Source organism: Tyto alba, unplaced genomic scaffold (genome assembly GCF_018691265.1).
Source record: "Tyto alba isolate M040663 unplaced genomic scaffold, T.alba_DEE_v4.0 Super-Scaffold_1, whole genome shotgun sequence".
In the NCBI taxonomy this organism is placed as follows: Eukaryota; Metazoa; Chordata; class Aves; order Strigiformes; family Tytonidae; genus Tyto; species Tyto alba.
Genome location: NW_024881261.1, coordinates 39,131,555 through 39,202,975, shown reverse-complemented (window position 1 = coordinate 39,202,975; position 71,421 = coordinate 39,131,555). Strand labels below are relative to the sequence as shown.

The window sequence follows — 71,421 nt, the reverse complement described above, 5'->3', positions numbered from 1 at the left end:
TCTACTGTGGGCTCCTCCACGGGCTGCAGGTGGCATCTGCTCCACCGTGGGCTCCTCCACAGGCTGCAGGTGGCATCTGCTCCACCATGGATCTCCATGGGTGCAGGGCACAGCCTCCCCTCTCACCATGGGCTGTGGGGGGGTCTCTGCTCCAGTGCACCCCCCACCACCACCACCCCCTTTCTTCAATTGACCTCAGTGTTTGTGAGGGAAATACCTCTGTAACTCCTCTTCCTCTCAGGTTCCCCATCTTAACTATCTTATCACAGAAGCACAACCACCATTTCTAGTTGTCTTGGTCTTGGCCAAAGGTGGGTCTGACTTGGAGCCAGGGGAGCTTCTAGAAGCCTCTTACAGGGGCCACTGCTATAGCTCCTCCCCTGCTACTAAAAACCCAATACAGTGTCCAAGGGCAGTGACCGAGACTCCACAACCACTTTCAGCAACCCACCCCAGCACTTAATTATCTATGCAGCAGAAACTGTGTATTCTACAGCAGAGAGACTGACATAAGGCAACCAAAGACTTATTTTCCCCATCTACAAAGGATAGGACATTTTGCTACTCCCTATGTATTAGAATATTTTGGGGATTTGAAATCTTGGCCTACCCCTCCTCTTCTTCTAGAAAGAGAAATTCTTATTCTCCTAGCCCTCATCATTTTTCTTTTGTTTGCTAGAATAAAATTGCTTCTCTGAAATCTCTTACAAATATGCACTCCTGAATTTCAAGCTAATCCTCATTTGTATGACTAGGCACCAATTACTGTTGATATTTTCAGATTTTTAAAAAAATTGCTGTTGAACAGAGCATCACCACACGTTTTATATTTCCACCCACAATCTGTTTAAAGAGTTACTCAAGCAATCCCATAGGTAACATGGTTACCAATCATCCTTCCCAGACAAAATGGTACCCTTGTTCAAAGACCTGATGCTTTGGCAGCAGGAAATCTCTGGCAAGGTTAGAGAAGAAACCAAACAGCCTTCAAATGTGATCCATTTGTGGCCTTTTTACAACAGAATTGACCTGTGCAGATCATGAATGGAACAAAACCTTGAGTTTAATCCGAGCAACAGTTGGCTCCTGTCACCTCCAGAGGTCCCTTTGGATGCTATCTCTTCTCAGCTCTGAAACCTTGTTGGACTTCAACATAAGGAGAGGCCTGCCCATTTCAAGGGGAGGGTAGTGATGCCCCGTCCTGTCCCAAAATATCAGAGATATTTTGGTTGCTTTCTAGAGCACCTGAATGTATTCCCTTTTAAACCTCACTTTCTTTTTTTTTTTTTTTTTTTTTTTGTAAACTGCCAAAAATACATGGTCCCAGGGAGAATATTTGTTTATCATTTAGAATTTATACATACATTGCTCAGTTGCATCGTAGCTGAACATTTTTTCCCCAGACATATAAATTAGTAATTAAAATATCCGGAACACACCATTTCTAACCAATACCCAGGGCTATACCTTATCTCTAAATTTTAATTTGTTACTGAGCTCTAGAAAGACTTCAGCAATTTCCAGCTGTGAAAAGTTTTGTCACGAGTTTGGCTGCTTTCAAAGGGGAAAAAAAAAGCAGTACATTCCATAAACGTTGCTAGCAAGGCTTGCCAGGAAGGGTGGACATCTCTTTTACTACAGCTCCAGCAGAAAGCTAGTCTGGAGCTGCCTGATAAAACCACCTTTCCTTTGGAAAAATGACAATTTGTGAAGCTGAAACTTTCTTAAAAAGTCAAAACTTCAGGGGAGGCCATTTCTTGAGTCCAGGATGGTGTCTCTGCTCACAACGAGAGTGGCCAGAAGTGAAGTATCCAGGAAAGCTCGTAAGGTGGATATAATTTTTATATATTTTAGTTTTTCTAACAAGACCATAATTACACCCTGGGCTCCTGCACTATCCTCTACACTGCAGGAATCTGAAATGATGGCAAATGATGCAGTGGAGTAAGGAGCCTGCATCACCCAAAACCACTGCAAAGAGGAGAAGGGTTCTCCAACACTGACTATGCCAGAGCTTTTCTATGCTTCCCCCCTGCATTGCTCCACTCTCTTACTCCAGGTGGATGCTCCTATCCATGGGACCAACCAGAATTTATCTCCAGGACATAAATAGTTGTCAGGTCCAGAGCTGTTACATGAAAAAAACATAGCTGAAAAGGTCTTTTCTGCTAGGGAGAAGCCAAGTTTTCTTAACAAGTACATTTGGGAAGTACGGATTCAAATCTACACATTACACCTTACCAAATTCACCAGCCTCAGAGACCTATGTGAAAAACCCCACAAACCCCAAAACACTTCTTAAATCCCCACAGCTTTGTCCCACTTGCAGCTCATAGCAGTAAACTGTTGTTTCATATTCACAGAGAGGTTGGGGCAGAGCTGGCCTTGATCACTATTTCTTCGTCACAGCTTAGACAATGTGGTAGGAATAGACTCTGGAGCAGTGTTGGCAGTTTTTATTTATTTTACATAAACACCATTTCTTTAGGCATGGAAACATCTGAAGGTTTAAGCTTGGCCACAGCTGAAAAGGATTTGTTTAAAAGCACCACTTCAAAATGAATATATTTCCCATACATCATTATGCAGGGCAGCTTCGAGGAGAGAGCTGGCAGGCTATCAGCTGGTAGAGCTCATTTTAAACAGCAGGGCAAACTGCATCACCCCAAAAGCTAACAGGGTCCCAGGTTAATTTAAAAAATAAAATAAAATAAAATAAAATAAAATAAAATAAAATAAAATAAAATAAAATAAAATAAAATAAAATAAAATAAAATAAAATAAAATAATAAAATAAAATAAAATAAAATAAAATAAAATAAAATAAAATAAAATAAAATAAAATAAAATAAAATAAATGTTTCAAATGAAAAAAATACCCCTCACACATATGTTGAAGAGACACAGGCCTGCTTAAGCTACTCAGAATAGTCTATTTTTCCATTCTATTATATTAAATTATTACTGTTAGTGGTTAGTAGTTACATATTCAAAAATAAACACCACTATCTTGCATCACAGACCCCGTTTTGTTCAGATTTGGCCTAACACAGAGGACCAGCCCAGCCACCCACCTGAACTCAGGGACAGCTTGGCAGCCCGGCTGAACAACAATGTGATTTTGCTGGCTGAACCCTGGAGCCCTCAGGGAAGTTCACATTTAGATCAGGCAGAGGGGCCAAGCCTCATGATTTGGACCTGAACTATTTTTTGTAACATCCTGAAGAAGAAAAAAGCCTTCCTGCTTCTGACCTGGGCTCCAACGAAGTCTCATATACAACAAGCCAACCCTACACCAGTCCCTGCCAGGAGAACCCTACATCTTCAGGCTCAAGACCACCCATGATCAAAGTCAATACACTAGAAAACAGACCACCTGACAAACCACTGAGGGAAAGAAAAGAAAGAGGAAAAAGTAGAAGAAGAAGACTCAGAGAAACATTTTAAGAAATATATTTCTTGGTCAGCACTAATTCTGGTTCTCAGCACTTTAAGGCTGATGGACCAGAGGTAGGTATCTAAGTCTATATTTAGCCAGGTAATGAGGTCGGAATAGCACTTAACACACAGTTTGGCATTTTTCCAATTTGAGTAATTTTTCTTGTTCCTACAGAGATTGAGGAGTTGATTACCTGTTTGCAGCTCCATGCTTTCCTTTCCCAGTAATAGTCAGCACCCACTTTTTATTTCTCATGTCCTTTAGGTCACAGGAGCTTTTTTACTTCATTTTGCAGTTCTTCTCATACCTTTTTTTTCCTCTTTCTACCCCTGTGGGATTCAGACCAGGCTGCTGACACAGAGCAAGGGACAGGCCATACAGTCCTGATCTACTCCATGACACCTCTGCCTGAGCAAGAACAGCCAAAGTTAACCTCGATTCATTTTTTTTTCTACCATAAGGAAAGTCAGTGACAGAAGAGGGAAAAGTGACAACAGGCTCTTTGTGCAATGAAGAACATCTTATCTGTCCCATACAAGGCTGGCCACAATTATACTGCAGGAAACCCACAAGGAATTTGTCAAATAAGAATAGATGTGCAGTTTCATCTGCTGGGCTTTTTTTTATTTGTGCACCAGATGCACCTTCTCAGGTAGTCCCAACAAGGAAAAACAAAACTAAAAGAATGATCTGGGGCTCTTGCAAAAATGCAAACCAACAGCACAACAGTAGTGTTGGTGCAAAGGAAACTCAATTTCCCATTTCTTACTTGCTTCTCTATCCTGCTGCTTAATGGTAAACTGGCATTTACCTTGGTGTTTGGGTTAGGCTCACTCCTAGTTTGATGGGCATTATCAAATATGTAGTCAAGCCAATAATTTTGCCCCTTCTGCAGAGCAATAGCTGGGCCATACTCATCCCTGTTAGTGCAACATGCTGTGAGGTTGAATCGTGCTTCCCACTGTTTGTTCTTCCCCTCCCTCCACAACAGGGCAATTTTTTTCCTTCTATTTCTCAAGGAATTAATAAACCAGGGACTTATAAAGCCCAGCTCAGGACACCAAAGCCTATCGCAGTCATGGTTTCATTCCTGAATGTCTGGTAACAATTCTGTAACTGTTTTATAAACTTTTGTACTTGATGCCTTAAATTATATCAGAATGTCCCAAGTGCTTTTCTGCAATACCACAACATAATAAAGCCTGCCTTAATTTGATGTGCTACAGAAATGCTTTTCTGAAGAAAATTATTACATATTAGAAAGGTACAATGAGTCATGGAAACATAACTACTATTTCAAGAGTGAATTGGAAAATATTCCACATGCCTGTATTCACCAGGCTGACAGAGGACTTATGAAGTGGTCTTTGAAGAAAAACGCAAGCAGAAAAAAAGGCAAAAGCCACATGGAAGAAAATACCATCCCAAACTATTTGCTCTTGCTTCTCCAAGAGGCCAAAGCTCAGACAAGGCAAAAGACTCAGCTTAGTGGTTAGGTCTGGCTTACAAGTGCCAACCTGCTACTTAAAAATCTCATTTGCCTCCCTGGTCTCCCAGCAGAAGAAAAGTCTCCAAGGTCCACAATGCATTTTTATTTTTCAAGGTTATATTTATATATAAAAATAAATATAAAATGCCTCCAAACCTCATTCCCCCTATCTCTCCTACCTAGACTTTCTTAGTATTCTATGTAAATTGTTATCATTTCTCCTATCAGTGCCCCTACATCCCAAGATCAATACCACTTTTCCTACCTCCTTTTTTTATGTGCATAGTTCACTATTTGTCCCCTCCAAAAAAACAGAACAGTGGCATTGACCCCATCTTCTTTACGCCTGCACTCAACCACAGAGAGATTTCCCTTTCACTGCCAGCTTTCCCTTATCAGGTAGGATTTTGGATTGATGTTAATATTGCTAACTCCTCATCTCTCAGCTAATTCCTGCGGGTTTGTTCCTGAGGAGGATGTACTCCATCACGCGGGCTCACCGGAGGACCAGGAGATAGCTGCAATATTTAATGACAAATCTCTTGCTCCAAACAGAACAAACAACTCATTCAACGACATATTATTTGTCCCTAGAAATGTCTTTTTTCCTTAGGAGAGTTTGTAGCCGTGTGGATAAATTCATGCTTTCCATCCTCTTCCCTTGCACACACCAACAAACCACATTTCTTCACTTTGGTTTGTAACATGTGGCAGTGGCCATTTCAAGCTACGTTGTGCCACTTGGATGGTTTCCCCTCCTTTGAACCCTCGGCCTAAGACAAGCCCCTGAGGAAGCATCCAGGATCCTGAAGTTACACCTGTATTAGAGCCCAAACTCTGAGTTCCATGTGCTGTCCAGCATCTTTATTTCAACCAGGATCTCTCCAGAGCTGCAAAAACCCCCTCTCTCCTGTATTAAAACTGGGTTATATGTTATACGTACCCGTGAAGGCTGTGGCATGTTGAATTCATGAAACCTTGTGCAGAGTGTTGCTCCAAAAAAAAATAGACAAATAACTGTGCAAGTCCTGTCTTTTCCACCTCACTTCTTATTTGTGCTGAAAAAAAAAAAAAAAATAAAAAAAAGGGAAACTTTTCTCCTGCAAACACACACAAGCCACTAAAAGGTGCTGCAAAATGATTGTATCTGGTCTTTGAGTTTAATTATTTGTTTTGTGAGCTTTGCTTTCAGCTGGAAGAGTTTTAAATATACTATTTTAACAAGTCCTAGCAGGATCAGATTACTTACTGGCATTGATTTATGCAGTAAATCCAGTTGCTACTTTTCATTTATGTTTAGCGTAAACCTTTGTTATTAGAACATCCCATTACTTTAAAATGTACTTAAAGTACTTAAAGAATGTACTTAAAGGCGAAATAAGATCTGGTTGGGAAGTCAAAGCTTAGAGAAAGCCATTTCCACATCAAATAATTTTAATGCCAACTTACTGCAGGAGGAACAGGGGGAAAATAACCCAAAAGTAAAAATCTCACTTTAACTGTACTTACGTTCCCATGGTATGAAAATATTCACCCAGATCTTTATTTTCATTGTCACAGATCTTCTATTTTGCCTGTGAAGCATATATGCAGAACTTTTCTTTTCAAATAAATATTGTTTCTTCTCATTTCATGAGAGCCATGACAACTGAGAATGGTCAAACTAGCCACCTTCCTTATTTTCATATGAAGGACAACTTACACGTAACATTTTGCAGAAAGGAATTTATTTTTTTGACCTGCATTATATAAACCTTAAAACCTATGACTTCAGGGATTTCATTCGTATCATCCTACTTAAGTAGGGGGACTTCATTTTATTAAAAAAAAAAAAAAAAATCATTACTTTTTACTATTTACTTTTAAAGTACGTGGTATTATTAGGCCCAAGATAAACCTGTATTTTTCCAAGACAGAATAGAGGTCATACTATTAGTATCAAGAAACTGCATGAACAGAAGGGGGGAGAAAAAGTCAGGAAGTAGGCTGGGAAATTTTCAGTATAACTAAAAATAGCTGAACATAACTTTCAATTAACTTCCCAAGCATTTGGGTCTAACGACATCTTTTGATGAATTATTTGCCAAAGGGAAAGACAGGCCAGCAGGTACAGAATTAAAACACCCTTCTCATAACAAGGAGACAAAAACATTTTCATAACTGGAGTTGCCACCAGCTCCTGTTCTAAATCATTTTTTTGCAATTACTTTTTGAAAAGGATTTTAGAAACCAATATCGAGCAGACAAATCAGGAGCATGCGCATTTCATGTGTTTGATGGTACACAGTTACCTGTGCTCACATACAGGACTCAGCTTCTGTGTTATGATTATTCAGGCTGGCATTACACTGGGAAACAAGGATGGAATTACAAAACTATTATTTATTCTTTTCCCCTTGTGATCCCCATCAGTGGTGCTTGCAGAAAACCGATAAGACTGCCTAAGTTGTAATTGCAGCAGGCTCACACACCACATTACAAAACCATTGGACTTGTAAGCAGGGGAATAGGAGAACATTTATGGATCAGTGTAGTGTCAATATTTGATCAATATCCAAACATTAGCCTTACACAAACACAGCTCATATCAAACTATCATAAATCAAAGGAGTACTTATGACCACAGATTTATCTTGAAGCCACAGACACACAAAACTTTTATAATTTATTCTAATTTCTTTGGCAGCAGCATGATCCAATGCCCCCAGGCACAACATGTGCCAGTGGCAAATCTCTGCCGCTTCTCCGTGGCACAATCAACCCTGAAATATCTCAGCCACAAGGGAAAAGTGGCAACACTGGAGGCTAGAGACTCCCCAGCCAGGCAGGATGGGGATGCAGAAACACCATTCATGCTAATTTTTAAAGAGTTTGTTTTTCACCTGATGCCAGTTTTGGAACTGGGACCAAGTCTTTTCTTTCTTTCTATCTTTCTATCTTTCTATCTTTCTATCTATCTATCTATCTATCTATCTATCTATCTATCTATCTATCTATCTATCTATCTATCTATCTATCATCTATCTATCTATCTATCTATCTATCTATCTATCTATCTATCTATCTATCTATCTCTCTATCTCTCTATCTCTCTATCTCTCTATCTATCTATCTATCTATCTATTTCTCTATCTATCTATCTATCTATCTATCTATCTATTTCTATCTATCTATCTATCTATCTATCTATCTATCTATCTATCTATCTATCTATCTATCTATCTATCTATCTATCTATCTATCTATCTATCTATCTATCTATCTATCTAAATATACATATACCCGGGTTATTTGATCCAATATAAATTCTTTTGCAGCCTAGAAGCAATTCTCTAGCAGGGTATGCTGCAGGCTGCTGAAACATAGGATTGGTTTTTGGAAACCACTAAGACTTAAATTGAATTGTTTGTAATTATAGACAACAATAGCTTTACGGTATGCAGATTTATCCTGGGCAAAGGGAGCATAACAATGTTTATATAGCTATAATGAGTTGTAATGGTGTTTAGCACAATCTCTAAGTCATGGCTCTTAGTACACACACATACATAACTGTCCCTAATAATCTGTATGTGCCCTACTGAATCTACAGCCCACTTGGGAAAATTCAAAGTCCTTTTAGCAATGGCCCATTTCTTCCTCCATTTCCAGCAGACCATGCAGTGAGCATGCCACTAACCAGAGGGCCACTGCACCCGTGTCCACACAGCCAGAGCACAGCCTGCTCAGCCTGACCCAGGTGTGCCCAACAAGCAGAGCAAGCAGAGGACTCAGGAGATGCTTTCAACACTACCAAGGAAGGGAGGGGTGTTGACATGACAGACATACCTACATTACAGCTGAGCTATTAATGCTCAACCTCATCACTTTTATGGTTTTTCAAGGCTTGAGAAGGCAGATCTTATATCATAGATCACAGCTCCACGCAGCAAAAGGTAAGATGAGGTCTTGTGTTTCTTAAAGCCCAGCCCCCATCAAAGTCTGCACATGACTTACTGGGTTATGTGAAAAACACACATAGCCTCTGGGGACAAGGACTTATGGAGCAGCCTCCAGCACCATCCCACATCGCCAGACATGGGGATGCACAGACGCTCCTGCCCCAGACTCCTCCACCATCCCAGCACCCAAAGCCAGATCAGTCCTTTGGAAAGCACATTTATATCCACAGCTCTCTACCCTCTCCCCCCCAGAAAAACTCCCCATCATCCTAGGAGAAGCTCTGCTGAGTTCCTACCCCCTTCTGTCCTAAATCTCCTCAGCAATGCTCAAGGAAAGCCCAATGCTACATTAAAATCTTCCCTACTTCAAAACCTGAGTGAGTGGAAACCGACAAGTGACAACCCAAGAGGTCCTGGGCAGGGCACCCTGCTCCTCCTGCAATCAAAGATGGTTTTAATGGCTTCATTACTATGCTAATGAACAGCTACTGATCCCCAGTCAGAGCCAGATGGAGATTTGCCATTAACCCCTCACTGAGCATCCCGGAAAATTTTTTGCAGCACTTCCAGGGGAAGCTGGGTTGGGCCCACCTTTGGGTTTTTGTGGCAGTAATTAACATGAAGGAGCAACATCCGCTCAAGTATCATTTTTCTTGAGCTGGAAGTGCTTTTCCCTAATCCCACCTGGCAAGCCGAAGGAAACCCTTGAAAAGACAACCCACTGCTGGTGTGATTATGGAAAATGAAACAATTATGTCTTACTGCTCTTGGGGCTTCTCAATTATGCCTCTCGAGAGGTGTTCAAGGAAACATAAACACAGATCACGTCTTCTCTTTTGATCCCTTTTCCTCTTCTGTGCAAAATCTGCCCTGGAGAGAGGAGGACAGAGAAGAAAAGCATCACAGCTGCTGTTCCTGCACAACCTGAGGGCCTTCAAAAATTTATGCTAAAATCCCCACTCTCTTGGCATCTCAATGGCTTTCCGTGGGTTCCCCATGCCCATATGTGTTGTCATGCTTCCCCCACACCTGTGGGTCAATCCAGTGGAAGCACAGCCAGTTTCTACCCCAAAATAGGGTTTGGCAACTGTCTTTCCATCCCAAACTCTTCTATTTACACATCTAATCCCACTGGCCACCTGTACTTCATCTAATGAGCAGATGGGTTTTCCTCCCCAGCAGACATTTCCTTGGGAGCAATCACATTTTTGGGCCAAGAAATGGGTGAATGCAGCAGTGTCTCAGTGAGACTTTCCAGTCTTGCTCATGTATCATCAGACTCCTTTGTTACCTGCACTCAGGTGACATCTCGTGCTGCTCTTTTTCCCCCAATGAGACTTTTTCATGACTCCTTTTTAGTGATGTTCACATGACGATGCATGACGCTTCTTTTTTTTTGGGTGGTGATTTACTCCTCCTGATGTCACAATTTCAGGACAGCAGCTTTTATTTGATCACATAATTATTTCAAATAATTTCCCTGTGGAGTCCAAGATGCTTGGTGGCACGCTGGCGTTGAGTTTGAAATCTAGTGTCACCGATGATCAGTCTTGCCAATTCCTTATGATGGATGAGATAGGCTGGCACACTAAAGACAGAAAAATCCCTTTGATAGGGAAAAAAGAACCAATGTTATATCTGCCCATCACTGTCAAGTTCTGCCCAGGGGGTCAGGAGAAGCAGCAAACCCCAAATGCCCTCTGGGTACTGTGCTCAGTAGGTTTTTTGTTTGGTGTTGTTCTGGTTTGTTTGTTTTTTAATTATGTTTTAAAATCTGCATTTGAACCCCTGAATTCAACAGAAAGGTAGATACCGGAGGGCAGGCATTTCCTTGGGAGCAATCACATTTTTGGGCCAAGAAAAGGGGTGAACACAGCAGTGCATCAGTGAGACAGCAGTTGCACTGCTCGCTGCTGCTCACATTGAGGGATCAAGGCCCCCGTTATCTACCCACCGCACAGGAATACCTAATGCTTTTAAAGCTGAGCAAACACCAGTATGGCACTTTTCCAAACCTGAAGTGTCAGCAACACCTAATCGTAAACACTTAATTTAATGTGCCTCGAAATGAAGCCCGAGACTGCCTTAAATGTAGTTCAGAATCAACATAGGCCAAGGTTGCTGGTGGGGTCAGCCTTAGGATTGGCAAACCTACAGGCTGCAGTATGGTCATGGTCCATCACTGAGGTGAGAGATCGCCAGAGCAGGGTGCAATTGCAGGGACAGATCCTTATGCTGGGGTACTAAACATGCACATCATATGAGAAATTACTCTGCCAAACCACCGCGGCAGCCATTTCATTCCTGTTAGGGTCCAGAAGGATTTTAGCAGAGGCAAACATTCAATTCGGCTGTTGAGTCAACAGATGCGGCACAATACCCCAAGAACCAAAATATCTGGATGCTCAGAGGTTGCCACACCTGGAAGCCACCCATCGCAGAGATCTGTGGCTGCTGAATTTATTTGCAGCCTTTTCTAGGTGCAACAAACCCTCCTCAAACCCTGCACTGGCTTTCCTCGCTGCAAGTATACTTAGTCTTTACTCGGAAGATGTTTTCACAGTTATTCCTGCAAACCCGCAGTTTGCAGGCTAAGTGCACTTAGGCCACCAGCAAGAGGGATTTGTCACTCCCGCTACATCCCTCCAGCAAGCCAAAACCTCCTCTTGAAGCCAGGACTGGCACGAGGCTGTGTCCCTTCTCCCAGCTTCTCTGCTGAGGGCATCAGCAGCAGCAACTGGGATGGATCCGCTGGGAAAGCCTTTGGTGTGGAACAAATGAACCAGAATCAAAATGGTAGCACAGGGCCAGCCCGTAAGCCGTGATCTGACTTCAGTCCTTCGCATTTATTTACAAAAAAAAAAAAAAAATGGGCCTGGGTAGGTGCTGTCGGAGCAGCAGTGACCCAGCTATCTGGTCAAAGGCCTGCAGGGAGCCGGGAGATAGAGCGGGTTAACGTTTAACCCATGGGGACTGTAAACCAGCCCCAGGGCTGCTGAACCTTTGGAGTTTGATATGATGATTAGGGAATAACCAGAGTGACACGTCGCAAACTCTCCATAATCAAGGAGACCTTTTTCCCGGGCGGTGATCTCCAAAATTGCTCAGGTACGCGACCGCTCATCCTATCCCGAGGTTTGGGGTGCGGGGACCGGGTCTCCCATGAAACACCCCTCCCATTTGGCAGGGGTGAGGAAGGAGCAGCTCCATCTCAGGCCTTCCCTGCCCCCGATAGTGCCCCACCATCAAATTCATGTCTTGGGTGCTGCCTGACACCAGGGGGAAGGGGCCAGACCGGGGGGGGGGGGCTGGGACCCCCCTGCACTGCGCGGCTGCACCCATGCACCAGCACAGTCCCCCACCACTCACCTTGATTTTTTGATGAGCAAGGTGGGGAGAGAAGGGCTCCTCGGGGGCCTCGGTGTAATTTCTGCTTGGTGGCAGTGGCAAGGAGCATTTTTTACTACTTTCCCCCTGCTGATCACCAGCTGTTGCCAGAAAAGCAAAGCCAGACAAAGTGGAGGGGGGAGGAGGGATTTTCCCTGTGATAATTCGGTCTCGATTTGTTAAAGCGCAACTTTCTAGGGCTAATCATTAGAGGTCTTTCCAGCTGACTTCTTATTCCTCCTTCTCTTTGCAAAAGGTCAGTCTCCATTTCAAAGGCAATTTCTGATCCTATAAAAAAAATTTTCCCTAATCTCTCCAAACTAGCAGGCTTTCTGCCCAATACACAATGTTTCTCTTAAGAAGAATAGAAATAGAAGGGAGGTTGGCTTCAAAGCATCTGGCATGTGATGCTGCAAATAAAATGGGGGGAAAGGAGGTTTAGCTTATCATCAAGTGCCCTTCATCCTCAGCAAGGGCTTTTTGGGGCATATTGTGTGCATTTGGTAACACAGCTGCAAAAGCCATGTGCAAGAGGAAAGGTATTTGGAAGAGAGGAGCCATTTCCCAAGAAAAAGAAGCTGAGCAAAAAATTTGCCAGTTTATACGTGAAATATCTTCCCAAGGCTCATGTACTGCAAAGCGTGCAGCACTTTTCCATTACTTTGAATTTATCCCGCCTTCCTGCAAATACCTACGAGTTCCCACTTTCTGTGGGGCCACCTGAGCTGGAAAAAACACCTGTGCCCTGGAAAGCAAAAGGACTAAAGCCTTGTGCCACGTTGCTCAGACTCCATCCTACAGCATGTCTCACCCTAGCAAAGAGCTCATGAAGCTTCAGGTGTCTGTTTTTAGGCTGAATATGAAGAATGCTTCATGTTACATATATATAAGTACGAATATATATGTATATTTGAGTATCATATATATATATATGTATGAATATATATTGCTTGGAGCCTGGAGGGAGGGAAAAAAGCTAAAACCTTGGAAAGCAAGCTGATAAGTTAAAGGAAAATATTTTCTTTAGTAACTACATATTTGGGTTATTAAGGGTAAAGAGTGAATATACTTGTCGAGTCTTTTCAGAGGCTTTTCAAAGGCTGTTATTCTTCCCGAGGAGCAGTTGAATCGGGGGTATGTTGGTACAAAACAGCCTTCATTAAATGTGTCTCCAAGTGGCTCAGCACATTCAGGCTCAACAATACACATGAAAGTGTATTGATCTGCACAGGATAAACACAGTTTCGTTATCTCATTCATGGAAACAGTAACCAGGTTTCCCCGAAAGGGCTGCGAAGGGGCAGGCTTGGGGTACAAAAGCGGTGGGGGAAGAGAGTAGGATCGCAAATACCACCTTCCCTCCTCTCAACAAAAATCCCAGCATGGGAGACATCCCTTGAATGGGGAAACCAATTTCCCCTTTTCCAAGCAGATAGCCCAAAAACTCTATGAGTTTTGGGTAAAATCTGAATTTGTCTTGCTCCTGGCTGGCTGGAGCAAAGCTGTGGGATCTGCCTGAAGTAGCTGGCAAGAAAACCATACATAGAAGTAGTCATGGAGAGGTGAAACAGTGTTATAATAAGTTTGTTTCTTGTCTATATGGGGTTTGTTAGGCATAAAAGTACTTTTTCTTGCGTTGGCAGTTTAGGGCTTTAGTAGAAATCTAAAATAAATGAAAGGGTTCAATGGAGAGAGGAAAATCAAGTGAAGCGATGCTCTGATTTAAGATAAAAACAGCACCTTCCTTTTCTAATGGCTTGGGGTTCTTGATTCAGTCACCATAATAACTTGGTAGTATTGTTAAAAATTTAGTCAAAAAAGAGGATGAAATAGGAAACACACCTGGACAGTTTGCACCTTTGAAGGTCCTAAGTTCAACATAAACAGCTGAATAAAATGCAACTTCCCCTCCCCCTCCCTTTTCTTCCTTTTCTTTTTAGCATAATGGTCATTATTAACATCAAGCCATCTAAGGGTCAAACCCCTGAAAATGATTGAATTCCAGAGCAGTTATTTCTATTAAGTGTAGCTGGCTTGTTTGTTTTTGTTTTTGTTTTTGTTTTTTGTTTTTTAATAGTGCTAAAAATACTGCCTTAATTTACTGCAGTCATTCACACTTTCCAACAGCAGCCATGGAAAGGGAGCTTTCCCCCTGTGAGTGTGGATTTTCTAATTGATTAATGGCCGAGGGAACAAAGAAGGAGAGAAAGTAATCATATTTCCCCAGGTCCCGTGACAGGAGCTCCCCTCCCTTACCCATAACGATTGAAAAAAATAGCCCAGCACACCAGTACTGCTGCAAGGACTGAGGCTGATGCCTGGAATACAGGGAAAGTGCTGAAATCCCACGTTTCAGAAATAAAACGTCCCACTGTGACTTGCATCCTGGAAATAGTGTGGGTGCACTGATGTCTATGGACCCTTAGGTGGTGGAGGTGGGAGAGTGCCCTGTCCAAAAAGGTGTTTATATATCCTCAGGCCAAGGGACATAGGAGAGAAGGGTGGAGAGAAAAGGTACTTGGAAAATTTGGAGATTTGAAAGGCTGTTTTACTGTGCTTGGGATATGCTGTCTTGGGATTCAAACTTCTTTAAAAAGAAAGGTATGATTTCTGTTTCCATCCCAGGGAAACTCAACTGATGGAGGAAAGCTCTCTAGCAGCAAGGCTTATAAATTAGCTGTGAATGACTTGGGGCTGGTGATTAGTAGGAGGGACTTAATTTCTAAAAGCGGTGCTACAAACCCAGATCTGGGTGGTGTGTTGGGTCATCCACGTGCGTGTCCAAGCCCTGAGTGTGCAATGCTGTCCAGCCTCTGCCTCTGATCCTCCCCCTGAATCATGAGTGGAGGCTTGCAGAGCACCCCAGGCTGGAGGTACCCTGGGGTGGGGATCTCCAGCCAGACCCCACTGCCAGCAGGACCAATGCTGTAGCTGAGGGCCACGGTCCAGGCAAGTTGGGGCATTCCCAGGGACGGGGATCCTCCATCACTTGCACGGGGAAGCACTGTTTCCATGGGGCCAGCTGGGCTTTCCACAAAGGTGGCAGCGTGTGGAAACCCTGGGCACAGATTGAGGCCAGACCATCATTAACACATACCCTAAGAACACAGTGACTGATTTTTCTGGCACTTTCCAAAAATGCGTGGAAGTCTCTAACACCGGATTTTGTAGTGGCTGTGATTAATACCTTGTGCAACCTCAAATATTCTTGCTCCCTTATTCCTATCGGATTTCTCAAGCATAGTCTGGAGTACACTAATGTCTAGACCCTAAAAAATTCTCAGGATGCCTTACGAGAAGAGCCCAAAAGAGCTTGCCTGGTCTTATCTAATAAGGCAGAAGCTGAAGAGGGATATTGTTCCCGCTGTAAATGCATCAGCCAGGGAGATGCTCTACTCCCATCCATCCCCCAGCCCTGCAGCTTCTGCTCACTGCTCAGCATGAAAGCATCACCTGGAGTGAGATGTGACTGGAAATTACTCCTCCCCGGAGGAGAGGTACAGAGAAGCGTGGCATTTAAGGCTCCACGTACAAATGCATTCAAAGCAGCAGCCGCCGAGACACCCAGCCGGCAGGGAAGCGCCGAGTGAAATAGTGCAATTTGCTGCGGGGGGATGGGGTGGGGAGAAAAAAGAGACTCTTACACTACTCATCTATCTAGGTCGCAGCTGGGGACAGGCAGGAAACCTCAGCTGCTATGGAAAGCCGCTGAGGTTTGCCTGGCTGCAGTCCAGCCGCTTTCCCGGCACGGAGAGGAGACGGTGCCGACACGGGGCAATGTGCCTGCTGGCTGCTGGCAGTCCGCTGCCCGCCTCTGCGCCCCGACACCTCGGGCAGCCGCCCTGGCGAGGAGCAGGTCACTGCAGCATGGACATACCGGATAGAAAAGGGAAAAAAAAAAAAAAAAATTACGAAATCCAGGGTGGTTAATATTAGAGATATCTGCATAGCAGAGCCGTCCCTTTTCGTCCCCACGTGTGTCCCGGTCTTTGGGTACATGAGGATGGGCTCAAGTTCAGATGTAAGGGCTGACAGAGGCTTGTGGAGCACCATGCAAATTTTCACCAAGTGCTGCCATTTGGTCACCCAAACCCCTGATGAAACCAGGATGCAGCAAAAGCAAAATATAAGGGGCCAAATTTGCAGTATGCCAACACTTTCCTTGATAGGGTGCATATAGGGTGTCTCTGCCCAAGTAGAGGAGGATGCAAAACCAATTTGTATTTTAATTGGGTTGTTCTGAACGACCTCTTTTTCCTTCTTAAGCAGCCTGCAAAAGCATCTGACTCGTTTTTGCACAGCAGTGTGCTAATCCTTCTCTGTGCCGTGCTGAACCCCAGCTCCCGGGGAGTTGGCAGGCACAAAAATCACAAGCATCAATAGGGTTTTGCTGCCGCCTTCAGCAAGGGCAAAACAAAACAATAATCAGGCTCCAGTTCCTGCTGAAAATATTCATTTTGGAATTAGAGATGGGAAAGAGCTATTGCAATGGACAGTCCATCTCCCAGTCTGTGCATGTTGGCAATAATTAAAACACTGGAAAGCCTGGGATCACAGCAGAAAAAAAAAAAAAAAAAAATCAGAAGGGTCTCACAAAACTCAGAATTAAATAGCTCCAAACCTGGCATTACAGAAATGTCTGCATTTCCGGGTATTTAAGTCATGATCTCTGGAGCTCAGTGTGGCAGAGCCAGTGACACAAAGCTGAGATCTTCCAAACGCCTGGGTTCGTGCCCCATTTTTGGCACTGAGAATAATCCATCTGTTTAAATTTAAAGCACCTGTTTAAGTCATCCAGGATACAAAGATATAGGAACACAGAGCAAGTAGTGTCCAAAGGCAAAGTGGCCAGCCTCAAACCTTAGCTCTTCCCTCAGTGAACCCCAAAAGCAGCATGTACTAACAAAAGATTTTGGTGTTAAGCAGCCAGCTGTTGGAAAAGGCTTTTTCTGTTATTTCCATGGCATCGTGGCATGCTCAGAAAATCTGCTGTAGCCGGTTATGTTGCATTTCTTTACCTGCATTTCTTTGCCTGCATTTCTTTATGTGGAATGCTTATGTGCACCAAGAGACCTGCTGTAAAGGGAGATTATTTAGGGTCCTCTCCCCAAAATTTGGCATTAGTTCAGGGCTCAGACACAGTAATCCATCCTCCTTCCACCTTTCTGTCAACCTGTCTCTGCTCCTTCAGATTTCCCTTCTCCCCTGCCCAGCATCCCCACAACCATCACACACCCCTCTCTGTCCCTGTGCCATGGTGACTCCTGGGGTCCCCCATCTGCCTCACCCCCAGTATACCCACCCCGGCCCCTTTTGGCCCTGTTTGCTCTCCAAGCATGCCTGGGAGTTATCATTGCCTTTCCTTGCCTCCACCTTCATACAATTGAAATCAATTTAAGGCAATAACAATCATTTTGGATGACATGATTTAGCAATTTTCTACTATGAATTTCTTGGGCCTACCCGCCCACAGCACAAGCCTTGGCTATGAGGACCCAAGGAGGCAACTGGTTTTGTTCTTGCTGATGTTCAACATCAGCCCACCATCACGAGTCCTCAAGCTTAACATTGCACCTGCAGACCCTGTTTCTACGCCTGGCTCATACAAATGGGTTTTGCACAAGCTCAAAGCTCAGCATGCAGGAGGAATGGGGCAGCCTGAAAACATAGGCAGCAAGGCCATCTTATAAATACCCCTTTGCCAGTGTGTAACTCAATTCAGATTCAGATTTTAGCTTTATGGTGTTTTCAACCCAAACCCAAAACTTACAATATCTCTAATTAGATATGATATGAAACTACAGCTCTGAATCAAAACATCTGAACCCAAGATTATTCCAGCCCTGAACCTAGATACCGATCTGAAGTTCTCCCATGCTCTTGATTTCTAAAAATAGGCCAAATCTGGACCTAGCTCTTGTTTATCACAAAGCGTCAGACATGTCTTGTACAAGGTTCCCTTCCCAGCATCAGTGGGGTGCAATGGCACGCAGGACTCATCGTCGCATACTCAGCACAGGATCAGGCATCTTACATGTGTTTCCCTCCTAAGACACGTGCGCTGATATGTTACAATATCCCTCCGCCTCTCACTGGAGTGCTGTCCAAAAATCCAACTGTGGGTTTAAATGTTATTTATTTTCATGCAACATGAGGGGCATATATTTGCTTTTTTCCACTGTCTGTGGTGTTTTGTTTTGTTTTTATCTCAAAATAACTGATTTAGGAAAAACGATCCTGATAACTTTCTCAGGAGGGTGGATTTTCTCCTCCTAGCTGTATTAATTTATTTAATTTATCTTAAATTTGATTGCAGTGAGCACCCCTAATTAACCTGATTTTTTGCTGATAATCACTCACAATGGAATCAAATCACAAATCCGGGGATGGATTGACCGGCACACAGAAAGAAGCTGCCCTCCGTGCATTAATTCAGCGAACAGGATATAATTTGATCCAGGTAGGAAATCATGGTCATGTCCTTTTGTGCACAGTGCCTGGCTTCAACCTGAAGCAATGTGTTGCATCAGGGGCTCGATCAGTGCATCTGTGTACATGAAGCACTCCTTGCTCATTCTTCTCTCTGTTTTTCTCTAACATATGTGCCACACATAACTACATGTGATAGATGCTGTCGTTTAAGAAGCAAGATCTTATTCCTCCAGGAATTCTTTGCCCGTTGCCAAATTATGATAAAGGTGGGGGGAAAAAAAAAAAACCTGAATACTGCTAGATGTTGTGAAAGGTTGGGATTGCTGCCTCAAAGCCGTGGCTGCAGTGGCAGCGTAGCAGAGAAAACCCACTGAACAAAGTTTCAGAAGAGCATTGGGGGTCAGAGTTGGCCATAGGAACTCCAACATGTCACCACCAGATCTGCCTTTTGCACGGATCCTTGCACACATGCAAGTGCGTGTGAGGCAGGTGCCTCACCTGCCCAAACACCAAGGATTTGCTCCCGATTTAGTTTTCAAGGTCTCCAAGTGCAAAGCCTCCTCTTGTTAGAGCAGGTGCAGACTGGGCACATCCCTCAAAATCCATCTGAAGAAGTTTTTCTCAGTTAGCATGAACAAAACAAGCTAATTTTTCGAAAGCATTGGTAACTAATATGATTGACCTTGCATCCTGGAAGAAGTAACTGAAAACACTGAATTTTAGGCAGGTGGCTGCCTTGAACTTTGCCTTGCATTGCATAGCACTAGAGGGCACAACAGCCCAAAGCAAAAACTGAAACTCCTGGGAAAAAGCATTTTCCTAGAGCCCTTAATCCTTTGTGCATCCCAAGACCAGACCAGCAGCTGGATTTGTTGCCCTTGAGGAGGCTTTCTGCTGTACCTGACCCAGAAGATAAATAACTTCTATATGCCTTATATTTGCTGTGGCTTTCTTTATCCCAGTCTTCAGAATTTCATACTGTCACATCTGTCTATAGCTCATTCCTAAACGACAGATTTCAACCCCCAGCCCCATCCCACCCAAACATCTTTCTTCCTTCTTTTTCCATTCCAAGCTTACTTTCCCCCCCCCGCCTCATAATTTCCTCTTCCATGTCTCTCTGGGCTTTTCTTCCAACCTGTCTGTTGGTGCAGCCAAACACCTTCTTCCTCAATGCACACCAAGGTCACTCATCATTGTGAAGTGAATGATGAAGTTCTTCCCTCCAAAAACCTTGTCAAGATGAGTCTGTTGAGGTGTTGCCTTCAAGCCAGCTGAGGGAAGACTTTATTTCTTGCTGTGTCTCCTCACACACCAGCTACCACAGTCATTGACAAAAATGAAGAGAAGAACTGTTTAACCATCTCTCACTTGGCTTAAAGTGGGACAGTAAGACTCCTCTGAACATTTTCAGACCATAATCGATGAGCTCAGCATTTCTCCAGCTGACATGCTGGTGAAGATCACAGATGAACGCAACAACACAAAACACAACCATTGCTTTTTATCTTCATCTAACAAATGGCTTGAGAGACAGAAAAATCCCACACCAGCAACATGTTTAGTTCAGCCATACTGGGGACAGAAAAATAGCCTGAAACATCACGGTGTTCCTGTTAGATTTGCTATAAGAAGTCAGTCATAAATTCAAATGCCCCTGTGATTCCATCACTATGCTGAAAACATTTGCAAACCAGGGATGAGCATGGATAAATCAGGGCCTGTTGCTCAGGAAAACTGAAAGAGCTTGTGGTCTATTCATATTTTCCTGCAACAATCCCTGTTGCAGCAAGGAAGGGAAAGAGGGAAAGAGGGAAAGAGAGAGAAAGAGAGAGAGAAAGAGAGAGAGAAAGAGAGAGAGAGAGAGAAAGAGAGAAAGAAAGAGAAAGAGAGAGAAAGAAAGAGAGAGAGAGAGAAAGAAAGAAAGAGAAAGCAAGAAAGCAAGCAAGCGTGAGAGTGAAGGAGAAAAGAAGAAAGAAAGAAAGAAAGAAAGAAAGAAAGAAAGAAAGAAAGAAAGAAAGAAAGAAAGAAAGAAAGAAAGAAAGAAAGAAAGAAAGAAAGAAAGAAAGAAAGAAAGAAAGAAAGAAGAAAGAAAGAAAGAAAGAAAGAAAGAAAGAAAGAAAGAAAGAAAGAAAGAAAGAAAGAAAGAAAGAAAGAAAGAAAGAAAGAAAGAAAGAAAGAAAGAAAGAAAGAAAGAAAGAAAGAAAGAAAGAAAGAAAGAAAGAAAGAAAGAAAGAAAGAAAGAAAGAAAGAAAGAAAGAAAGAAAGAAAGAAAGAAAGAAAGAAAGAAAGAAAGAAAGAAAGAAAGAAAGAAAGAAAGAAAGAAAGAAAGAAAGAAAGAAAGAAAGAAAGAAAGAAGAAAGAAAGAAAGAAAGAAAGAAAGAAAGAAAGAAAGAAAGAAAGAAAGAAAGAAAGAAAGAAAGAAAGAAAGAAAGAAAGAAAGAAAGAAAGAAAGAAAGAAAGAAAGAAAGAAAGAAAGAAAGAAAGAAAGAAAGAAAGAAAGAAAGAAAGAAAGAAAGAAAGAAAGAAAGAAAGAAAGAAAGAAAGAAAGAAAGAAAGAAAGAAAGAAAGAAAGAAAGAAAGAAAGAAAGAAAGAAAGAAAGAAAGAAAGAAAGAAAGAAAGAAAGAAAGAAAGAAAGAAAGAAAGAAAGAAAGAAAGAAAGAAAGAAAGAAAGAAAGAAAGAAAGAAAGAAAGAAAGAAAGAAAGAAAGAAAGAAAAAACATGAGAGTGAAAGAAAGAAAACATGAGAGTGAAAGAAAGAAAGCATGAGAGTGAAGGAAAGAAAGCATGAGAGTGAAGGAAAGAAAGCATGAGAGTGAAGGAAAGAAGGAAAATAGTACATACAAGAAAAATTATTTAAAATAGGAGAGAACAGAGACACGGTCACCTAGCAAAAACATAACAAAGAAAATATTGGCTGATCTTCACATTTTGAATAATATTCAAGGCTTGATCCCTGCCTAAAGAAACTCCTGAGTAGGCAGGCATTATCTTTTGCCCTTCACATGGCCTCCCACCGTCAATGGCCCTCCACTGTCCCCTCTGTGGGGCTGCTTCTGTCATTTCCTCTGCCCAGACCTCCTCCCTTGCTGGGCTCCCTCGGAAATGCCTGGCATAGTTAGAGAAAGGGCTTCACCACTCATGGGTGAAGGAAGAGGTGAACGTCAGGGTGCACCCTTTCTCCATGCCCACCTCCAGGCCCAGATCCGTACCACATCTTGTGTCAAGCATTTCAACCTCTTCACTAAGCCCAACTGCTGGCTTTTTTCAAGGGCATGGAGCAGCTCAAGTATCATCCACTGCTCATGATGCTTTGGGCTCACTGGCTGGGCCTTTTTACTCTGTCCACGTCTCTCGTCAAATTTCTACCTCCATCCCCAATTTTTCCCCTATGTCAGCCCTTTCTGAGGCCCAGATGCCTCCTGCTTTTGAAAGGTCCTTCCGCTTTCAAACATGATCCTACCAGTATCTTTTCTTTGGTCTGTAGAGTATAAGCCTCTCCATCAATTACTAAAATAGGAGGCAATATTATTACTAATAAATGTTTATGATTGAATGAAGAATCATGACAAGTTATACTTTTTGCAAGTGTTGCAGTATGCAGTCCACAACTAACACACAGTCCACACAGCTTCACCTCCCATAGCCAAGAAGACCTATATTTTCCAAGGAGGTATTTGATTGTCTCCATCTTGGACATCTGAAGTAGCAATTGAGTTGCAGAGCATACACTGATGCATGTTGCTTAAAAAAATTAAACTAGTACAAACCACTACACCACCAGCCTGCTAACTGGGTTATCAAAGCATTTCAGTACAGACACAGCAGTGGGGCAACCAATACACACTACGTTATCTCTGATGGGTCTGTAAAGTGTTGCTCCTTGAAGGGAATGAGGATGTGTCCCTCCATCCCACTGGTAACAGAATGTATCTAAAGTCTCATTCCCTGAGAAGGGGTTGGTTACATCCACATTTAAAATTTATATCTAATCATTCTTTCATTTTGTTCCATGGCAGGAAAATGGGCAAAGGAAATATGGAGGCCCACCACCTGGCTGGGATGGCCCTCCACCAGAGAGAGGATGTGAGATCTTTATTGGGAAACTGCCACGAGACCTCTTTGAAGATGAACTTGTACCACTGTGTGAAAAAGTAAGACTTTATGGTGGGTAGCTGTATTGCAGAGGTTAGTGATGATCAAAGCTGCATTTCAAGGCTGAACTGGAGATGATTTGGCCCAGACTCCTGGTGGAGCTCTGACATGATGTAGTCAAGGAAGCACCTGGTCTTGTTTAAACACTTTCCACCTTGCTGACAAATCTTTTTCTTTCTGTTTGCAGATTGGCAAAATCTATGAAATGAGAATGATGATGGACTTCAATGGCAACAACAGAGGCTACGCCTTTGTGACCTTCTCAAATAAGCAGGAGGCGAAGAATGCAATAAAGCAACTCAATAATTATGAAATTAGGTAAGCATGGCAACCACCTTCACATCAACTTTAAATAATGTATATTAATCTATTTTGCTATGTAAGGCATATTTTTCTTTGCAGTCCTCTGAAAGGATATTTAGATACCTAAGCTTTAAGAGGAAAACACCTCTTGTCTCCCTGTGCAGTCATTGCTGTATGCCATAGTACAAAGGCAGTATGTAGAACTCATCAGAACCAAAGCCTTCTGTAGGAAATTTCTTCTTTATTAAAAAAAAAAATCTACCAGAACATTGGAAAAAATATTTTGCTTTGGTTCAAATTAACTTTTGCCTAACCATTGCTGTTTATTTTATATTCCCTTCTGGGCTGTTTTTTGTTGATTTATTCCTATTCACATTCTCTCTCGTGACCTATACTGCAGATATGTTCTGGGAGACATAGCAATTGCAAAAAATGGTGAAATAGGATGGAAACCAATTGGCAAAACACTGACATTTCCTAATAGATAGGAACAGAAAAAGCCCTCATGTTTGTGACTAAAAACTGGGAACAAAACATCCAGAAATCATCAACATATGGGCCCATCAACATGTTTTGTTTTGATTTCAACCACACTTAATTTTTTTTTCCAGTTCAAAGTAGGATGAGTAGAAGCCTTAGCTTAGGAGCATTTAGAGATAAGCCATTCTGGTAAATTTATGGTTTTCTTTTTTTTTTTTTTTTTAATAAAAAAAGATGAGTTGTGAATTGCTTTACTAGCAACCATAAGCATGAGCAGGTCACAAGGCACACAGGCAGGGCTTGTAAACGTGGTTTGCATCAGAGGTTGGATGGTCTTAAAGAGCAGGCTTCACCCACCTCCACCTCCTCTGCTTACTTCCCTTGTTCCAAGGACCCTTCTAAAGAAGTTTTTAACTTCTCAACACCTGAAAGAGGTACTTGGACCATGAAGAGGTGAGCAAAGAGCATGTAAGGAAATTTTTCCTTTGGGGTCTTCACAACAGTTGGCATCAGTAAACCCCCAAATTGTGTCTCTCTATGACAAGGGATTTTCTTTTCCCAAAACCTCAGTCGTGAGGCCCAATGGTGACTGGGAAGCGACAAGCCACTAGTGAACAAAGTGAATCCTGGCTTACAGTGGTGGCAACACAAGAGTCACTGCTGTGACCATGGATGGTAGGTACAGTTCCCTGGTAGCAGCCATTTTTGCAAATAACAAAAGGAAGAGTCCCAGGAAGCAAAAGCAAAATTTGGCTTTGGTTTCTCCCTGATCTCAAACTTTTCATTTCAACTGTGCTGCCTTACTTTGATGTCTAATTTAGCAGAGTGGCAACCTTCATGTTAGCTTTTACATTGAGCAAGACCACTTGAATATCCTAAACAGCATATGGCACAGGAGCAGGAAGCCTTGTGTTTGACTCTGTGTTTTGGGACAAGAGGGGGGTTTTATTTTAATTTTTTCCTCTCTTTGAGAACTGATCCTGACTCTTGACAAACCAGCAATGTTGTTTATACTCAGGAATGGGCGTCTCCTTGGAGTTTGTGCCAGCGTGGACAACTGCCGTCTGTTTGTGGGGGGGATCCCCAAAACGAAGAAGAGGGAAGAAATTTTAGCAGAGATGAAAAAAGTCACAGATGGAGTCGTGGACGTCATTGTCTATCCTAGTGCAGCTGATAAAACCAAAAACCGGGGTTTTGCTTTTGTAGAATATGAAAGCCATCGAGCAGCAGCCATGGCCAGGAGAAAATTGCTCCCAGGTCAGTACATATTGTGAGGGTGGTAGGGATGGCTTCACCTCAGGGGTCACCTATGTACATGTTGCACTGCAGTGAGAAAGAAGTCTCCAGAGGTCCCAGGTGCCCAAGAAAGCAACCATTGCTGGGTTTTCTCCTCTTGGCTGCTAGAGACACTCAGAGCAAGGAGGGACCCCAGTACACCACAGCTAGCAGATGGACTCACCCTTGCTCTGGGGTGCAGGGCGAGCAATCCACTGCAGATTCTGATATAGAACCATGCTCATTACCTATGCTCTTAACTTAGGGGATTTATGGATTTAGCTGTGTGTATCCATACAACTCTGTTGTAGGCTATCTATGATCCTGTGGTTATCTTGGATTCTATATAAAATAGACTCTCAGTTATGGCCTACCAGAGAGAATCACTCAGGAAAGCATCCAAGAACATATTCAGTCTTGAGGACATTCCTGAAAATTGGTATTTTCTGTGTGGGAAGTGTCGTGGTTTAGGCCTGATTGGCAGCCAACCACAATGCAGCACCTCTCTCTCCCTTCCCCTCCGGCAATGAGAAGGGACAGAGAGCCAGGCTTGGGGTTCAAGATAGGACTGGGATGGGGAAAAATCCCCCTTTATGATCACGAGCAAAAGGCAGACTCATTAGGGGAAGAAAAAAAGAACATACATTTATTACAGACACTAAAAACATATAACAGAGTAGGACAGTGAGAAGCATGGCCACATCTTGAGAACACTTTTCCCCCACCCCTCCCTTCTTCCCGGGCTCAGTTCTGCTCCCGATATCTCTACCTCCTCCCCCGGTGGCTCAGGGGCAGGGAATGGGGGGTGCAGTCAACGCTGCCACTTCCTTCATCTTCGGTGAGGGGAGTGTCCAGAACTTGTTCCTCCTGTTCCATCGTGGTCCCCCTCTCACAGGAGACAGTCCTCCACAAACTTTTTCTGACTTGAATTCCTCCCATGGGCCGCAGCATTCCCCACACTGTTCCATCATGGGTCACTAACTTCCTCCGACTGGATTCCCTCCCACAGCTGCAGCCCTTCCCGAGCTGCTCCGGCGTGGGACTCCCCCGCGTGCTGCAATCCTCCCAGTGCTGAATTACAGCAGCGGGGCTGCCTTTTCCCATGAGACCCCGGCCTTCTTCGGGCACAGAACCTTGATTATCTGAGCAGGAGCAACAGGCCATAAATCAATGTCTGCTCCACCGTAGATCTCCATGGGTGGCAGGGGGGGGCCGCCCTGCCGTCTCCCCACAGGATACAGGGGGGGTCTCTGCTCCGGCACACCTCCCCCCTCCTTTCTTCCTCCGTTCCTCCACTGACCTTGGTGTTCATGCAGCTGCAGCAACTCCTCCTCACCAGTCCCACTGCCTGTCACCACGTCCCTTCTTAAATACGTTATTGCAGAGGCGCAGCCGATTGGCTCGATTTCCCAAACAGAAGTGGAGCTGACGTGGAGCTGGGGGAGCTTCGAGAAGCTTCTCACAGGGGGCCGCCCCGATAGCCCCCTCCCCTGCCACCAAAAAACTCCACCACTCACTCAACCCAGGACAGGAAGAAAATTTCAACCAAGGAATTGCTTTAGAATTTAACCAATACAAAGAATAAGTGTATGCAATTTAGCGCTGGGGGACATTCAAAGACCACTGTGAAGCAGAGAGAGCTTTGACAGGTGTTAGATGAAGGAGTCCCTTAACATAAGGTGCATTTGCGGTGATTTCACCAGTTTTCTCATGCTTTCTTATGCTCAGCTGCAGCTCCTGCACTGTTTTGTCAAACCCAGCTCACTTGCTGGTGAAAGAATCCAATAAACCCTCTGTTTTGAGACTTGCTCATAACTCACCATTCTTCTTTCACTCTTCCTATACTTCAGCCCATGAAACATCCCAAGTAATTTAAATCCTTTTTTCTTATTGTAAAAAAAAAAAAAAAAAAAAAAAAGCAGCAGCATGATTTCGAGCACTGAATATGATTAGCTATTGAGCTATTGTGGGATGTGTCACACTGACTATTTTTCCTTTTATTCTTCATTTTCTACATCAGCTGAGCATGATCCTGATTGTAGGAGCACATTCAGCTGGTCTGTGCTTCAGTACAACTCTTCCATGGTTTCTATATTGAGAACGAAGGAATGATCAGACACAGCCCCAGCTGCCGACGGCAGCCTTGAGGGAGCAGAACACTTGAAATCCCAAGTAAAGACAGCAAGACAGATGGAATGAGCACATAGCCCTGAACAGACATGTGCGAGACGCTAGTGATTTCTAAATTAGGGACATCTTAGTAAACAGTTTGGGGAATTTCAAAGGCCCAAGCAGGAGCCGGAGTCTTCTGATGTTGCAAACATACGGGAGAAACTTGAAAAAAGATTCAAGCCAGAACTAGATGTGTCTCCAGCCGATGCATTGGATGAATGTGAGACTGAATATCATTATCAAGATGCTTCCTTTACTCTGAACCTCTCTGCTCTTTGAGGGAGCTTTGTAGAAGACACAGAAATGCTCAAAGAGGAAGATGCTTTGTGTGAAAACTTTGTCCTGTCTCCCGGTTAAATGAGAGGGTGGAGGAAGGCTGGGTTTTAGCAAGAGGCTAGTGCAGGCATCAAGCTTAGCTCCTTGCTGCAAGTCAATCAGGTCACTATTTCCACTACTGAAGAGAAAACGACAATTCAGAAAGGGGCACCCAGCCTTTTGTTTCAGCCTGCCTGTCATTAGCAGCCATCTCTCTATTTCTGGTCACTAACTGCCTGAGTCAGACTGGGCAGTGCTGAAAGCTGAACATCAGTCCAACCTCAGTCCACAAATCCCAGCTCATTCATGAGCCTTCCTAGCAGGAAGCAGTCTCTTTCCATTTTGTTTGTTAATTTCACTTCCAATATAGGAAAACAGGTCTCCAAATTCTACCCTCGCCCTCTAATTTCCTCTATTTTGGAGCTCCCATCCCATTTTAGATGGGTTATCCAAGCAGAGATGCAAGATAGGATGCCTTTTTTTAGATCACTCAAAAAATGTTTTGCAGGATTCTCATTTTCCCTTTACCAGCATAGACATGACTGGGTTTCTTCCAGGTTTTAGCATAATTAAGGTCTCAGAGGACCTAATCTCCATATCCTAAAGATCAAAGAGAAAGAAAGAAAAAACACAGAAAGACCCACTTATTCTTTGGGTAACATTTGCAGAAGAGTCAGACATTTAATTTCATTATTTGGAAGGGATATCTAGCACTTACCATGATGTTAAGGCAGAAAATGGTCCCTACTGTGTGTCCTTACAAAGGACCAGCTGCTGGGCTGATTAAAATTGCCAGAGAAAAAGTGGGCCACTGATAGAGCACAGGAAATTCAGGGCTCTGGATATCAGTGAGTGGCCAAGTTTCAACTACTCCTGAAGGAAAAAGGGAGGAAGATGTCCCTGCAACATGTGCAGAAGGGACAGGGGAGAAAAAGAGAAGGAAAGAGGTATCCTTGCTGCCTGGAGAAGACAAGAGGTGAAGAAACCATCACTATATAGAGGTCCCTCTGCCTTACCTGGTGTCCTACTGCTCATCCCTGTGATTCCCACAGCTTTGAGACAAGGTTGTGGCAGTTAGTTTTCATTACGTATTAAGCATCACTAATTGACTAATCAATTACATAACAGATTAGGTGACTCAATGCCAGTAGTTATGGACCTCAGTATGATAACATGATGACAACACTGCCTTTACCTCTTTATTCATTCATTTTATTCTCTGCTCCTCAGCAGCTCAACCCAGCGTGTACAGAGCCCCTGAGATTCTCCTCCACACCCACACTCTGCTTTATACCATGTTACTTTTTGTGTCTCTCCTTTCTACTACTTCTGATGCAACTTCACCCACCAGGGGCCATACAATTTCAAATACTTGCACACAGAGACCTCCTTGCTTTTACTATTTCATTTCATCCAGCTGGGACTTCTGGATCCCTTTCCTATTATCTAGAGAATTAAACTTTTGCAGCCAAGAGGGATTTTTATAAATTCATTAAAATATTTCCCTTTAGAGAGCACTCTGGGGAATGCGGACATTAGTGAATCATGCCATATTTTCACTTCTTTAATTCTGCATTTCTGCAGGCATCTAAGGTATTAGCGGGAGCATGCTCAAAGTGTGACCATATGCTTTTGGAAATAAGTTAACAAAGCAGCTGTGCTTTGAGCTAGAAAAGCTTGTTTCAATCCCATTTTCAGAACTGGTCTATTCAACTTTTCATACTGCACTTGAAATAGTCACTGAGCAGAAGTGGGAGGAACCAAAGTGTGTCTGACACTGACCATGCCAATTCCTTTACAGGAAGGATCCAGTTGTGGGGACACCCTATTGCTGTTGACTGGGCAGAGCCAGAAGTGGAGGTGGATGAAGACACTATGTCATCGGTAAAAATTCTCTACGTGAGGAACCTCATGCTCTCGACCACTGAAGAGACCATAGAAAAGGAGTTCAACATCAAGCCAGGTAGGAACCATTGACAGTGTAGCTCCTAAACAAGCGCTGCTACTGCAAATGGAAATATTTCTCCATTCATAAAATGCCAAAGAAAGAGACAGAAATAACTGGTTTTCCGCTGTTCATGTGTAATGCCACAAAAACCGTCATTAGGCTGAAGGCTCCCACCCAACATGCACATCATGACATCCCATTAAGGGCTGCTTAATTTCCAGCTAACAACACTACTAACCTTTTTAGGATGATTTGTAACTGGAAGAGATCCAAAATGCTGCATGGAGATGCCTGTGTCATAAAAATGAATTTGAATCATTTCAATCTTTCTTAAAAAGAGGGAGCTGGTCAAACAGATGGGTGATTTCAGCATTCTTCTTCCATGGCAAGGGATGATAGAGTGACTTAATACAAATGCTTTTTATCGAATCTCTAAATTCTGAATTCTGTCATTTTCATACAAAATCCCCCACATTCTTCTGAAAATTTGTGAATAATCAGCGCTTATCGTTTGACACAGAATATGACAGCATTTCTTCATGGCGTATATTACGTGCACTTAGGGTGAGATTTTTCAAAAAGTAAGTAGATTTATTGGGAGTAAAAATCCTTCTGGCTTTCAAAGGAGATTTTACTTCTGAATTGCTCCAGCTTTAATAAATTCCACCCAAAAACAACAAAGTAAAAATAACCCATTTCTACAGCTCTCCAAGCCACACAGTCCATTAGGCATTAATAACTTATGCCTGGCAGTGTGAAATTGTCTTTCATCTCACTCCTATTAACTTCCTTCTATTATTTTTTTTTAAATACACTACAGAGCTTCATTTTTCCTTCACAAACTTTTAATTTGTGGTCTATACATTTCTTTTTCTGTACTAGGCTGCAATGCAAGGGTCTTTACAAGGTTTCCTCATGAGTCTTTTCTGTCCTTCTAATGTTTCTGGCTAATACTTTTAGCCACCATCAAGCTGTTAGAGATCCTATTTTATCTCTGAGTCAAATATGTATCAGCCTACTCTCTTAACTGTTTTCTCCTTTTATTTACCCAGTTTTGCTCCTGAACATTGGAATGCTCATACTCCCCAGAAACACATTTATACCCTTTTGTCACTTTGGTAACAGCCATCTACTTTGCTCCTAAGACAAGTTTTCTAGTCCAACAACAGAAGATCTGTATCATCTTTAATTTTCACTTTATCATTTCACTTCTGGTGCTGGAAATTCTTTTTATTTATTTAAATGGACAGCTTTATTTATTGTGAATAAAATCAGGAATGCCTTTTTTAAACCTGTGCCATGCTTTCAAACAAAAAGTGCGTCAGAGCAGCAAAACTTGAGCTTTGGGGAGAGCAAATGAAGCTGAAGTTATAGTGAGATCACAATTAAAAATGTCAGCAAGGATATGAAATTATTCACATCCCCCTGCTTGGTTATCTGCCTTATTCATTGTGCCATATTTCAGTACTGCTTGCCTGACGTGAACATTTGATTCAGGGCATTAAGAAGCTGTTTTGGCAATAACAAGTCATCCAATAAAAAATTATCTTAACCAAAAGGAGTTATGATCCAGAGGTCCCTGTGACAGAGAAATTATCATGTTACTACAGGCTCCAAAGACGCTACTAGGAATGCTGCTTATGCATTTCAGGTTGTAATATAGTACAAGTATCGTCCCTAAATCTCTGCCAAATTCAGTGCCTGATGACTTCTATAGAGACATGCATCACTTGGCTCACTGAAAAGCCCTGCCCTGGCTCCCTAGAGATTTTGGCAAAAATCCTCATCCCTGGCAAAGTTTCCAGCAGGAAGGTTGTGCTTTCCAAATGTACTGAATGGGACAATATTCCCCCTGTAATGTCACACGGATGGTCTCTCCATGGAGATGACCTGAGGGTGGGTATCACATTGCTTTGCCCTAGTAGAGGCAGAAGCAGGGAAGAGCAAGGATTTTGGCTCAGGCGAGGATCAGTAACACAGAGCGGTCTCAAGGCCACAGAAGGGAGATTTTCAAAACACAGAGAGTTCATTAAAGCCTCAGCTTGTAAACAAGGCATCAGCATATAACTCCCATAACTTCAGGCTCAGAAAATCGCCTACAGATCCCAGAAGGATATGAAGTGCTACTTGCTGTTCTGTTATCATTTTAAAGATGTGCAGGCTGCTCAGGTTACAGGTTGGGACGGGCTTCATTTAGCCTGCTGGAGCTCCTAATGACTCCCCCTGAACTCCAAAGAAATATATTTTCTCCTGCAGTTATTTAAGTAAGTGATTTTTGTGGCAATATAACATTTCCCTGTGCACCTGTTAAGCTTTAAAGAGTAAGAAGCCAACAGAAAAGTCATTCAGCATCCCTTAGCCATATTTCCAAAGGATATGTTTAGGGGTGTTAAAGTTTCAGTGGCTGGGCTGGTAGATGATATACTTCCCAACCCACAGGAGCAGGGAAAATGAAAACTTAGAGAAGAAAAGGCAGGTGTCTAAAGCCTGTGACCGCAGGGAATAGGACCAGTGTGGTTATTTTGGAGACAAACTTATTGGTGCTGAGTATCTCAGTGCCGAGAAGTTCTTGGCAGCAGAGCAGCTGCCAAGGGAAATGGAAAGTTGTAGAGGATGGATATAGAGGAGAAGAGCAAGAAGGCATTTACATTTGAATTATTTTGAATAATCACAAATGTGTAAGAAAGATTCAGGCTGGAGGCAACAGGGTGTGGGTCTCCAGCTCAACCCTGCTCCCAGCATGGCCAACACCACAGCAGCTGCAGCGGGCTGATGGGGCCGTGTCAAGGCAAATCAGGGCATCCTTGGGGATGGGGATCCCTCACCACCTGGGTCCCTGTCCCAGGGATGCCCCATTTGCATAGGAAAGGCTGTTTCTTAGGGCCAGACCTGCTGCACCCTCAGTCCCAGCCCATCCCCATGCCCAGGGCTGCTCTGTCCTGGGCAGGACTGGGTGCTCATTCTTACTGAACAGCCTGAGTCAATGGTTAAGAGAAAAGCTTCCTTGTTTTATGGCAGAAGCATCAGCTTTCCTGAAGCTGCCTCAGAGTAACATGTATGATGCACACACAGAACCACGGAGACGGTGATCACATGGTGATGTTACCTGCAGCTCATAAAATCCTGGGCTGTTGCATGTCCTGCTCAGACATCGAGTCTTGGTGGACTGTCTCAGAAGGGAGACACAAGACCAAAGGTAGCATCCAACAGAGCATTTTGGACAGGAGAAAACCACCCCAGTTTGATGGAAACTTACTGGTGTCTGACGCCAAATATTTCTAGTTTGCCTTGAAATACTACAACCATTATATATTTGCTTTTCCATGGCATATACATCCTAACAGGTAAGAAGACACTGTCCTCTTGTTCTTTTACCCTTGATCAGCCTTTGCTGTCCAAGCATTCATAACGCAATACATTTGCTCTTTCAAATCTGTATTTTCCAACTAATACCCATTTCCAACTAATATTGCAATGTTTTCTACAGGTGCGGTAGAGAGAGTAAAGAAAATTAGAGACTATGCCTTCGTGCACTTTAATAAAAGAGAATATGCGGTGGAAGCTATGAAAGCCTTGAATGGGAAGGTAAAGCTGCTGTAAATGCTAATTCATGGGGCTTACGTGCAGTATATTATACACAGCTGAAACAAAGCTTCCTGGCTTATTAACTACAAAAACATCCTGAAGGTGTTAGCCCTATTTTCTCTTTGCAGGCTGCTTTTACACACCTGAATCCATTTTTCAGCAGCTCTGATGTACACAAACTGTTCATTTTGACTTCTTGCTCCTTGTATTTGTGCTGAATGTTTGCCCAGCTCAGACTGGAGTTCACTGCTCAGAAAAAAAAAAAAAAAAAAAAAAAAAAAACACAGAGCAAAGCTGAAACAAGGACTAGCAAACGAGGGGTTACGGGCTCCCTTGGCTCACACTCATATCCTTGTTCCACGTCTGCCAACAAAAACACTTGCAGGGTAGCGTGTGAATGGCAAACTGGGACAAACAAGGTCAACCCAAAACATCTGCTTCAAATTCAGATACGGATTTGCAAGGAGGTTGCTGTATTTAGTACTTCTTGTACTGCGTGTAATTCTCGGCACTGTAATGCAAGAGCTGTTCTCAAAGAGGTGTTAACCCCACTCCTATTTTTAGTGCTACTGCTATTCTCTATAGGAGCACACACAGTCTTGCTGACTTACATGCTACTTTGTGGGGAAACAAAGCCTTTTGAAGGCTTCACAGCTGTGCTAATTTGGTTAAGGAGACTCTCCTGGCTGGGGTCAGGGCTGGGTGCTCTCAACATCTTAAGCCTTCACCCAGCCAGTGCCTTCTTCCACCTGTGGGAGGGAGATTTTTTTTTGGGGGGGTGAGGGGGGGTGGGGAGGGGTGGGGGGGGTTGGTTTTCTCCATCTTCCCATTCCATTAGCAAACCATGTGGGGAAACTGCCTCCCTAGGCAGGATAATCCCCATGCGCTTTGGAGACTTACACTTGTGCTTCTCCCACCCTCTCTTCCCACCACCCCGGCGTGAAGGTGCTGGATGGGTCCCCGATCGAGGTGACGTTAGCCAAACCTGTTGACAAAGACAGCTACGTCAGATACACCCGGGGCACAGGCGGCAGAGGTACCATGCTGCAAGGAGAATATACCTATGCCTTCGGACACGTGTATGACCCTGCCACCACCTACCTGGGCGCCCCGGTTTTCTACGCACCTCAAGCTTATGCGGCTATCCCCAACCTCCATTTTCCCTCCACCAAGGGGCTCAGCAACAGGAGCATCATCCGGCCCCCATCTATCCGAGGTAACTCCTGTCACGCCAATACTCAGCTCTAGCAAAATATCTCCTCTGGGGCTTGGGTGGCTGCACCCTAGACTCGTGTTGAGGGCAGTGGCTTTGCCCTAGGTGCTGGACTCCTTTCAGAGAGGGATGGAAAACACAGTTTTTAGGCTCTGTCCTTCCCAAAGGCATAGCAGTCTTCCAGGAGACTAAGCAGGGCATGAAAAAAATTAACATTTTCCCAGAGCAAGCCTGAGCAAGCTTCCAGATTGACCTCGGCCCAGCGTAAATAAACCACAAATCCTCCTGGTTTTGCCCCAGTAGGGAAGACCAAATAAAACAATTTTCCTTTCTCCCCTTCAGAGCCAGCTCCCTCAACCAGCCATCAGCACAGCTCTCTGCTGTGTTTCCTCTTTGCTTTGAAGGTCACAGGGAAAGTTTTACCAGTCCTGGTGTTTTTTGACCCAAAGCCATGGAGTTTACCAAGGAGGTCACATTGCCCTGATGCAGGATAGGGAACCAGCTCTGAAATCAAGAAAGCCATTAATTGTGTGCTCTGGGAGATGGACTCCTTTTTGTGGGATCATTAACGTAATAATAAGAAGGCTATGAAAACAGAGAGTATTTCTCAACACTGCTGGGGCTCTGCCTTTGATCTTGGGTGGCTGCACCTGGCACCAAACCAAATCCCCATGCTCAGATACCCCCAAAATAAATATCATTGCAGGCATCATTTGCTAAGTGCAGAAGTAAGCTTGGGGGCTAGCAAAAAAAAATAAATCAATCTGCCCATTTGATCTTTCCAAAGATGATGCCTGTGGCAGTCATCTTGTGCCCCCAAGCCCATGGCCAGGTCCCATGGCACCCTGGTAGGGTTGGCAAGGTCCGTACTGGCTAATTTCTCCCCCTTCCCAAAGAAGGGAACAGGGGAGCAGGAATTTCCCTTGCTGGTCCTCATGTTTTTGCCTGCACAGATGAAACCAGCTTCTATGAAGTTTGCACTGGGAAAGGTGCAGATGTGATATCCTACCAGCCCTCTCTTGCCTTACAGTCTCCCCAGACTCCCAAGTAGAGTTCCCTGAGGAAATCCAGAAGTGTAACAGGGGGGAAAAAAAAAAAAAAATGGTTTATATAAGCAAATGATTGTATAAACTCTGAATTCCTCAAGAAAGTGAAATTACACTGGTGGGTAGCAACTGATATCAGCTGCGCCCTCTCTTCCTTTCAATTACAAATCTGGGTAGAAAGGTGTCACAAAATCAAAACTGACCAGAGAAGATGGAAACTGGGTTCAGAAAGAAGCGAGGCTCCCCCCAAAAAAACCTCACCTGCCCAAGCATATGAACCTATAAAGAAAGCATGTCAAAGTCAAGCCTGGGTTGTCCCAGCAGCAGGCTATGGGGGGGCTCCTGCCCATCTTCCCAAACCCGGTGAGTGGGGCTAACTTTTCCATTTCAGCAAGAATCAGGGTAATTTTTCCGGCAATTTGATTCAGTTTAATGCCTTCTTACATTCCTAGAAATTTACATGAATGTACCTGTAGGGGCTGCGGGAGTTAGAGGACTGGGAGGTCGTGGCTACCTGGCGTACACGGGCCTGGGGCGCGGATACCAGCTCAAAGGAGAAAAGAGGGGAGAGGATAAACTCTACGACCTCTTGCCAGGAATGGAGCTCACGCCGATGAACCACGTCACGCTAAAACCCCAAGGGATCAAACTTGCTCCTCAGGTACATGCGCGAAAAAGAGAGTCAGTATCCCAGCCAGAGGTTGTCTTTGCCCAAAATGCTTTTAGGAAAACAGTCCCCTGCTTGAATCTGCACTGGGGACTGATAACTAAATCCATTCTTGCATCTCAAAAGACATTAAGAGAAATAAAATACCACTAGTTGCAGCTTGCAATACCCACTCATCTCACTGGAAAATGGTGGCTGCTCTTCCTCAGAGGAGAGTTTTCATAAACACCTGTGGATGCAAAATCCAATTATGGCTGTCACTCCATAAAAGCACTGAGCGTAAAGAAATTCTCATCCAAAACACGTTTGATAAACAGGATGCATTGCTTGGGGCTTCACCAAGGAATGGATGTGCATGTATAGAAAAATAATGTATGCTTAAAAACCTTTTATGGGGAAAATGGTGCTGACTGCCTGCGCAACCTAGCCCAAAGCAGAAACTCCAGTTGCTCAAGGAGGATTTTGATGTGGTTGTGTGTGTGTGGGACTGGGATCCAGATGGGTGGATGAGGGCCGAGGAGAACAAGCCCAGAACAAATTCCCTGAGTTTCTGAGGGTCCAGCTCTTACGGCAACTCCTTTCCCCTTACATCATCCAAAGCAACATGAGAAACTAACTTCGCCCTGAATTATGAAGCACATCTTTGCCTATTAACACTTCAATTGCCACAGCATCAGGTTTGCCAAAGTCTATGAAAACATCCTTTTTCAGAAAACTGGAAAATGGATTTTTCCCCTCCCCCTGTAAAATTTCACAGTCCCCTTACTCTATTTTATCAGTATATAAGAAGGGTGAAATAGCCTGAGTGATGCTGCACTGCCTCAAGGAAGGCAAAATTCATTTTCTCCTCTTCCCATCCATGTCAAACCCCCACTACATGTATTTCAAATAGTGCAGTAACAGCACCAGGCATTTGCAAGACTAGTTTTTTGGGCCACATTTTCCCAGCTACAGCTTGCCTCATAACAGCCTTGTTAATAGAACAGCTTTACAAATACCTGTCAACTTGTTCAACCTCTTCCATCCACTGCACTGAGACCATTTCAACAGCATCTTTGAATGACAGGTTTCATTCCCACTGCCTAGCTGGGATGCTCAGTGTTAATAAATAGATTTGCCTTATTGAGGATTTAAATGTTGATTTAACGTTATAAAACTGACAACCATCTAAAGGTATTGGGAAAGCAGGGAACAAGCAGGTTGCCATAGTCAAAAAATGTAATGAACTAGTTTGTTTACGCCACAGAGTGCTAAACTTCAGTTGGAGCAATGATTACAAAACTAAAAGCAGCACTGACATTTAAATTTTACATTTTATTTTAAAATAAAATTAAGTGTAAATTTAAAATAAGGTAAACCACAAAAAAACGCAGGTGGGAGGCACCCGGTGGGCTCCGGTCTGCCCCAGCTGGCAGCATGGCCAACGCTACCAAGCCCCAAGACCCAACATCTTCTCAGCTGAGCATCAGGTCTGGTGGAGCTACTTGAAACAAATAACTGGTCTGAGCACCGCTCACAGGGAGGCATGGGAACACCATGCTGTGTTCAAACCCATTTGCGACAGCACATACCCTGTGGGTTAAAAAAAGAAACAGTAAGCCAGAGCAAGAGCGTTTCCAGACAGTGATTCCCAATTACCATGGAATAAGCTGTGCTAGGGCTGGGGGCAACATGGTTCACCATTTCTCTTTCAAAATAGTAGCAGAAATTGCCTGTTGAAGCCTCTATAATTAATTGGGTGGAAACACAGCCTTTTTTCCTTTTTCTTCTTTTTTCTTTAAAAAAAAAAAAAGAAAGGACTACTTGGACTTTTCATACACTGTAACCCACTAAGTCAGAGAGGCAACAGAACTCTGAAGATGAATGCAACCCTAGTGTTTTAGCACTGTTAAATAGAAGTGAATAGTTTCTGGGGAGAATTCAAAGAAAACCACCACACTAATAACAGAATAAAACAGCTAATCAGCAAAAGGACAAAGATATATAATTTAATGGGGTAATAATTAATTTCAGGAATTAAACAAATTTTTAAAGTATAAAGCATTTAGATGAATCTTATACTTCAAGGTGAATGTAGTATCCTGCCTGCCATTATTTTTTTTTTTTTTTTGCTAATCTTTGAGGAAGCTGTCATGACACCCCCTGAAAACCCTTTGGAGGGAAGGAAGGTGACCAGTGCAGAGGCTGGAGTTAGGCAAGAAGGCTACTGCGCAGCAATTAACCAGAGCAAAAATCCCTTCTCTCCCTTCTAGATCTTAGAAGAAATCTGCCAGAAAAACAACTGGGGACAGCCTGTTTACCAGCTCCACTCTGCAATTGGCCAAGACCAAAGACAGCTCTTCCTATACAAAATCACCATCCCTGCCCTTGCCAGCCAGAACCCCACCATGTATGTAACTATTTTGAGGTTTCCTGGGGTTTAGGAATTTTTTTTTTTAATAGTATATTATTTAGCATCTCTCCTCAAAATACAATTGCACAGGTCTCCATTTCCCTTTTTAAAATACACATTAGGGACAAAATCATCTACAAACTAAAATAGATTGATAATGATATCTGTCATGCTTGGTGCTCCCCCTGTGGCAGTGCAAAGATTACAGAAAGCCAGAAATAATCAGGCAAAAGGATGCTTTTCAGTACAAAAATAAAGTATACGATAGCTCTTGGGGGAAAAAGAAAGCAGCTTGAAGGAACTTGCTGATAATTCAGCTCCAAATATGATTCTAAACATTTCTGACCTAAAACATTGTTTGCTGTGTATTTTAAATAAAAACACAGAGTGCAGCACACTTTCCTTTGGACTGAAAATGCACAACATGATCTAAAAGGATGTTGTGTCCAAAATGAGACCCAGGGCTGATAAAGTCGGCAAAGAAACCAGACTAATATGAGAAGAGTACTTTTGTTAATGCATCAGCACACTAAAATAATGTTTTCAGTTGACATGTGGGATGATGCCATCTATGAGTGGATCAAAACAACTTGCAGGGAAGTCCTAGAGAAACAAAAATTAAAAAAAAAAAAAAAAAGAAAGAAAAAAAGAAAACCAACCAACCAACCAAAAAAACCCCCAAGCTAACATTTTGCTCTATTCACAGACATCCCTTCACGCCACCCAAACTCAGTGCTTATATCGATGAAGCCAAAACCTACGCAGCAGAATACACCCTTCAGACGTTGGGAATTCCCATGGAGGGAGCAGAGGTGCCTCCTGCAGCGCCAGCATTTCCAGGTATGGGAAGGTCTGTACAGCAAAGGTCTCCTGGAATATTATTTTTCCTGCCACTTCCTTGTGGATGTCAAGAATGAACCTGGCTTTGGCCACTGAGGACAGACCTGGCTGTGCTTCCCCACATGACTCTTACTTGACTCATGTTACTCATGTGTATGGCATCTTTATTGCCTACATAGTAATTTATTTCTATATCAGGACTACCCATATCACAATGTGTATACATACCATGGAGCAACTGAGGCTGGAGTTACCAGGGTGGGGGATTACGTGGTCCAACCCTGCTCCCAGCTAAGTCAGTGCTGCAGACACAGCAGGTTGCTTGGGGCTGTGCCCAGATGAGTTGGAGCAGTGTCCAAGGATGGGGATCCCTCAATGCTCAGGACCCCATCTCAGGTACATACCTCCTCTCCCCTCCTTCCAGTCTGTGGATGCCTCCCTTCAACTGGGAGCCCCATATAAGACTCAGGATCCAGAACTAGTGTCCCCAGTGCCACATCTGGGATGAGTCCCTGGACCTGCTGGCTGTGGTCTGGCCGATGCCTCCCAGGATGGAGTAGATCTTCCTCTCTGCAAAGATGCACAATTGATTGATTCATGGTCCATCTGTCCTCCCTCAGCACCCCCAGCTCCTTTTGAACCAAGACTTTTGACTTTATTTGCCAAAGAAATGACGCAACTGTGAACGTTAGGATCTGATCCCAGCTCTCACACTCCCACTAGAAGGGTTTTTTTCCAGTTTGGGAATTTGTACTCAACAGCTCTTGCAGCTGCACAAAACAGCTTGGGAAGTCATGGAAAATACAGGATGGGAGCAGGAATCCAGCTTGTAGGCATTACATTTACTGTGCTCTCCAGCATGACAGTTATTCTGATGTAGTGGGAACAACACATGCCAAACTGCACATGAGGAATGCATTAGTCAGTACTACTGTGTTGTTTGGAGTGTCTCAAGGATGGATTTTAAAAAAAAATCTATCCGGCTTCCTGCCACAGGAGTCCGCAAAAGCCACAGAAAAATCAATTTGTCTGGGTTTGTGCAGGCTTCCGCAGCATGGAAACCAAATGGGCTCTTTATTGAATCCAGTCTCCACTTACTGCTTATTTATAATCGCTCCTTTTTCTTTCATCCACCCTTATTTATTTGTCTTGGAAACTCAACAAATTGACATACATTAAAGTTTCTGCTTGCAACACACATCAGTCCTTGATCAGGGCTGGCTGAAACCCAGCTCAGCCCAGGTCATGCCCAGGTAGCAGCTCATTTCCCTTATGATGATGGCAAATATGCTTTAAATGACAGATTTCTCAATTCCTACTTAAAATGTTGCACCTCGCTTTGCTGATTCAAAGAAGATACTCTGAGTGGCCAAAATACTCAAATTATAGAGAATTTCTAGTGTTTTCCCCCAAGGCAACACCTTCAATGAGGCAATGTGCTCTCGGTGTTACCCAATATCTCCATTACCCCACCGAAACAACCTCAGCTCTGACTGACCTTGAGTTGATCCCATTGCCCAGCTGGTTGGTCGTAGATTTTGGACCCTGGGAGATGTAGTTTGGCAGCAGAGCCTTGTCCAGCAGAGCCAATAGGCACCCCACCTACTCTTTCCAAATTTGGGCTTTGTCTTATTTCTTGATTCTTTCACAACACAACATTGTGGTCTGGTTGACAATTTGCTATACCCTGCTTTTAGACAAACCAGTCCCAAATTATGTTTGTTTTCCCAGTGATTCATTTTAAATCATCAAAGCTAATATTTTCCCATGGAAAATTTTGAAGTGTCGAACCACAGTTTCCATTAGAAACCAATGGGAAAAAAAAAAATCCAGTTTACTATTTTCTCCCCAATACTGCATAAAGGGAGTTTCCCTCCTCTGTAACATGGCTGTCCTGAACTGTATGTATTCTGACTGTAAAAGGTATCAGAGCTATATTTTCTCTATGGAACCTGCTCAGATTTCCCCTGTATTACATCATTTTCTTGCCCTCCCCATGTCATGCATGAGAGGATATGTACATTAATACCCTCTTAGCTCAGAAATAATTGAAGCCTAAGGAGAAAGCATTCAACAAAGAGGGGCATTTTTTGATCAGTGTGTTTAAGAAATAATAGGTGAGAAAATGCATTAATTTTCCAGCCTTTTTTTTATTACCTTTCATATTGAGGAAAAAAACATCAGAAATGACCTATTCAATTTAATTAGATTATTCCCATTAACAAACTCCTTGCTCCTTATGTCGTTCCCATTGACAGCAAAGTCTTCCCATCAAAAACTATCACGTGATGGTGAGTTGTGAACGTCTTTTCATTAATCTGCATTTTTTTCCCCCTCCTTTCCCCTGCAGGATATACCATTGCTAACGCAGCCGCAACCGTCACAGCCACTCAGCTCAAACAAGCAGTGACTGTGGGACAAGATTTAGCGACGTACGCAGCCTATGAAGCCTACCCCGCCTTTGCAGTTGCTGCACGCAGCGATGGCTATGGAGCATACTAATCCTGTCTTCAACTGAGTTCCCTTAAATCAGGCGCAGACAGAAAAAAAAAAAAAAATCTCAGTCTGGTAATTCTCACACCCTCGTGATTTTAAACTAATCTGTCGCCTAAAGTTAGATTTTAGTCAGAGTTTCATTCTTGTAGTTCTTTAGTTTCATAACAGGATATTGGGATGGGGAAGGAGAAATTTAAAAAAAAAAAAAATCACTTAAAATCAAATTTTCACATTAGAAAGCAAAATCTCAGACCAGAAAATGAGTGGTTCTCAGGTGTGTGTATATACATACATATATATATATATGTATGTATATACATACACACCATTGTGTGTGTGTTTACAAGCAATAACCTGTGCTGAAAAGAGTTGGTCCAGTGGACACTGTGATGTGGGACTGGGGAAGGATGGGGTGTGTCCAGCAAGCCCCTCTGTGCATCAGGAGTTCTCCTCCATTTGCCCCAAAATTTCTCAAGCCAGGCAGAGCAGGGGGTAGAACGAAGGGCTGCCCTTTGGTCATGTGGAGGTCTCTGGTTTTCCTCTTACCGCCTCCGAGCATCCCGTGCCACCAGCGCTGTGGGGATGCGTTCAGGCATCTCAGGCAGCTTTTCCATTCGTAATGACACAGCCAAGGAAAGAAGATCATAAACGTGTGTGCCCAGCCTAACAGGCTAGTTTGCATGCTCTTGGGCACTAATTTGATTTTTAAAGCAGGAGGCAAGCATTCAGCAGAGTTTTCCCTCTTACTTTGCTACTCCCCAGCCATACATACAGGTCACAAAACAGCAAATAATGGTGCATTTTTTCCACCTCCCATTAAATGGCACATTCAGTGAAAGATAGGAAAACTTTTATGACTATTAAGGTCAAGAACTAGAGAAGTGCTACTCATTAGGGCCAATTCTCAACTTAATTAGAGCACAGTAACTCACAGCCATGGCCCAGTAATAACAGGCACCTTTACAGGAATAAAATTATCAACAAGGAACTTTTTCAACAGGATTGAAAGAGCCCTGCCTCGCTATCAACACTGCTTTACACATTAAAGCAAGGCTGCTGGTTGCTGCAATCCTTGCAAAAATTAATTTAGTGGAAGAGGGTTCACATCAACAGTAAAGATGACTCTTGTTTTAGAGAGCATTGGTGCTGATGTGTTTGAACACTTTGGGGACGCTGAGAGCATCCCTTGGTTTACATCAGGAGGGCATTATCCATTTATTTTTGCTATCGGATGGAGGCAGGAGTAACAATGCTCTAGAGTCATAGGAGAAAGCCAGTGTTAGGTAACTACAGCAGACATGTTAATCCTATATAATATATCATGTACAGTAATGCACACTAAGAAAACTTGAATCTGCTCAGTCTAGGACCAGAAAAGTACCCTTTTGGGGGAAAAATTTACAACTGGGTTGATGATGCCCATCGATTTCAACAGCTCTGGCCCCAGAGTTTTAATCTAGATGTCTAAATGATGTAATGTGGCACCGTACAAACTGTTTCAAGTGGAGCTTTTCCTGTGCACCCCCAAAGCTTTACCAAGCACAGTTGTCTGTGACAAGGTGTCGACTACCAGGAGCTAAGTGTTTTCTATTCTCATGCTTCCGCTGACTCAATTTCACTAGGTATGGAACAAAAACACATAAGCTGTATAGTTTGTGGTCTTATTAGACCCTTTCTATTTATAAAGTAGCTCATTAGGGTGATCCTAAAGGTATTACAAGCCCTCTGTGGTTGCTGTTCAGCACTCTTGGCTTCACAGAAAATGACAAACTTGTTCACAGAGGGCAAAATAACTGAGTGTTATGAGTATTGTGGCTTTGTTTTCTCTTCTGTCTATGTCTTTTAAGTTGTGTTTGACTGTCAACGAGTAACATATCCATGCATGTCTCTCCCTCTAAAAGACTGCCGTTGGCAGAAAGTGTTTTTCACTTTCCATGTTCAGTAACTTTAGTTTGCTTTTTCAGCTATTTATATAAGTTCAGAAAGATGTCAAAGAAAAGGGCAAGAAGCAGTATTAAAAAGTGTGTGCATGAAGCACTTATTTTTGTACGCATAGTACAATATTTGTATAGAGTTTTAACACTATGAAAGTGTAGCAAACAAATCACACTATCCATTTACTGGAGGATAATCGTGTGTTTAAACTGAATGAAGTGAAAATGGCATCTCAATCATCCGCTACAAGGAAATTATAACCAGGATTAAATTCTGTGAAGCAAGTCTGTAATTCTAGAGTAATCCAAGGACATTAACTGGACTCTGAAATATCATTAAAACTTTTAAATCCAATATACATATCTCAGTCCTTTTATACCCCATGTTTCATCTGAAAGGGTCATCCCACTCATGGTAAATAAGAGCACACTTTGCTCTATAGGGATCAATTTGAGGTGAGACAGGAAAGGTCACAAGCTGCTCAGCCAAGTCGACAGCGTTTTTAACATGCGCTTTGGTGACGGTTGGCATGCACATGCAGTAGAAGATCAGCAGCACTATACTTCTGCATTTTCAGGTAAAAAAATCAAGGGGTTAGGGTTTTTTCCCACCTTCTCTTTGGCCAATATTTATTTATCTGTCAATGCTGCAGGAATCACTTTTGTTATAAATTTATTACAGTGGTAATACCTTTGTTCCTTACCTGATCCCAATGGAGATGTCTTGGCGGAGATATCGATAACAAGACAGCAACATGCAAAAATAAGGGGGTAGATGGGGCGATACATGATTGCAGGTTGTGAGGGATTGGTCTCACCTTGGGAAGAGCCTGTTGGCAGGCAGCTGATAGGTAAATCAGCTACAGCCCTGGTCGTTTTAAGAAGATGAGGTCCTGCTGCTTGGAAGACCACCAAGTTAAATGACTGAGCAATAGTAATTCCTGCTTCCACATCCAGTACAAACGGTTCTGGTTTTGTACCTTTTCAGAGGGATCTTGAGATGAAGAAATGGGGGGAATATCTGGTGCCTTGCTACTGATAGCACTCAGAAATCAACCAAAGACCTCCCTACCAAGCCAAAAGAAATTTTGCCGAAATATCTTGGCGTTGTTCTTACAGACTTACAAAGAGGTCAGCTGTATTCTGGGCTTTACAAAGAACAGCAGCTCTGCTGGCTCTATTATTTTACCTCATTAGCTTTTCCTGATGTCCTGCTTTCATTTTCTTTGAAATCAGGGCAGTGGTAGAATTCGCTTTCGTGCTTTAACATTTCCCCTCTCAGAGAACTGAGATTCCCACTTTCCTCAGCAGCAGCTGGCTGATCAGTTTTGGAGAGCAAGAATGATTTTTCAGGCAATCTCAAACCTACAACCCAACTTAAAAAACATTATTTCCCTTTTGTAAGATGTGGGTTCCCAGGGTGTTGCAAGGCAAAGCCAAAACAGTATCCATTCTCCATGAACAAGTCTAAAACATGTTTGAGCAGTAAGTGATGAGAAGATCAATGGCCTAGAAAAATCAGCAGATGGCCACACATTTGGCTGCTTACAGGGCAGGAGGTACAAAAACTGCATTTTCCTTTTCCCTTCTTCCAACCAGTCCTTTTTCAGAGGTCTCAACAGCACAGGGCTTCACATCCGAGGTGCAAAGCAAGAATAAAACATGTCTGAGGATTACACAACAGATAGACCCTGAAACTTTCCTCCTAGAAACTATCTCCCACGTCCCACTGAAACCCTATCTAGAAGTCCATGGGACAAGGTCTCCAGTGACTTTTTCTAAGGGGAGTTGCTTTACCTTTGAGCTTGCACAGCATCCTTTTCCCACTAGCACAGCAAAATATCCCATAGACCATCTCATCCCCTCATCACATACCTACTTGGATTTCCCTTTTTTGGGAAAAAACAAAAACAAAACCAAAGCCTTCGAATGGTGACGTTCTGGTTATGACCACAAATCACTGCTGTTCACTAGCTGTCTGGGGGTCAGCCTGGCCCAGGTGCTGCTCATGGTACTCCCATGGGCTGCACCTTTCTTTCAAGGGCTGGAAATTATTGTGTCCCCCTAAAATCTTAGTCTCAGCTAAAATTGCAGTTCCCAGCTGCCCTTTGTTAAGGTGCCAGTGGGGGCACTGAGGTAGCCCCTGCCCATGAACACATATATATTACACACATATGTCCTCTGTGGGATGCATGCAAATAGCAGCAGACAACCACAGGATCAGACAGGTCATAAAAGCCTGCACCAAAGCCCAGAGACAGCAGAGAGACCCTCCCCTTTCCCCGCAGTGCCTTGGGTCAGATCCTAATTTAGCATCTCTTCTGCAGCTCCAAATAATGGTGGTAAATTTGGGAGGGATAAGATGTTGTGCAGGAGGAAAACGGTGGCATGGTCATGTCTTGCAAAAGAGCTCTGTGAGGTGGCTCACCCTGCTGACACAAACAAGTTTCTCAAGTTCATACTAGTTTATGTCCCACAATTAAAAAAAAAAAAAATCTTAATAAAAGTGTAGTTTTGCTCACCTCCCAAGCACATACACAAGGCACAAATGGCTATACATTGGAGTAGAGCAGCCCAAGAGAGGGTAGAGCAACTGTGATGAATAATGCTATATTTAACAACTGGCAAGTTGCCCAAATTCCTGAAAATTTTTTCTAGGCTTTGGCTCTGTTCAGCAATCAGCTTGTTCTCATGTAAAACAGCAGTGGCACCTAGTGGCCGCTGGATTCAAGCACAGCACCCCGAAACTATGCAGGTAGGAGGAGAGGGCTGTTTGTCACTGTATGTCAACAGTAGATGACAGCCACAATGCTATTAAAGAACAAATAAAACAAAGAACTTCTCACAACAGCCTTTCTCACAGTGCGGCGCTTGGAGCTGCTGAGTTTTCTAGACACAAAAAATTACAAAAAGTTCAAAAGAGTCTCCCCCAAAACATCAAAAAGCCTGTGCCCATTGGCAGCAAATAGTTAAATAAGCTTGCTACAAGGTGTTTCACAAGGGGACCTGCCCTGGGGCACCCATGGAACTTTCCAGATACCCTAATTCTGGCTCTCAACACCTCTTGTCCCATGAGAAACAACAACTGCCTAAAAGCTACCCTCTTTTGGGGTCAGATGCTCACATTTTAGAGGGTGAATCTTATCTATGAGCATTTTAAGTGTGCAATTTAATTTCGCTTGCATAAACATGTTCAGTACCAGCACTACTAAAAAAAGTCCATGGTTAGTGTAATGCAATAATACAAACAAAATTATTTGAAACAATCCAATAAAACATCTCGGTATTTGTTTTGCCAATTGACAGGGTTAACACAAAGGACACAGACACCAAGCTAAAGAAATAGGCTTATTTTACTTTAGTGTAAAGCAGCAGAAAGAATAAGCAAGCCAATGCACCTAGTCATTGCTACATAAAGCTGGCTATAGTGATTAAGAAAGATCCATCACCAGTTGCCCTCCTACTTTCCCACCCCCCCGCCCCGTGCACCAGCTGGGAGCCCCGTCCCAGCCAAGGGTCGCAGAGCCTGGCCCGGCAGCTGGGAAGTCCCACGCAGGGCGCCCGCTCGTAGGGGAGGTCTCTGTGCTGGGAGGGGGCCCGGCTGTTATACAGGTTAACAAACAAGTCTATACGGAATGCACAGGAGATAGCTGGTGGATTGACATGCCTCGCTCAGGCGTGGCTGGATCTGGCCAGGATCCGGGCACCTCTGAGGAGTCTCTGTTTTTCTTTACATTTGGGATTTATAGTGACTTCCTGTTGTTTACTTACAGTTCCCAGGGATTGTCCCCAGGGTTGCATTTCACGCTGATAAGATGCTGGTTGCTTCGTGCTGCTGATAAGATGCTGGTTGCTGGTCGGGGAATTCACTCAGAAGTCAACTTTGGTTTGAGGCCTATTGTTTGGGCCTTTTTTGTTTCAGTATTGCTTGAGAAAAAATGAACCATTATTTCCTTTTTCTCAATTTATTTCTTTTAGCAAAATAAGAGCACTCCTGGGCAACTTATTCTATTTTACACAGTGTAAGAAATATGGCAAGTGGAGTGTGATTGTTATATCGGATTCAATAGGCAGCACGATTTTCATAGCAGAAAGTTGCTCCTGTGGTTCTTAAAGATGATCTGAGCCCATTTTAAGGGGCTGTAACGTGTCTCACCATGCACGGTCCCATATGAAAACATGAGCAAAGTGGGAAAAACTTTTCCAGGAACTTTCTGGATCATTTTGCAACTCGAGCGTTGCTGCACTGACCAAGTGTGTCCCATGGCACAGAGGGATGCTGGAGCAGCAACCTCTGCTGCTGCCCATATCCCGCACAAGCCACCGCTGCCATCAGAGCAACTTTGCCAACAAAAGCAGGGTGAATGAGCCGGCTGGGTGAGTTATTAAGAAAGGACATTAAAAGCATCTTCAGGGATTTGATTCCCAGTGCTTTTATTCCAAAATTCTCTCTTTCCTTTTTTTTTTTGCGATTGCTTTGAGCTCCTCCAGATGGGGATCTCTGAGACTGATTGCAGCTGGCTTAAAATTAATAATTCATTCTCTCTTACTGATTTTAAAGAGAAGTAAAATTAGCCAATTGATGATTCTCTGAAGAATTAAAGAGATTGCATACAAAATTGGTACACGTTGTTGGAATTTATTAAACATTTACAATTTTTTAGCTGTAAAACACTACAAGAATCCTAAATCCAGATCTGAAAGGCATATTTTCTTCTCCCTATGGCCCCTGGATCTACCACACCCAGAAGCTTGAAGATACTTGGGGACTGCAGAGCCATCCCTGCTTATGGCACCCCATGGCAGTGCTGGTGGGAGGCACCTCAGGAGGGACCTGCCAACAGCATTGGGTCAAGGTGGTCATGACTTTGTCCAGCCAGCCCCTGCAACCCCAAGGAGAAGGTCATCTACATTCCTGGAGACCTTTTTGTGTGGAAAACCTTTCAACCAATAGGTTTTGGGACTATTCTTCTTCTCTCTCAGTGGTATCTTCATTATGTGCTTTGATGAAACCTTCCATTGATCTTTCACATGGGTTGGAGGGGAACCATGAGCCCTTCTGGTGACCTACTTGTGGGTTATTCAGACTTTGTCCATCAGCTCTGGGCAGCCCCTCATCCAGCCAGAGCATGCTCACCTTGTGTGAAGCACACTGAGGTCTGTTTAGAGCTGCCTCACCCACAGCTTTAATTCATAAATCCAGTTCTTACTGATTTCAATCTGCAGTACCTGAAATATAAACTTATTGTGATGAAATCCAGCCTTGCTCTGGTTGGACATCAGTCACCTTTTGCTAGCAGCTGCAGGTTCTCCCTCACCAACAGGTCCCTCCCCAAATCCCCATCCTGCATGTGGCCTCTGGTGTAACCCTAGTGCCCTCCCATGACAGCTTCTTATTGAAACAACCTCTGGCACACATAAGCACCCTTATTTTTGATCTTTTTGATGTGTCCCAAAGCGATATTTAGAGGGTAAATTTCCATCTGCTGCCCTTTGCTGTGGTTGGATGGCTCCTAGGCAGGAGCTTAATACAAGTTCAACACGAGTGGACAAAGTCAGCCCCAAAGTCTTTCTCGCCCATCATCCTGACTCTGAACCATGCCACAGACATATGGTGTCTTCAGGTCATAAAATCAGAGCGAACATATGTAGTTCTTCCAGGGGCTCACTGGCCTCCAGCCCATCTGTAGTTTCTTGGGCCAATTGTAATTATTTGAGAGCTTTCAGAGGGCTTCTTTTCCAAAAACTTGCCCAGCATCCCCTTGAAATGACACAAACCCACACATGGTGGGCAGCACTGAGCCCACCTGTCATACTGGTTGGTTCAAAAGTGACATTTGTGAAAGAGAATAACACAGCCTAGCAGGAAAATACTGCCAACCGCTTCAATATTTTATTTTGTGAGTGTCTGATCTTCCTTTTCTTCCTGGCGACTTCTGAGATAGGACCCTCTACAGCCATTCTCATCAAGCACCTGTGAAGCCAAAATCACTGATTTATGGAGAACTATGCACAATTCACTTCATAGGACACTGTTGCCTCACCATCACCTGGAGTCTCTGGTGGCCTTTAATTCAAAGGATGAATCCTTGAAATTCTCTAAGCTAGAATGATTAGATGAAGTAACAATCAAAGCTTTCTGCTGAGTATCTATCCTATTTATCCCTTTATCATCCAAAGAGGTCGTCAGCTTTGCACTTCAAGCATGACTGAGGAGTCTTCTCTTCTGATGCCTTGTGAATTCAGCAGCTCTCTCCAGTTTTATGGACTATTTTATGGTCTGGATTAGCTCACTATATGCACTAATTCTCTCAGAGAGAGCCTATTCACAATCAATAAGCACTTGTTTAATGACTAAGGAAAAATAGTTACATCTTTTATTGCAATAAGAATCAACTGCAACGAGATCTGGCCAGGACAAGAACTTCTTGAATGAGAATACATTGAACTAGCAAGATTGAATTGCAGGTGGATGTCAAAACTTTGCAGGAAGTCGAGCTTTGCACAGCGAAGGGTGACCAGCAGCACTCGAAGGACAGCAGTGATGTATAAAGTCACTTATGCCACAATAAAGCCTCCCAGGCATGCATTGTGAAAGCCACAGATATCAATTCCACCACTCAAAGGAAACAATTCTTTTCATGAATGAAATCACCTATGGAGTTGTGATTTCAAACGCTGAAGATGTGCCCACAAATGGAATAGAGGCAGCATGATTGCTAGACCGTTTTTTCCTGTAGTGCCCAAAGTACCGTATTCTGTAGAGGCCCAGCTCTGTGTCACGAGGGATGTGCCATTCAATAGTCACATTGCTCCGACCAAACAATCCTTTGGTCCAGTAAAACCTAGCAGACAAACCAAAAACTGCAGTCAGCACGAAAATTCACTTTTCATTTGTTTTAATATCCCAAGAGCTCACTAAGTGGAATGAGATGAATGCACCTCAGGTGAGAATATTTTAAGAGTTTCTTTTAACCTTTCCTTATATATTTAGGCTATCAGAGCAGCAACCAACAAGCCAACCTAAAACACAGCAGGGTTGAAAAATATCTGGAAACATACCAAAACAAGTCAGTGGTCCTTTTGACAAATGAAGTATATTTCTACCAACATGTTCTTACATTCCCAACTCCAAATCATAACCCCATTCAGAATTACCTCTGTGAGCAGTATTTGTCCGCTTAGTCTTCCCTGCACAAGGGCAATGCTGGACCAAGAGGATGAGCATTTATTGAAGGTCACAAGCAAAATCTATCATAATTGAGGTCAGGGTTTCTGGCACCCATTTCTTCATCAGAGCCCCATTTTCTTTTGCAGATTCCTTGTGCAAAAGCACCTCTGCTTGACCTCAAAACCCTACAGACAGCCACACAACATCTAGGCATGAGGGATTGTTCAGCCAGCTGTGATGGAACACTTCTTGGGGAGATGAAGAAGGTTAAACTGCTCTTCTTTCGATACTGCCAATTGGGGGAACTGCTGGATATCCCCCCCTAATTGTATCCAGGCCAGACATGAGAGTTATCATGTCCAACTGAGATAGCACCCCCATTTCAGGGCTTTAACCAAAGAAATAAGATGAATGAAATATGTTGATTCATCAGCAACGCTAATAAAAAGTCTCCCCTACCAATCTTACTGAGAAGATTGAAATAAATATTTACAGACAAGTCTGGGTGAAAAAACAGTGAAAGATGGGGGGAATTTGGTTTGGTAAACAGCATCCACCAGCTGACACAGGGCCCATGTTTCCACTTGGTTGCTCTTGCCTGAGGTTTTGGCTTTGTGGATTGTACTGGCTCGTCTTGGGACAAAGACAATGTTGTCTAGGGAGATGACAGCAATGTGACAGCACAAGGCCCAAAGTGGTGGGGGATTTCTATCTTTGGGGTCCGCCCCAACTCACGTGGGCATGCCCCCAAGGGACCTGCTATAGCTGCAACATTGGCCCTGTTGGGAGCTGTGTTGGACCAGAGACCTGCACCTGACTAAAATGCTGTGAGCTAAAAATGCTGCGACCTAAAAATGCTGCTGTGGTAGATCTCTGCCACCACCCAGTCTCCTCCCCATCCTGCCCTCCAGGCCCTGTGAACCAGGACAACGGGTATGGGACCCAGGGAACTGGAACATACCTCAGATCCCACCTGGGAAGAGGCTTCTTACAGATGAGCTCATGGGGATTTAACAGCGTCTTATCTCTCTTGACTGTTTGCTAAAGGCAGGGCCAGGCATATTCCTGCCTGTAGCTCAACACCTCCTCCTAAACAGTCCCAAGAAAGCAGTTACTGCCCCCAAGGCAGATACAGGGTGGGACCAAACACTCCTCTGCTGCGAACACCAAGACAGCATCCAGCAAAAGGGCAAATCTGCACTGAGTTTGTCCCTGCTGCAATGGCAAGCACAGGACAAAGGACAGCTAACACCTGCCTCATTCTCTGGAAGCTGCACCTCCTTTAAGTAAACCTTTGTATCTTTTGATCCCTGAAAATATGCATTTTACAAATGCAGCTATAATCTATTTAACACTTTGCAACACTAAGATAACAAATAAAGCGGTCCCTTGTGCTACTCTACTCTTGCAATGTCAGCACATTCAGTGGTATTGAACATTTGTTTTTTCCTGTACTAAAAAAATACAGTTTGACTCCACTAATATCTAGTAAAAATGTTTGATGCTTCCTGTCCTCATCGCCTTAATTACTAACATTTCAAGTTTAACACACTGACATCATAAAAAGTGACTTGTTTTCATCTTAACAGAACCATTTTCCATTTCTTGTGGTGTTTTGTACTTTCTTGGGGCACCAGGAAGGGAGACATTACCATCTGCATTGGTTTGCCTTCTGGACAGCCATTTAGGCAGGAAAAGGTCAAACAGCTCCTCTTCCTTATCAGCAGAAGTATTTAAGCATCATTCAGAGATCCAAAGTTTGACCTTTCTCAGGAAAGAAGATGCTTAGATTCCTGTCTTTCCAGCATCACGGCAGCACATTCTTCAAGTTTTGCACTTTTATATGTTTTGCATCTTCTTGAGTGACATGTTATTAAACATTTTCAGTGTTTCTGGCCAAGATTTTGGGAAATCTGTTGGGTTTTTGGAAGAGGAGGAAAGAAGGCAGGGCTACATATATGGGTGATAAAAAGTCATCATTTCCCTTACTCAAGTAGGGAACTTAACTGGAAAGGGTGACATCAATGAGAGTGACAAGATAACATAACGCAAATGTTAAACAGAGGGCAAGCACTTCAAAATGCAGAGCTCCAAGTGCAGGACCAGATTATACCTCCTGCGTTGGGACAGTCGGAGTCCTGGCTACAGGACTAGGTTTAGAGAGCAGCTGGTTGCAGTTGGGCAGAGAGAATTACGCCCTATCAGATGCTCCATCATAAATCCAGGGGGAGACTTTCCCAATGAAGCCAAGCCATCGGAAACATTGCTTCTCTGGCCTCAGACGTTACATGTTTGCACTGGAACATTGCACAGTCAGAAGAGCCCAACATGGACTTTTTTAGGCTTCCAGTTTCTCACAGATAAGTTGCAGAGGCAGTTGGGAAAATATCTGGGTTTATTTAAACAAGGAAATAACTTGAAACTGGATGGCTTGACAAAAGATATCTTTCGTATTCTTAAATCATGTGCTGGCTTCTGCTGTAGCTCTGAAAGGTGACACCAGCTTTGCTGTTTAGTGGATCTTTTTCCTTAAGACTGCCATCCCTAGCCTTAACTTTTCTTACTTACAAACTTTTTTTTAAATTGTTGACTGTTTCTACTTTATGATGCACAGCAGAGATGGCCAGTTTTTCCCTACAAAACCTCTATGGTGGTGAACTTCTCATATTTTCTATCTGGTACCCTATTTATCAGCACAGTACATCAGATGGATGGTTGTAGGCTCTGAACAGGTTGGACCATGAACCTTCTGTACTTCTTGTCCTTCCTTCTACCTTTCCCAAGCTTACAAGCCTTCCTTGCTGAAGCTAGACCCAAGGGGAAGACCGGTTGTTGTAGTCTTAACAAATCAACCACCCAAATATGGACCGATCCATCCCCAGAGAGCATCATCTTCAGGGACAAGACCAACCTATGGTTGGGAGCTCTGAAATTAAGCCCTTCAGGTTAAACTCTAATTATTCCATGGAGTCTGTGGAACAGTGAAATCTGGTCAGGGCACCCACCTGGTGTCCCAGGAGGCATCATTCTTTACCACGTGCCAGCTGTCTGAAGTGTTGGTATATCTCTCCACCACCAGGAAGTTGTGTTCAGTCTGGAATAAAAATAACAGTTAGCCAGACGCTGAAGGGACAGGCATGTCCCTACTTTTCTATGTCACTTCGAACTGGAGAAGCACTATGTTTCTGTGTGCTTTGCTGGGAAATATGGTAATTACTGGAAAAAATATTTATATTTCACTGCCAAAGCGCAAATTTAAGCTAATAAATGACACAGAGAATGAGTACAGAACTTAATCATTAAAAAGAGAATAAACAGGTGAGGTATTTGCTACCAATGTCTATGCAAGATGAGGGGGGGAGTGTATTAAATACTTTTCTAATTTTTTTTGTTTTATTAAAATAATGCATGGGGCTGGTAGGATGGAGACTAGAGACCATGCTTGGCACAACTGGATGGCACTGGATACTGACCGAGAAAGTGTCTGGCCTAACGCTCGACATGGGTGCCTTCAGCTTCAGTAATATCATGAGCAGTCCATATCTGACCAAATTAAGGACTTTGCCCCAAAAACATTCTGGTGGTGTGAATTCCTAAAGCACATGCTGAAGGGAGAAACTTCCTTGTTCTGAACACCCAGCAAAGAAAAAAAACACTGGAAGCACACAATCTTACTCATTCGGAATCCTGAATGTCAAAGATTAAAATGCATCAGGCAGAGGCAGTAATTAAATATTCACTAATCTCGAACATCCTCAGTCCCAGCATCATTGTGTCATATTTACCACATTCTCTGCAGAGTTCCTGGGGTTTGCGCCTACAAAAGTTACTTCAGCAACTTCTCTCTGTGAGGGAAATTGAGATTTATATTAAAGACTGAGCAGCATATTGCACATTAAGAACATCCTTTGAAGATGCCATATGAGGTTTTAGTGGTTTGGTTGTTTTTTGTGCTTTTTCTTTTTTACATTTTGTTTTAATTATTTATAATTTCACTTCTTGCAATATCAGTGAGCAGTTTGTACTGTGAGCTGGAATACTGTGCCTTGCCACTCTACTTGTTCTGCTTGCTGGATAAACTTCACCATAGCACGTAAGATTTCTGAGTAAAAGAGGGAGGGAAATAAGTGAGATTTTTAAGAATGCCTCCCTGCCTTCTTCCTACCTTACTGCTGAAGACAGCAATGAGAGGAAAGTCCTTGGTCTGAACACCTTATCTAAACTTTAAGCATTGAAAACTGAACCCTTTCTGACATTTTTATTTCATTTATATTCCATACCAGAGGCATCAAAGGTGACCTGATTTCTGCTTGTAAAGAAATCACTGTACTATATTTGCCTATTTAATCATCAGCTGTTATTTTATGTCAAAGCAGAAGGGGAAATCTTCTTCATGTTGAATAAAGGGCTTTTATTTTCCCCTGCATTCATGCATTTTAATCACATTCAGTACAATGACATTGGCATGAAAACGCTCTGTCTCTGCCTTTTCAACCATGCCCACTAGGAACAATGAGACCTTTTTGGTCTGAGAGCATCACGACCCTTTAGAAAACATAGACTTTTTCTGATGAGGGGTAAGAATTTAAAGACTATTTCCTAAACGGGTTTTAGCAAATCCTTGAAGCTCTCACCGCTCGATACTGTTGTCTCACTTCTCGTAGCACATCCCCAAACGTCTTATTCACTGGCACACGATCGGCAGTGAGAGAAGGCACCAAGGTCATGTTACCTATATTGAAAACTGGGGGCTCTGGACCACGTGGCAAATCCTGAACTGTGTTCTGGGAGAGAGAAGATGTGCTCATTATACAAACACATATATAACCAGCATCTCCCTGATGAATCACATCACTGCTGTGGCTCTTCGTCCAAGTCCAAATCTATCTTGCTTAGATAGATTAAGAACAAGGGCAATAAAGCGAGCACAAAAACAAACAAGAGGGTCTTCATCTGTGCTCTGCATGCAAGAGTAGTATCTGCAGGACACCTGCTGCCCTTTTGCTGAGGTCCCCCCAAATCGCCCCACCAGAATATCCCATAATCATCAGGAGGCGGCACCCACCCACCAGTCCTACACGTTCACATGGCCCACAGATACAATGGTAACGAACATTGCTATGTACAGCAGAAATGTAGTAGATTCTTTTTTCCTCTTGGTAGAAAACCAGCAACTTCAGGCTATGCTGAAAGGCTGGCCGTACCTATTTCCTAAATTTTGAACTGAAAATGCCCAGCATTTTTCAAGTGGTATGAGGCCCCCGTTACAGGAATTATTTTCATACCACATGAGAATTTCTCAAAGCAGTTTCTTATGAGAAAAGAGAGGGTAGCAATCATGCATCCTCACTGAGGAGCAAATATAGCCATCACCATTTACAGGATTTAAATGTCTGTAGCATCATGTAGCATATAGAATATCTTGATTACCGTAGCAATAGCCCTTGCAAGTCCTCTGTACAGTTGAATATAAGCAGAAAGGGTGTGTGGCCCATAAATAGTTGATGCAGCCTCATATCGTTGAACCTAGAAAATGAGAAATTTGGAAAAGGAGAGTTTGAAGGACTCTTGAGCAGTTTATACAGCTCATCCTACTGCATCAAGGCAAGATCAGCACTATACCTGCAGGGTGGTTTTTACCTCTTTACTGCTAGGGAGACAGGCCAACTACTTGCCTAAGTATTTCTGTTGAAATTTCAGGTTACTCTTCATTCTCCAATCCATTACAAACAGGAAGGACCAGTTGTCACTGTTCCAATTATCACAGCTCTTTTACTCTTTTAAAGGCTTTATGATGTAGGTTGTCTCCTCTCCAACTTTTGGGGTTGGACAACCCCAGTTCTTCCAACCTTCCCTCCCAGTTAAAGGTTTCTAAACCCAAGGAGTCCATCTAGTGGCCACATCCTCCTCAAAGCACAGCATCTACCATGCCTTGTGGGGATCTTTAAAGCTGGGTCTTGCAAACTACATTGCAGTCTTTTCCACAGCAACATGGCACTGCAATCCATGTTCACCCACAGCTCCAGATCTTTCTTCTGGCAATTTTCTCACCTTATGAAGATAATTTCCAATTCATCCAAGTCATTAGGAGATTACTAAAACAGATCTGAACTCACAGGAGCTCCATTCAGTACATCTGACCATTTCCACATTAAAGCATCCCTATATACTCTCTGGTTACGGTCAGGAAACCACAACAGCCCTTGAACCATGTTGTCTAGACCGGAGTAAACGACAAGGTCTCATGATTTCTCCCACAGATTTTTCAGCTTTTTGTGGGAAGGAAAAAGTACTCTAAACATACATAATTTCACATGAATTATCATCCCATATAGCCATAACGTGAACTCAGTTAAACATATTCAATCCACAATTTTAACATTTACCTGGTATTCTTCAAAGGTGGTAATGTAATGGGTGTAGACATTGCACAGACCTGCAATGATGACATCCATTCTTGGTGTACCATGAGAATCGAATTCCTAAGAAAGGAAATAAATTTCTTATCTTGTATCAGCTGCTTATATGCACAAATATATTGTTGCTGTTGTTGTTGTTATTATTATTTACCAGGACAGAATACAAAGTTACAGTGGGGAAGGGGCTGGAAAGTTCAGGAATGCAACCCTACAAGTGCAATTTGCCTTTATTAATGTCTTATATTCACTTCCCAAAGAAAAAGAGGGGAATTGACCTCATGGTCCAGTAAATTCAATAGATTTAGGGGTTTTTTGAAGCTGATGTCTGTATACTGCTAAAAAAATGTGGTGATATAACTATGTGAGACAGGCTCAGTGAGTTATGGAGACAGCATCTGAGATTAAGACTATTCAGGCTGTAGCTGAGAATAGGATACATCAATCAGAAAAATGGGAAAAAAAATACATTTGCCATTTTTTTCCCAATTGTTCTCACATTGCAAATTCCCAGTAGGGATTAAAGAGTTAAACCTCTCCATCCCAGAGAAAAAACTCCTGCTAGAATCGGTTATGCCTGGATCCCAGTTGAATTAGCTTGTGTTGGCTTAGTGGATTGGAACTCAATTGGTTTTGGGGGAGGACATTTACTCCTCCTGCACACCAGTAAGCACATTGAAAATGTGTCTGAAGCAACTGTGAGAAGGAAACATCCATGGCTTACAAGACCCATGATCCCAGATGGGAGGAGTCAAGGGAAAAAAACAGAAGGATCAAGAAACGTGAAGTTCCAGATATGCTGTGTTCTGAAGAAACCTCTTCCTGAGCAACTTACTCTTTTAACAGCTTCCCGTAGCCTGCGTCCAGACATGGTCCTGGGGGCATTAAGGGAACAATATCAGTCTCTAGAAACACAAGGAGCTAAAGCAGAAATCCCTGGTTGGACATGTAGCACGCCACCAGAAATTCACTTGCAGTGCTGCTCAGCATCCCTCAAAGTTTCTCTGCAGTGAGCTTAACCAAAACACCTCAAAACATTTCACATACATCATCACAACCAGGGTGAGGTTGGAGGCACTCCGGGGCTCGGTGGGGTAGAAAAAAAAGCTGCTACAAATAAATCATTATCATATTCATGTTTTCACTATTGTACCATCAACAGTGAGTGCAATTTGTCATTACAGTGTTTGAAAAAAATTCAAAGTTAACAAGTTCCTTTCGTTGCATTGAAACCGCATTTTGCAGCAAACAACTAAAATTATTTAGGAAGTTTGTTTGCATCTCATGCATTCCCATGGCTAGTTTACAGACTGAAGAAGAAAATGGGAAACCCCAGGTAACCAAAGGAAACAGTATACAAGCAAATATAAGCAGTGGACATATATGTGTAGTGCCCACATAGCTATCGTATACGGGGGGGGGGGGGCAATTTTTAGCCTGCATCCCCTTTCTACCTGCATGCAGAAATATCGCAGATAGTTTGAATGAACCGCTGCTGGCTACAATACATAGAATGAGACCAAAGAAATACATACGTGAACTCCCCGGGAACAGCAACAATTGCCAGCGATCCAATGACAGCAATCTGAACATCCACAATGTCAGGGTGCCAGGGGTGAGGCCGAGTCATCTGAGGTGAAAAAAAAGGGCATACAACTGTTGTAGGATAGTAGCAAAAAAAAAAGATAGCTGAAGTGTTTTCCTTCCCACAGGCATAAATCAGGCAAATAAATTTACTTTGTAGACAAGGCACATAAGAAAGTGTTTTACCTCCACATGTACAACAAGGTGTCTGACCATGACAGACAGAGAAGGCACATATGGGTAAGGCAAAAAAAAAAGGTGTTGCTAGTTTAAAGAAAAGTGGGTAAAGAAGATCAGGGTAGCACCAAAAAATCCCTCATCGGCATGGGCAAACGATAGTTAGGATCAATAAGGTTGATCATCTGACCAGGAGAGCAAATGTGAATGAGTGAAATCAGAGAGCTTGGTGGCAATAAGAAACGAGAGTTACCTCTTCATTAGCTAAACATATTCACCATCAGTTGTGATGCAGAGGGAGAGTTTCTAAGTCACCCAGAGGGTAATGCCCAGGGAACCCTCGACCTAGCCCTGACTTCAAACTGCCCCTTAGAAGGGACCACACCGTACTGGGACTCAGCACTGTTGCAGCAGCCAAAATACACACTACAGCAGCATTTCATTATTAAAAAAAAAAAAAAAAAAAAAAAAAAAAAAAAAAAAAAGCTAGATAAAAATTAAGAAACCTGTTAAAAGGAAATTAAGAACAACAAGAGTTCAAGGGTGGCATGGCTCCAGCAAATGAAATGCAAAATCCCACTCCAGCAATCCAAAAAGATTTATGAGTAGCAATCTACTGGGGGTAAAACATGAATGCCAAAACCTTGTGAAACACATCAGAAGCAGGAGGCCTGCCAGAGTATCTGTAAAAGGGTGCTTAAAAGGTGATAAAGTCATCAAACTGTAATTCACTCTCAGTAGCAGCATCCTGGACAGAGGAAGTGAGGTGGAAGAAGGCTCTGCGCTGGGAACTCTTTTTATGAGAGATGAGGTGAGGAGCTGATTGATCACAAAGCAACAATTTTGAAGAGATTTATGAAAAGAATAACAATGAATCACCTCATCCAGATGACATCTTCTAAGTGTTCTAAAGGACCTTGGACATGATCCTGCTCCACTACAGTATATTTGCCTTACTGCCAAGGGAACAGCAGGTGGAAAATGGGGCACCAATTTCCTTTTAAAATTGTAAGTAGGATTTTGGAAAAGTTCAGTAAGAACAAACACCAAGTCCTGCCCAGGACAGAGCAGCCCTGAGCATGGAGATGGGCTGGGACCAAAAGGAAAGCAGTTCTACAGAGGCTAGCCCTAAGAAATAGCCCTTCCCTGTGTGAGCTGGGCATCTCTGGGATGGAAATGCCAGCAGTGGGAGATCTCCATCCTTGCTGACTGCTCCAATTCCTCTGGACATGGCCCTGAGCAATCTTCTGTAGCTGAAGTGCTGGTACTGCTGCGAGTGAGGTCGTGCTGGAGAACCCCACCCCAGGGTACCTCCAGCCTGAGACTGGTGGATGAATAAGTCTGGCATCAGCCGATGTGAATAGTTCACAGAACTACCAGGCGCTTGCATAAACGTGACAGAAAAGCCGAGAAATCAACAGGACATTTCCAGAGGAAGTGAAAGCCCAATAGAAACCTTTGAAGACAACACTGAGGTGGTTAAGTCAATACAGTCCCCAAAGTTTCCAAAAGGCACCCTGACAAAAAGAAAGGTCCTGTCATGGGTTAAGGTAGGAAAACAATAGGGGGATGGAAGAAAAATATATGGAAAAGATGCTTTGCAAGAGGAAAACTTCCATCTCTCTCATTCTGATGCAAACTAATGACAACTCTTATTCTTGCTTTCTAGTTTCATGCCTTTAAAGCTCATACAGCTCTCTCTCCCTCCTTGTTCTTCACCATACGGGCTGTCACAGACATAGTCCATACCAAACCCTACCAAAGCCTAGTCCAGATCAGCAATCTCTGCACTTCCCAGGGCACACACTGGTGTATCCTTACCTCTCCAGTGCTAAAGAGGATTGGCTTGGGTTTGTGGCAGGCTTTCGTTTCATTGGATGGCTCTCCCAGCAGCTGGTCCCGGATTTCATTCCAAAACGGGTCCCCTTCTGTTGAGCCTTGAAGGGAAAACATCTTTTAAACACTGTTCCTTCAGCTGCCCCAGCAGCTAGTGAACAGAAAACTCATTTATTATCCCCTCCCTGTTTATGTGGGATAGGATATTTCTCAGTGGATTCTGACTATCTCTCGTTCCTGGGGTGTTTTGAAAAGCCAAGCTTTAGCCCAGCTGAGGTCCATCTTGGCAGCCTTCAGGTAAAGAGAACAAATAAGAAAGATTGCCCCAAAGCCAGATCTTTCTTCTCCCCACTCCCCATCCACTACTCGCCTTCCTTCAGACCATGGTCATATCCTTCTCCAGAAGTTTTCTGATGAACACAGACAAACTTGTGAGGGGTCTGTAAGATCACACCTTCCGAAAAAACATCCCTTTGAAGACTGCAGTTCAACCAGTCATTGATGTTGTTAAATTACTCTGTGGGTTTGAATCTATTTGGGGGATGCCCCATGTCCTCCCCATCTGTACAAAGCCATATTGGCATCTGCTCCCTAAATTACCTTGTGTGAAGTTGAGACCCCCCACTCCATCAATAGTCCCCGCGGCAAAACTGTGTCCTAAGGCTGGTTTACACGTTTTAACCTTCATCAGAAAGGGAAAAAAAAAAAAAAAAAAAAGAAAAATAGATATTTTAAAACCCGTTCCCCTCAGCGTGCCAAGTCCCACTGTGAGAATATAACATTTATTTCTTCCTTATGCTTGCGTAACGGGAGCTCCTGCTCTTACCGTGTGTGTGGCATTGAGCTCCACCGAGACATCACTCATGTTCACCCACTGGTGAGCTGAGATGAGGGGTCCTGTGACCTCCTGGGAAGCTTTTTCATACAGCTCCTAAGGGACACACAAGGTAGAAATCCTTGAGGAAGAAGAAATCAGGAACCCAGCTCTTCTGAGATTCAGCTATATGAATTCAGCTTCATTCTGTTGACACCTTCTAGTGACCTCTTCCAGGTGTTAAAACAAAAATATGTTTCCCAAGCTCCTTTGTTTCTATCAGCCTGTCTCTCTACATCCTGCATGCCCCGAGTCCTGCAAGCTCTCCACTGTCTCAAGTGACATAGGGAAGACAATCTGTGGTCAGCAGTTCTGTGCATGCCTTTCTTTTTACATCTGAAACATGCACCTGTGCCATGAGGATGGCAATTTCTTTTTCCTAGTCGCAATCTTTCAGCATTTCTCACATCTTAGACCAACCAGAAGAAATGTTTTCTATGAGAAAGATGCACTTTGTTGCATTCATTGCTTCAAAACGCATGGACTTTGCCATGCGTTTGCTATACAGCCAACAGCTAAAACACTCAGCTCTTTAGCGAATGGTTTTCTGACACACCTGCCTCGAGTTCATACATCAAAAGTGTTGCCAGAAGTTAAGCAGGTTTAGTAATATTCCTGTAGCTGCAGGGAGGGACAGAGGACACATCCTTTGAAGGCCAAGAGTCTGCCAAGTGTTGAAAGCAATAGCAGTGTTTTCCCTTGCCATTCGATACACATGCCCAGGCACTCTGACTGGGACGATCTTTTGCTTGCAAGTCACGATCAGCCTGGAGTGACTTCAGGGCAAGCATCTGAAATGGCGATTAAAAGGAAACCGCCACCATCAAGCCTTCTGCTCTTACTCCTCTGCTGGACCTCTTCCAGTCCCTACAAGCTGCTGTCCCTGAAACGGCGCCAAAAAATATCCTTCTACTGACTACTTTCACATTATGTGAAGCTGCAGAAGGGGAACTGGTAAATTCAGGTGACTTTTGAGTCCAAGGACACAGGCAATGTAAGGGAGCTCATAGGGTGGAGAACTCCGGCTGAGTAAATGCAAAGTCAAGAATGGCAAGAATGAGTATCTTTCGTGGGTGTTTAAGCTAGCACATTTTAACTCACATTTGCATTAATCTGGGAGTGTGATGACAAAGTTGGCCAATGAGTGGTATGTGGTGGTGTCTCTGAGCAGTTCTTGGAGTCTTCAACACCAGCGATTTTTCCCATCATGACACCTCTGAGATGCATGCATGGGAGGGAGGGGGAGATTATAAGGGGCAACATCCACATTATATACCAGTGAGGAATATTGAGATTAAAAACCCAAACCAACACTTTCAAATTGCAACACCTATAATGACGTATCTAAATAAAAGTTTGTGCTTTCTGAATAATCAGGAAACTTCTCCTTAAGTGTGTAAATGTGGACTTCAGAGTAATTTAAATTACAAACATTCACAAAAACAGGTGCAAGAAAGTTACTTAAATGAACAAGCATTCCTGTAATAACAGCATTCACACACACTCGTAAAGCAAAATATCACTTACCCTTGCTTTCAAGTAGATATTTTGCCCTATAATTCTAGTACTGTCAAACATGTCATTACCGGGACCCGTGGCCATGCACATCTTCGCCTGTCAAGAAATTTGTTTAAATGCTAGTGATCAGTTAATACAGAGACCATATGGCACTGCAAAGTGGATGAGTTCACAAATGATTGTCATACTGTGGGAAATAATTGCTTCTTGCTAACCATCTTGAATTTGGGTGCCAGGTTACTACACTAACATTTGTAACAAGATAGATTTAAGTTTGGACTGAATGACCATAAAACAGGGTGTATGAGGACTAAACATAGTAAGTTCTTGAAAGAGGTATCCAGAAAAGTCCCAAAAGATGTGGTTTATTTTTTTTTTTTTTTGTCCTCTTCATCCACCACACGGCTCTGTATTTGCTGCTCCACCCTGAGTTTTCTCCTTATCAAAAGTTAATGTAGGTCAGGTAAGACATACTTACCCCCCCCATGGGACAGGTACTCTGTGGGTTATTGCACGACTCCCCCGTGTTTATGCAGAATGGCCCTTTGGTGTTGGGTGACACATCTCCCAAGTTGGAGGATGCAAAGGCGGCAACGAAAGAGCCCTGCCAAAACCAGACACGGGCAGGTGGATTTCAGTGCCTTGCAGTGATTGCAGACATCACCTGCAGCTCTCCTTGTAGTCAAGGCTGGCATCACGGCCAGTTGATGAGCACACGATGCTGGTGTAAGCATTTCTGAAGTGACTGGGAGGATTGGAATGGGGATTTAGGAGTGTCCCGAGGGTTTGGGACAGGAACAGCAGGGGAGAATAGGATGCACAGGTTGTAACTGCCATTTCACTTCACACTGCTCTGGTGTCCAGACAACATTTCTTCACCTACCTCTCCCATCTCAGCAGCTGCTCTTCCCTCCATGTCCCCATTTTCTCATGTTACTGCTCAGAGGTCAATGGATCACTCTAGCACCTTGCACAGGACCTTTTTCTGTCAGGCTTTCACCATGACTGATTTACAGGGTGAGAGCTATTGGTTTTGACTGCAGGAGTTAACATCAAGCAGTACTCATTAGAAGCAAGACTGGTTACACACTGAGTGTCAGCTGAATTCAGCTCTCACACGCACTATTTTTTCCCCCTCTTTCAGAGATGGGATGCATCAACACCAGATATTTTGATATCTAATCAGCTCTTAAGGCATTTTCTTGTGAGACTGATAGACACAACGTGCCCAGCAGACCATGCAGCCAAACATTGAGTCCTGCAAACACTTTTAACTTTGCGTGCATGTCAACTTGAACTGACTTGCACCATAACTATGCACTAGAGTTAAGTCTTGTTAAAAGCTTTTAGTTAATCCACTATAAAAAGAAACATTTGCAAGTGGGAATTAGGTAAAACTCCTTTAGTTTCCATTTTTGGTACGAACTGCACATGTTACTTTGCCCATAGTATTAAAATAGGAATTGGGCAACCATTTCAAGGTACATGCTCGAGATGCATACAGGACACTCTCTTAACTCATGGCTCAAAGCATCTGTGAGATGGGTTTGTGTCCATATTTACATTTCAAGGGCAGTAATGCTTTTTAGAGGAACTGTGTTTGCACTGAGGATGGCAAATCTTCTGGACAAATGAAAATCAGAAGGCAGAACTGTCTGGAAGCCATAAGAAGGAAGTGGGGCTGACCACAGACTTGATGCCACACCACAGATGTAATATATTGATCCTTCTGGATCAAGTATCCCACACATGTCTTTCTAGTATTTCCAATAGTGAAACCAAAATAAATTCTTATTCCTAAAGTCTAAATAAATGACACTGATTACTAGTTTAGAAAGTCAAGAGTACACCCTGCAATTTCTCTTCTCTAGAGGAAGAAAGTAAACAGATCAAAGCATTCATCTTTGTCCTCCTTTTTCTGTGTTTCCCCTGCTGTCCTACTTCACTGTTTGAAAGAACCCGCTTTGGCCCACAGAAAGCACCAGCCATCCCCTCCCTGTTGCAGCACTTTTTTCCCCCATTATTTTCAGTAGTCTGAAAATAGTCCCACCTCTCCGGGAAGCATGCCCTTGTTCTTCTCTTGCTCAAACAAGTAAGACGCATAGCCCACGTTGTCGCTGTTCACCAGATGGTTTGTGTTGTTCATGCTGACCGGGTGCACAGCAAACCAGCTGAAGAGGAGTTGGAAGACACACATAGGGAATGCATTGTTTAACCTATATACTGGCAATTTACTTCACTCTATATGGGAATTTTCTTTGGGAGAATACAAAAGCAGACTGTTGTTACTTATTAACAAGGGCAGAGTTATTCCCCTCCTCTCCCTTCCTGACCAGGAGTGCTCATGGCTATGATAGTCCAGGTCTTGAGGCCACAAGAATTTGGCACTGTAATTATCAGGGCCGCCAAGAGTTATTTCAATCCTGAATTGTCTCTTTTCTGAGTCCAGAGAATTATCTTTTGGAGGGATTTTTATTTTCTTGCTTCAAAGAAATGAGGAGGCAACAATGTAAAAAAGAAAAAAGGAACACTTTCATTCTTACAAAAAAGAAAACCCTCCTCTTCCTTAAAACACAGTCAGACTCTTGCTTGTGACCTCTAAATGAGGAAAAAGCAATTATGGTTTTGTTACTGCACTTTACTTCATTTGGCTGGCCTTGAGCTCTGAACTTCACGCAGCTGAACGTTGTCCTGCAGATCTGTTGATAGGGTGGGCATCATAAACGCTGCCTGCGGGAATGGCACGCTTCCCATGGAACGTGGCGCGTTAAATAACCAAGAGGAGAGGAGCCAAAAGGGTCCTGGAGATGCCAGGGCCAGGATCTGCTTAGAGCGGCCCAACAAGAGCCCCAGAGGGGATTTTACTTTACACCTCTAAGGGAAGACGATCTACGGTCATCTTCCCCAGATCCTTTTGTGTTGTGCCAGATGTGCCCAGCTGTAGGAGGGCCAAGCGCTGTTGTATCTCCAAGAATAGGTGAGGGACACTGACCTGGCTTATGCCCTCATGGACTGTCACTTACTCTTCCCTCAGAGACTCTGTGGTGACGAGCTGGGAGCAATGCTCTGTGGGCAAGGGTCAGTGTTGGGAAGGAGAGCTTGTACAGAAAGACAGAACTACTGCAGAACTGTGGTTTATGAGGATTTGGAGAAGAGCAGGTTACTTTGGCGGTCAGTACCTGATAAAGCCTAGCTCCTGTCCATTACCATCTACCATCTTCAGCATCACCATTTCTTTATCTGTGTTGGATGAATACCTGAATGAAAATGAAGCAGGGAAATCCCATTAGCATGAGAGCTGTGGTCATGCTCTGTATTGATCAGACATGTTAAATCTCCACTAGGTTGAGCAAGGAAATTAAGAGGTTATTACAGATATTACCAGAGAACAGTGAAACCTTAAAAGAGCGTCTGAAAATAGCTGTGAAGGTAAGGGAAGAGCTACACTTGTTGCTGACCTCAGGCGTTGCTTCTCGAAGGGGTGGAGAGGGAAGCTTTCTCTGAAGACAAATTCATGCACCAAGGACGGCACTTTAATGCCATCTGACAGAAATGCTAACATCTACTAAAGACTTTTAAAAAAAAAAATCATAAGGTCACTTCCTTGACCAACACCTCACATACTTGGTGGGGACAGCCACAACTTTCAAGCCCACTCTTGAAACTAATTTTTGAGGATGCACACACCCAACTGCCCAAAATGGCAACAGTGTCCTTCTGCCATGGTCTTGGATCCACATTTTCAACCATCCCACAAATGACCCGAAACATCAGCTGCAAGACATGGTCCCAACTGAAGGGTCCTCTTCAAGGCTCTGCTTTCTCTCTTGCTTGAGGAGCTTTTACCTGCTTCGTTCAGACGCTGGATTTTCAAGATAGGAGAAAGGGCTTCGGTTGATCTGGCTGTTTTCTACAGTGCCTCTGTTTATAAAAAGCCTTCCTCTCTTCATGTTCTGATGCGCTATATCAATGCTCTGAAAATCAGGAAGACAGGGAATGCACCTAAGTCCATGCACATAAGGCATATGTGAGATTTTATGCAAAAACTCTCTCTTTCCCTCCTTGTCTGTCTCCAACCCTTTCTTGGGAACTCGGGAGCTGTTTTTTTTTTTTATTAAGTAGTCTACAATTCTAGAAACTTATAGTAACATTTTGAAACCTCCCACAACTGTCTCTTTCTAAAGAAACACTTCAAGGCTTCTGGTTTTTGGTCTGATTTCACTAGTGCACATAAACCCACCTCCTGTTTTAAGACTGCAACATTCAGAGGTGCTACCACAAACATCATATCAAGAGCTCCATTAATAACAAACGTACCACCCCTCCACCTTTTCTGCATTTATGGACTTTTGTGTTTACAGACTGGATGACACCAACCTTTACGATGCCATTCACGATAGCGTTGAGGGATGGTCTGATTAGCCCTTTGCTAGTGATCCAGAAGAGGGTGTACTGGAAGTAGCCACCAGGCCCCGAGTGTGTGTGGGTGCCGCTGAGGATGACGTTGTCCTGTCGGTACAGCTCACCATACTTGCTCTTCAGTTTCTTCAGAACCTAAGAGGAAGGAGGTGGTCCTAAAAAACCCGTTTTCACACCCAAAGGCTATGGAGCTTGTATCAGCCCTTGCAAAAAAAACCCTAGCTATTCATCTTCCACCTGGCTCTTCTCTTTCTGCCTGATACTCCCAAACTGATGTCACAACAACTGGGTTATAGCTGTTTACTTGGCAAGAGCCTTAAAATAATAAAAGACCTCTATGGCCAACTTGCAGTGAAGCCAAGATCATCCAAGGAGTCCCCAGTTCTCTGGCATCTCCCTCCCTCCCCTGTGGTGCTGGAGACCCAGCATCATGCAGGCACCATGATAATGTATTCATGATTTGAATGTAATTGTGATCATTTTTCCACTAAGAAAAGCATGATCGATGTCCAGACTCGTTTGCTGAGGAATCAAAACTGCTTCTTCAGCAAACACAGTATCTCTCTGAGATCGTGCTACAAGGAGATCCCAAAGCAAACGGCCAATGTGCTGCTGCGCTCAGTAGTATTTAGTAATGACTAGAACCTTAACGCCAACACCAACCACAACCCAAACTGTGCCAGTCGTTCATTTCCAGCCACGTACCTCCAGCCTCAGTCTCTGAGACACCATTCCTATGTCGGCACTGACAAACACTACTCGCCTGGAGTCATCAAGATCTGCCATGATGAAGGCTCGGCTGTAGAGGCGCGTAAGAAGCCCCTTGCCCACCTGGTCCGGATTTGCATATCCCATCTGGAAGGGAATTGTTCCATCAAGCCCACGCAGCCAAAATATTGAGCAATGTATTCATTTGCATGTATTTTTCTAAGTAGATTTGCCAGAGGGTCAGAGGGCTCATTCAACGTACAAACACTCAGAGCTGCAATGTCTTGCTCTGTGATTGCAAGAATCATAGAACCATAGAATGGTTTGGGTTGGAAGGGATCTTAAAGATCCTCTAGTTCCAACCCCCCTGCCAGGGGCAGGGACACCTTCCACTGGACCAGGCTGCTCAAAGGCTCAAAAAAATTTCACCTAATATTTAAAAACTACAACCATTTAACAAAGCAGAGCCCCTAAATCAGAAGTCTCGCAAAAAATATTCAGAGATGATGAAAATCAGTATGTCACCAACCCCGTGTTCAATTCCCCCAACTTACCAGAGGAATTTCTGCCACAGGTCCTGTGCAGTCAGCTCGACCTACGCCCAGTAAGTAGTTTGTTATTACTTCATTGGAATCTATAATAAGAACAAATAGTATATTAGCAGACACATGAGCAAGCAGAATCAGAGACAGAAAACACATCACAGCCTTTTTAAAGAGATTGCACGCCTGAAACCTGCTCAACATCCCCAGAGGACTCAGTAGGCCCAGGAAAGGGATCCAGCTGATACTGTTCACCGGGGTTTCCAATGGGCTGTCAACGTAACCGAAGTGTGATGAGGCTGTTAAGGTATTTGGGGTGGTAAAGGGTGGACCAGGCAAGAAGAACTGCAGAGGAAGCTCATAGGACAGAGTCAGTGGACTGTGTAAAATGCGTCGTGATTCATAACAAGGGGGAAAGAAGCCAACCTTTGCCAGTTAAGCTCTCCAAGCCCACCACTACCATACAGAAAACAGATGTGAGGGTGCAAGAGCTGTCTTCCCACAAAAAATTCATCTCAACAACAGTGAGAAAGAGGGGAGGGCATGTCAGAGCTACCAGAAAAGGACTAGAGAAGAAAGAGGGGCACATCCATATGTCACCCTGGTGCCTCCAACATGTCCTGTGTCCAGCACTGGTTCCCTGCTCTCAAAAAAATCACACCACGGCTAGCAGAAGCTCGAAGAAGGGAAAAGCAGCTCTGGGCAATGACCTCCAGGCAAATGGTGAGGAAAAGGACTCTCAAAGGGGATCATGTCTCATCCCAGACATCATGAAGGTGCAGAAGTCCTTCTACCGGACAGAAAAAGCAGCTGGACAAACTCATGGAAGAAAAGCCACTGAAAGCTATTAAATAAAAAAAAAATAATAATAAAAAAAAAATAATAATTAAAAAAAAAAAAAAAAAAAAAAAAAAGATCTGCATTTCAGAAAATCCCAGAGCCACAAATCACTGGAGGCTAAGATAACGCAGTGGGGAAATAGTTCTATATGCTTCGTGTGTTCTCACAGTCAGCCACTGCTGCTCAAGGCAGGGCATTGGAATAAGGGGGCACTTGGTCTTCCCAGTCTGGCCTTTCCTAGGCTGTCACTTAGAGGAGAAGAGAAACACTGACACTGGCTGCAGACTGACCACAAGGCATTTCTCTTGTTTAAAATGGTGAGAGTCAACGGGGCTACCCATTAAAATTACCATTCCTCCACCTCCTCCTCCAAGAGCTACAACACAGAGAAGGAATTGCCTGTGCAAAACTCTTAAGTGTTACAACCTAAAAACATGAAGAAAGTGTGAACTACATCAAATTAAAAATCAAAATCTAGAAACTGAACAATCCCATTGCTGGCATGCTGAGTGATGCCCTGTCCAGGGCAGGGGAGACTCCCAGCTCTGGGAAAGGGCTCCTGTCACATGGAAACACTTACAGATTCAAAATGGTTTCTTTTCCCATGAGATTTTCTCTCTCCAGAGGACAAGCCTGGGGTACATTAGAAGTGAGTTGAAAGTTAACTTTTGGCAGCTCCTGACACCCACCTGCCCCTTGCCTGGTGATGGGTTTGGAGGTATAAATAGGCTGTGATGGGTTTGCAACAGCTGTGAAGCCCCTTAATGGGGTGCTGGGAGTGAGGGGCTCTCTGAAGCCCCTCCACAAGGTGGAGAGAGGGAAGAGAGGCTGTCTGGATCCCTGCAGTCAGCCTCACCCACGGGCCCCAAGGTTGTGCTCCAAGAGATGCTCGTGTTTGGGTTTGACCACTACGCTCCTGCCGCAGAGGCCAGCGACAGCACCGTGCTGCGGCGGTGCCTGGCGACCACGTGCAGAGAAGATTATGAAGGCCCAGCAGTAGCCCAGTGAGCCTCTACCTGTGTCCTTTTAATTTACCTTTACTGCACTGGACACACACTCGAGCAGGGTGCAATGGCAGGACTGAAATAGCTCTACTTGCCATTGGTCTCCTTGGTGAGAAAATGGAGGACGAGGAGCACCACGGTCACCGCTATCATCAACACCAGGCAAACGATGAGGATCACCTCCAGGCGGGAGAAGGAACACTTGGACCTCTCCCCACCCATGTTGGGGGCACTGTAAAAGCAGAAAAAAGCCTGTGGGGAAGGCATCAGGGACAGCCCTGAGGTCGGGCACATCCCTCCCAGAGCAGCACATCACACCCTCGAAGAGCTGGTCATGGTTTGTGTCCCCCATCTCAGTGTCAGAGCAGGCAGCAGCAGCGATAAGGATGAGAAGTAGAGATTTATTTTTCAATCTGCTTAAGACAGCAAAAAAATATCTCCTGCGAGCAGCAATCACTCCCTGTCACGAGGCCCAATAGAACAGGGTGAACAGCCAAATTACCACTCCTGCATCTCCTGGGACACTTTGCTGGCTCTCTTGGAGAAATTTTTTAAATAATCCCCACAGTCTTCCACCAGATCCTACTTTCACTGAGTAGCCAAGGAAGATGCTACAGCCCGAAGCCTTGCAACATTTCTGCTGCTCGTGCACTCAGAGCACAGCAGAAAACAATATTGTCACCATAATAAAGGTCACTTTAGGAAACTCAGCATGTGAAGAGCACACATCATCACATGTCCAAGGGCAGTGCTCTCCTGGCTAGAAAAAGTAGTGGTTGTGACAGCTTTCCAAGATAAGACCCTATGTATAGATGCTAGCTT

At 43.5% G+C, this 71,421-nt stretch overlaps 2 protein-coding genes across 3 annotated transcripts; one reads left to right on the top strand and one right to left on the bottom strand.

Annotated features, from left to right (window-relative positions):
• Nucleotides 1-18,617: 18,617 nt before the first annotated feature.
• A1CF (APOBEC1 complementation factor) lies at nt 18,618-41,582 on the top strand. Of its 2 annotated transcripts, none has more exons than XM_042788738.1 (11): nt 18,618-18,716; nt 22,709-22,843; nt 23,032-23,162; nt 24,646-24,884; nt 29,191-29,352; nt 32,825-32,922; nt 33,868-34,138; nt 35,658-35,842; nt 38,101-38,237; nt 38,947-39,080; nt 41,431-41,582. In XM_042788738.1, the coding sequence occupies exons 1-11, from the start codon at nt 18,618-18,620 to the stop codon at nt 41,580-41,582; spliced, it is 1,743 nt and encodes a 580-aa protein (XP_042644672.1). The 2 variants fall into 2 exon arrangements, with proteins under 2 accessions (XP_042644672.1, XP_042644666.1); XM_042788732.1 differs by having other exon boundaries at nt 35,634-35,842.
• Nucleotides 41,583-50,165: 8,583 nt separating this feature from the next.
• Nucleotides 50,166-70,821, bottom strand: LOC104363303 (putative neutral ceramidase C). The gene is made up of 20 exons (XM_009969732.3): nt 70,695-70,821; nt 68,768-68,847; nt 68,211-68,360; nt 67,464-67,640; nt 66,933-67,060; nt 66,266-66,343; nt 65,137-65,257; nt 63,565-63,690; nt 63,096-63,182; nt 61,521-61,625; nt 61,295-61,376; nt 60,680-60,795; nt 58,633-58,727; nt 57,933-57,972; nt 57,068-57,163; nt 56,112-56,207; nt 55,316-55,465; nt 54,467-54,526; nt 53,687-53,775; nt 50,166-50,355 (listed from the first exon to the last, which is right to left on the bottom strand). The coding sequence occupies exons 1-20, from the start codon at nt 70,819-70,821 to the stop codon at nt 50,166-50,168; spliced, it is 2,193 nt and encodes a 730-aa protein (XP_009968034.3).
• Between the last annotated feature and the right edge of the window lie 600 nt (nt 70,822-71,421).

Excerpts from the sequence above, each read along its gene's own strand:
- A1CF (XM_042788732.1), top strand. The coding sequence starts at position 18,618 with ATGGAATCAAATCACAAATCCGGGGATGGATTGACCGGCACACAGAAA. Across the intron at positions 29,353-32,824 it reads GGAGTTCAACATCAAGCCAG|GTGCGGTAGAGAGAGTAAAG; the intron begins GTAGGAACCATT and ends TGTTTTCTACAG. Across the intron at positions 39,081-41,430 it reads TGCAGCGCCAGCATTTCCAG|GATATACCATTGCTAACGCA; the intron begins GTATGGGAAGGT and ends TTTCCCCTGCAG.
- LOC104363303 (XM_009969732.3), bottom strand. The coding sequence starts at position 70,821 with ATGGGTGGGGAGAGGTCCAAGTGTTCCTTCTCCCGCCTGGAGGTGATC. Across the intron at positions 67,641-68,210 it reads CTCAGAGACTGAGGCTGGAG|GTTCTGAAGAAACTGAAGAG; the intron begins GTACGTGGCTGG and ends CCTTCCTCTTAG. Across the intron at positions 67,061-67,463 it reads TCGTGAATGGCATCGTAAAG|AGCATTGATATAGCGCATCA; the intron begins GTTGGTGTCATC and ends CCTGATTTTCAG.